The following is a 55,841-nucleotide window of genomic DNA, read 5'->3' as shown; positions in this document are numbered from 1 at the left end:
AGCTCCTGCCCCTGGAACCCCCCGCGCCTGCCGCCACAGCCGGTTCTGTGCCCCAAAAGCGGGGCTGTTTTGTTCGCGGCTCCTGGACAATTTCCAGCGCTCGCTCCTGACGTTCTCACTTCAAGCAGTGCCTCAGGAACAGGCACGGTGGGGCGATCCAGCCCTCAGATCATGACTAAAAATTTACCAGTCGTGCTTTCAAATGTCTTATTTTTGGTAGCCGCGTGGTTCTCTGCTAGAGAGTGAACGTGTATGTGATCACAAAGAGTTAACTATTTAACGCACGCAGTCCGCTCGAATAGATTATTTACCTCTGTACTCCTACAGAGGGAGAGGAACTACCGTGTATCTCTTACTATTCTTGTAACCTCTCATTGGTTTTTTCCTGATATACCACGGTTATAAAGCATCTGAAAGAGCTTCGCGTAGGCAAGAAACACGAAAGACTGACGTTTTCTGTTAAATGCTTATAAAATTCAAGGACCTTTCCCTTTAAGAAGGATTAACAAGTTTCCAAATTGCTAGAAAAGCCTAAGCGATAACAGTTTTCTCTAATAGAAGACTTAAGTGCTGAAGAATATTTTAAATTGCTTTTAAAAGTAGTTACTGTGTGGTAACTTGATACTTTTGTAAAGAAAGCAGATTTAATAAAATCCTAATTGCCCAAATTGCAAAGCTAGTCATACAGACACTCAATTCTGCAATGCCAGAGCATGCAGAAAAACCTCAGTAGCTTTTCCACTTTCCCAAGCAGCTCTCACTTTTCCCTGCGTCTTGCTGACTTGGAACTCTTCTCCTGCGATCAGACTCAAAACTGAAATCCCACAAGAGAGGGAAGGAATTTTTTTTTTCTTGAAGCTATGCCACTGTTCTCATGCAGTCTTCGTCTGTGTGCCCGAATCTGAAAGGGGAATGGAGCTTTTTGCCTTACTGCAGGGGCACCTGTAAGCACTAAGATGTTGTGAACTGCAGTCCATTTAGAAGTACGTTCACTTAGCTGAACAGCTGCAGCGGCTGAAGATGACATTGCATTTCAGACAAGTGTTAGTGCTTTCACAGTAGAACTGAGGGCTCTTCTCAGCTGCTTCAGTGCAAATTCGATTGGGTTTTTTGGGGGGTGAGGTTTTTGGTTTTGGTTTTGATTCCCCCCCACCCCCCCACCCCAATCGCATGGCCATATTTAAGGGTGCAGTCGAGCAACAGAGCTGACCTAATCTGATGGCCTGCTGACACACGAGGCAGCAGTCTTTCCCCCCCCCCCCCTGTCTTCCCCGCTGCCCACTCTGGTGCTCATCTACACACATGGTAAACCAGTTGGACTTCCTAAACCACCGAGAAACTGTTCCTGTTTCTGGTGTGTTAGTTTTCAGCTAGAAAATAAGCTGCATGGGCTCACCCTGGAGACCGACCAGAAAGCCAGCATGCGAGATGGGGGTGAAGAGAGTGTTGCCAGTAGAGGGGAGGAAAAAGACAATCCTCTTTTGGCAGCAGTAACTTTTTGGCAACAGGATTAAACCAGTCGAACTATATTGTCTAACCACACCCTACACCAGGACTTGCCTTGAATTCACTAAGGAGGACTTAAATACTATGTTCTGCCATCTTGCCCAAGAAGCAGTAATGCCTAGTGATGGTATGATAACAAAGAGCAACTGTTGTTAATGGTGTGATGTTTCAGGTAATGGTTGCTGCTAATGAAAGGGATACTCCCGAGGCTCTTGCCCCACCTCTACATGCCCCCTGCTTTTCCCTGGATTGAATCCAGCCATTGTGTATCTACAGGGTAGTTTGGCTGAGCTAACCTTCCAGAGGAAAATTAACAACATGCAAAGAAGAAAAAAGCAGTCCATGTGTAATAAGGACTGAGATCAAGCAGGTTTACTAAGACCTCTGCCCAAGAGAATTTACATTTAAACCTGGAGAAACCTGCTTTGTTTGAAGCTGCCTGGTTGGGGCTTTACATCCACTGTTGTCCCCACAGTTCAAAATCTTTTTCATCCCCCCATGCTATCTATCCTGCAGCCCCTTCCCCACAATATCCTATAGCAGCTTTTAAGTAATTCCTAAGTATAAAGGAATATGCTCCTGTCTAGCAGCACCGCATTGCTTTCTCCAATACGTTTTCACTTCCAGTCAGTCTCCCTCACTCCTTATATACACTACCCAAACTGTATCACATTCCCAATTCTTGTGGCTGCAGTTTCCTGTGTGCTACAGCATCTATCTTGTACCAATAATTGGCAGCTGCATTTATTATGGGCAGCCTTGAGTATTACTCATTTATAGGGCAGTAACAATTTCTCTGGCCCCATCAATGTTGGTAGTTAAAAAAAAAAAACAAAAAACAAAAAACAAAACAACAAAACCCCAACCCCAAAACCAAAAAACCGAAACAACCCACTGTTCTGATCAAGGGAAAATGGTGTTAATGACAGCTTTTCAGAATGTTACAATGGGCCAAGCTAAAAAATACTAGATCAGTCCCCCTCCCCCAAGTCGGTACTTTCTACAAAATCAGGAGCTGAGATGTTTTATATCCCTCCACGTCACCGAAACCTCAGCTCATGTTTTTGCATAGAGAACTGCCTAAGACCACAAGGTCCATCTTCGATGAAGCTGTTACATGGCTCACGCTTTCAGTGGCAGCATTGCTGTTTCTACCTGTCTCAATCCATAAAATAGCTTAATTGCTTCTCCTATTATTAGGACAAATTAAATGTGATTTGTTAACCTTTTGTCAGAAAAAAAAGTTCACTCTTTGCAGTTCAGCACAATTGAGAAGTTGATCCTAAAGACATCTAGGTTAGTTCTGTGACGGCTACTCTGGTAATCTTTACACCACGCCCCAAGAACAATATTAGCAAGCTATTACTGCTCGCTGCCCAACACTGCAGTTCAAACAGGGCTTATGTTCTTGGCTACAGCTGTAGATCCACACTGGCTCTTAAAAAGGGCATGCCGGACAAGGAAGATTACAGCTGAATTCATCTCCAGAGTTCAGCTCAAGCTTATTTGTTCTGACTCAAGGGCAGCTGTATTGGACTGGCTCGTTGTGTGGAATTACTCGGGTAGCTGCACAGTAAGCCCTGGATGAGAGCAGAGAGACTTCTCCTAAAGCCAGCTTTGGTTCAGTAGGGTCAGCTTCCACAGTACGGCCCAAACCTAATAAACCATCCTGGACTGGATGCGAGTTGGCTCAGCACAGCGCTCAGAAGTCCCTGCGCTAATTACCTTGCCATCTCAATAATTTTGTTTGTAGGTACTTTATAGGTGGTCTTTTGGATTTTGTATTTACATATTTCTGAAAGAAAAAAAGAAAAAGCATTTGCATTCTTGAGAAGAAAATTCCAACAATAGATACAGAAAATAACTTAAAGTTATAAAAGGGAAGTTTTTGCTGGGCTAAAAGAAAAAATTTAACAGTGTTAAGACCATTTTCTGCTTAAATATGCATACTTACACAGAATCACTTCATGTTTTCTTTGTTATAGGTCCTCTGTTTTGCTGCTCAGTCCTGCCTGCTGTATTCCCTGGAGAGCCCTAAATTCTAATTTTTTTTTTTTTCCATTCATGCTACCATATGTAAAGAACAAACATGAGAAAGGCTAGATTTCCCTTAAGATCATCTACAAAAAAGCATTTTCAATGTTTTTACCTGAAGCGAAATGCTTTAGATAAACAAAATTGGTTTGTGTCTAAACTTTAAAGAAAAAAAAAATTCTGCCTGAAGACATACCCTACTGACTCATTTAGGTGTGGCTTCAGTAGCCGGTTCACATCAGAGACTGTACAGGCTTTTTGCCACAACTTTTATTGAAATTTACAGTATTATCAACTCAGTAATATAGTAACAAAATGCATGTTTTTACTAGTATTTCCACTACTTCAAATACTACTCAGACAAAGACTTTACAGTAGTTATGGAAGTCAGCATGTCAAAATTAATAATAAAATTACTAAAATCGTAACTAAAAAAATATGCAAGTGTGATAAATTGCACAGGATTGTAAGTGGTCATCTGGTCTAATATCTACTCAAAATAAATCCACTTCAGCCATAAATTTAGAATGCCTGCTTTTATGACACTTTTTTTTTGTGGGAACAAGGCGGGGGAAATCAAAGTTATAGCTATTTATTAAACAGAACGATCTCCAGTCGTTGTAAAGGATATGTACATTAGACAATTTAGGAGTCTTATAATCCACACAGACGACTGCAGAGTTGACTTGGTTACTGAAAGATGTCATATTCCATGTTGAAAAAGCAAGTTGCCAATTACAAAAGTTAAACACATTTAGGAAGTTATTAGTTTATTTCCATTTTATACCCATATATTTAAAATCGGGGCAATCTAACCCAAAATGGTCTAAAAATTCGCAGTTGAGTAGATCTGATACTTATTTTTAATAATTAAATTCATTAGGCTATATTCAGTACAATGTATAACCACTCCTCGCTCATGAGGTATTCCCATTTACATGGCTTTTTCTAATTTCAGTAGAGGCTTCAAAGTCAGGTAGGTAAGAAATGATAGCTAGACTGTAGTGCATTATTAAAAAAAAATTCCAGATTGGAACTCATTAAACATAAAAGTAGTATGCAAAGAAGGAAGCTTCTTGTTTTTCAGAATGTATTCTGCTTCTTAGTTTTTAATGCTCAAGAGTGAGGTTTTATATTTCAAAACTGAAATATCGGTGTCTAAAATATTTCAAGCAACTGTATTTTTTTTTATTTGCCTTATTTCAGTTATTTTAAGCAGGTTATTATTCTAGTGTATAAACGTTGACTCACACTTCAAGAAAACAACAGTCCAGAGACTTCCAGGTTCTGGAAGATTTCACATGTATGAGACGGGGAAGTTTTGACTAAATAGGATTAGAATGAATAGGAGCTGGACCTATATGGGCACAGGTGTGTTCGCCTAAGGCTACTGAAAAATTGAAGTCCATATTAATAGTTACCTTACTGGAGTGTTCACATCAGCACTGACTTTAAGGGTTAGCTTACTCTAGGAGTTTTACCCCTTACAAGTGTTATGAACTCCTATCCAAACAATCACTTTTATCCTTTCCCCTCTCCTTTAGAAACTTCCCTTTGTTACACGTATGGAGCACTCTCAGGTATTAGTGGTTCTGCATCAATACTTTCAATTATGTACAACCTACGTAAAAAGATGTGTCAGGTCATGGAATATCCCTGCTACTCTTTTGACTACCTTGCATATTCCTTCAGGCCCTCGACCACAATAACAGGCTCTATTATTACTCAAACTGAACAGCATGTAGTATGTTCAACGTAAACCAGAAAAACACAAAAAAGTTTTCAAGTAAGATGTAGGTGTCTAAATCCAAAAAAATAAGACCTGGCACATTTCTGCCTAGCCTGTAGGCACTTTTTTTTTTTCCTCCTAAACAGAAAAGTTTTTTAAAGACAAGCCTAGCCTGTGATGAGGGCCCTCTCATACAGGGTATGAAAGATTGAATTTTTATTTAAACCTAATTGCCATCACACAGGAGGGGACACCAGCACCACTGACAGTTTAAACAGGAGAGATCCCTGTTCAGGGCTCAACTCCAGAGTGGAAGGTAGGCACTTTTCAGATTTAGGTTAACAGTGCGATCAGGAAGCTTAACATCTTCTGGAGAAGGCTTGCAGAGCAGAAGCCCAGAAAGTGCCTCCATTACCTGTATCTTTTTCAGTATCTACAGAAAAGAGCCCAGGAAGACTAGCCTCTGCACTTGAGTGTGCGAAGTCAAGGTCACACATGAAGTTCAGATTGCTACTGATCTCATTTAAGAGGCAAATTACCTCCACTACCCTGCTTGGCTGGAAAGCAAATTAATTATACTACAAACAAACAAGGTAAGAGAGAGTACGTTTCCTTTACTGAAAATTATTCAGAAGATGGGACACCAAAGAAGAGTTCATAGCTAAATAAATGTCTTAATTCTTGCTTCTACAGTTAAATTGTAAGGTCAGTCTAAATATAAAAACCTCAGTACTGGACTAGAAATTTAACTGAAAATATTGTCTAACTGAATTAATAGCTGCCAATCAATTAGAATTTTGGCATGTATGAGTGCATTTCTTTTGTTATAGCCGAAAAATCTCAAAGTAATCTTACTTCTGGTCCTAAAGAGAAGGTGTGCACATTGGTGAAAACAAACATGCATTCACAGCATGAGCAAGTGCTGCATCTCTGTTCATTTGGGTTCGGCATTTTAACAGACACCCGGGGGAGGGGGGGGGGAAAGCAATGCATCACCATGGTAACCAGGACATCTTGTTTTAGCACGTACATTAAAAAACTCACAGGACAGAACAAAATTAGTCACCTAGAAAAATATTCATTTCTGGGCAAAACTATTCACAAACGATGAAAATGAAAAGGTCTTGGCATTGTCCTGCGAGATAAGAGAAAAAAATCGCTTTTTTTCATTTTTGACAGCTGACAATTTATTCTGAGCTAAGTTTTTTCTTATTTGTAAGAATCAAACACCTCCTCTCTCCTCTGCCCTCTTTATTCTTCTCAAAGTACTTTAAGATTTACTTTCTCATGTGGCAAGTTATTCCAGAAATGGATCTTACTAAAGTTCTTAATGTATAGTAAGTTCTTTGTGAGTTCCAAATGAGAAAGGAGGAACATACCTGAAAATGAAATCTTCTCAACTTCATTTATATTAGGAAAACATTTTGTGGATGGCGACTGCTTTATTTTTGCACCTCCCATACTGCTGAACAAATGACTGGTAAGGAAAATAAGTGATTTGAGATTCACTAGCATTGCATAAAGGCATATCAAGGCTGCATAAATAACCAGTGTATTCCTATTACTCCAACTTTACTTTTTTACTGACAGTTCATTTCATAATGGTATGTAATCAGTAAGTCAAGTGTCAACTGTATTTCCTCATGTCCATTCATTTCAACAACCAGAACCTGTATTTTACCTTTTAGCTAATCAACTCAATCTTGAACAAGCCAGAAAAAGAAATGTCTTGCTTATTCATCTTTTAAAGGTCCTATTTGGGTGATCAAGTTCCTATTGCATTTTCTTAAGTCCGCACATATACCCATCAAAGACCCTTCTAAGGAAACTTGGCACCGGGTGTCTTGGCATATAGTATCACTAACAATCCATAAAACCTATCAGACACATCAGTGGTACGGACCTTCTTTTTCTAGCTGCATGTCTCAGTGGACACACATTTAGAAGAGAGAAAAGTTCCATGACAGAGTAAATAATATCAGCTTGCTATGAAAACCATGACTCTGCTATTGTAAGCAAACATCTGTAATATTAAACGTATTATAAACAGATGACATTTTATCTTATTGTGTGGCAGCGTTCACACTTTTTTATGGAGAAACAGCCTTGTCACCTTGTTGAACAGCTGAAAGCTAGGCTGAAGCTATTAAGACGAGTCACATGTTTTCTTGAATATATTCTATCATATATATATATATGTTTAAAACAAGTTATACTTTTTACTGTTAGTGAGAATAGCACTTTTAAAATTTTTTTACTGAACAAGGCTATTTTCTAATCTGCTAAGATTTTGAAGGCTAATATAAACCAAGCTTGTTTGCAACCAGATAATTTCTGTGAAATAATGCTGAAAGTGATTTGTCTTTCTTTGTGACACTTCAGAAATCTAGAACTCTTATTTTGCTTCCTGCTACTAATTGTCAGCTCTGGATGGCTTAAGTATAGAGGGAAGCCAGAAAAGCCATCTGTTTGGAAGAATGAAAAAGCCTAGTTGTTTTACTCATTTCCTGGGCAAAAAGAAGAGCTCAAAGGTTTTCAGTGAGAAAACTGCTTAGACTGCACTAAGCCAGATGTATCTAGGGAATTCAAAAGAATAAATGGAACAGAATTTTCTTAGTTCAGGATAAAACAGTTGTACGGCAAATATGAAGAAACCACTTGCCCCTTTAAGCAGATAATCTGTAAGTTTTCCTGTAAATTTTCCAAATCTTAGGTTTGGTTTTCCAAATGAAGTTATATGATGAATAACAAGCTAATCTATCAATAAAAAAAATAATCAAATGTTAGCAGTATCATTATAAATAAATGCCTATAATACTAACGTGAAAGAAACTTCTTGGCTTTAGTCCTTTTAGGAAAACCTAGGATATCTTGTGTAAGAAGCCAATCACTAGATGAGTTTTGAATCTGAGAAGCAGGATTCTTACATAATGCATTAACATAGCACACCAAATTACACCATAAGAAAAATTCAGGCCTAGATAGGCGTATTTAACTTTGCACCACAAATGAAAACTGCTTCATCCACATAATATATTTTATAGCCAAACATATTTCTAACACTTTATGCTGATATCCCACTCTCAGTGTGGGACAACTCACAGAACTAACTCAACAGATACTTACATGAAATTACCCTGCTCTGCGGCCCTCTTTACCAAAATATGGGACCATACAAATTTACAAGAGGCTCGAAATATAAATTCTTTCAGATGTCACTGAGTGTTGCACTCTGCTGGAAGGACAGGTTTCTAACAGTACATTATTATCTAGCCTCCAGAGTAGGGACTAACTCACTACTACTTGTAGGCTCCAATCTTCTGACATCTCTACTTGGATAGCTTGGTCAGAAGTTAATTCCTGTCAGCCATCTGTCAATAGAACAGTAAACATTCCCACACGACTATGTGACTCCCAAGCAAAGCTAAACCGACTACAACTTCCACATCAAATATGATATCATCAGGGAGAAGAAATAGATTAATTAAATAAAAAAACCCTAAATAAATTAGCTTCCATTGACCCAGCTGCATATAGTAGATTTGCAAGTCATAGTATGGTTTCTAGACAGAGCAGTGAAATTCAAATGCAAGATGCCTTTACCGCTATCAGGGACGTGTGGCAACAGTGGGTGTGGCTGTTCTCCCTTGAATTCAGATTTGGCAGGTTTGTAGTGTCTCACCACTGAAAGCTTATCCTACAGCAGTTTTTGTCAAATAGGTATTAGAGGATACCTTAAAAAAAGTTTTTGCTGCATTCAGGCAGCTCAACAGCTGACAATGACAGTAGTATTCATATAAAATATGCAGAGTTATCAAAACGGTTCTGAGTTTGTCTGATATGAATTAATAAAAATAGCTTTTGTCCTTTTTCATCTTCTCTTGATACAGCTTTTGAACCATGCATGAAGTCTCTAACTTACCTAGCAAACTTTCAGGCCATTACTGATGGGAAGACTGACACCCATGACAGCAGTCAATTGAGTGTCATTTATCTATTTGAAAATAAAAAACAACCTTTATCAAATGTATCAACTCAAGATCACTATTCCAACACAGAACCAAAAATAATTACTGTAGTGCCTCCAGCCACAGTTCAATTAAGAGACTGGAGAAATAGATTATGTGCATTTATACATTTGTCTATATATATATATCCCTAGACACAGGACTAATTTAGATTATACTTGCAGAAACAGCTTTCTGGACTACTCAAGTTAAACAATGAATTTGCATCACAGAATTGTCTTCAGAACTTCCTTCATTTCCTAACGTTCCTGTCACAGGAAAGGAAGAGACTGCCCTTTAAGTCAGTGAAAGTATAACATGGAATAATTTTATAGCTAACAAGCAGGTCAGTTTCATTTGCTTTATTAAGCAGACTGACTACTGAGCTCTCGCTTCTGAAGCATGAGTGCCTTATTTTACTACTAAGTAATTCAATAGCTCTTCCGCTAATCTTTTTCCTTCCAATTATACTGTTCAGCTACATCACACAGTATCTGAAGCACTCTCCTCGATGTTGGGGGTTCAGATGAACAATTAGCTATACTACTTGCAAAAAACCTTTAAAAAATTTAGAAAAATCAAACTTTGAGCTGGTAAGTCCCCCACGCACCCTCCATGCAGTTTTCTCCAGAAGAGAGTATTAAAGTTACCAGACTGAATAGCAGGCTTTTAACAGCTCAAATCTAGATTCCCAGGCCTAAAACAAGGACTCCACTGGATTTTTCCTTTCTTGAAATGACAGCTTCCCTGGCACCCAAACACATTGCTGTGTTTCCTCAACTGGAAACAAATGAACAAAGAATCCAAATAGTCTGGTGAAAGGCTTATGGAAAAAAATAACTTCCACAGCCCCTTCCTGAGATGCATTCTTTCTTTGCTGCAAATCAGACAGCTCTTCACAGTAACGGCTTCCCCTTTACCCATACTCTGAAGCGTTGCCTTCCCTCCAGCATACACAAGCCATCCATCTGGAGGTCCTCCACACTGTCTTATTTTAAAAGGCTACTTCCATTTCTGTGGCATAAAATCCCTTGTAGAGCCCTCAAAGGGCTAAAAGCCAGACAGTCATCCCTTTGGAACTGTCTGTCTTAAACACAAACACATCTATTTCATTTCGGCAAACTTGGGATTTTTTTTTTTTTTAAAGCATGACAAACAGTGGTAGTGTGAAGATGCCTTTTACCGCAGTGACAGAGGCATTTCACAACTCTGCTAGCTTAAAGCATCTCATTGCTGATCTATGTGCATCACAGTTTATGTTTGACTATGGATTCCCAGACACCCAGTGGAAAGGATTGACAAAACTGCTAGAAGATTTCTAGATTTTTAATAGGCTACCTAAACACAGCACAAGTCACCATTGCTAAAGCTGAGGCAAGTATTCCTACTCATCCAGGAAAAATTGTTCACTATTATCCAGCAATTATTTCCACATTGGAAGTCTTGCATCTTCAGCATTCTTTTAAGCAAGAGAACAACTTAATTTTTAATGGTGAGTCTTGTTGCTCTTCTCTGAAATAACCTCTCCCCAACTTGTAATTATCACCATATAGCATCCAAAATCGGGAACAGTACAGATGAGATCTCACAACAAGCACAGCACCAAGTAGAGCAGAATAATTACCTCCTGTGCCTCACATCTGATGCTTTTGTTAGTATTGCCCAGAACAGGTTTTGTTTTGGTATCACTGATTTTAACTCTTAGTCTGATCTGCTATAATACCCAGAATACTTAGCACAGAACTGCTTCATTCCCCCCAATGAGCTGATGTCCCTAACACTCAATCCATTTTTCTCTTGCAAGTTTTACAGGGGCAGTCTGTTCCACCATCCAGATTATTAACGAAAACATTGAATAAATTGGTAAACCTGATCACCATACAGTGATTTAACCAAGAAAATATTTCCCAAGTTTCCAATTAAGAACATCGTGTAGGAAAAATTCTTCCTATAGCATGCAGACCTATTCATTGTTATTTAGCTTTAGTATGTTAGAGAACCTTAAGATTACCTTAAATGAGATAAAACCTTAGGAAAAAAAAAACAAAAGGAGTTAAAATAAGACAGTATAAATCCAGGTTTAGTTTAGCCACCCTAATATGAAAAAAGGACAAAAAAATGGAGATGAGAAGTTAGAACAGCCTTCCACAGGCCAAGGTCAGCAAGTTACTATTGACTGTTCATAAGCAAGTTAACTTTACCTTAATCAGTAAGACAAGTCTGTAGTAGTAACCGATGTGTTTGTTTACCTTGAACATAGAGGTAACTTGCTACTAACTTCAAGCTGCCTCATCTACTAGTATAAAGTTGTCCAAATGCATTGTTGGACATTAAAAGTCTCTGCTCACTGTTTCTTTACACTTACACCTACGTACACGCAAGGCTTCTCAGCTGCTGATGCCCCATGACCTCCTCTGGAATTTAAAGAACACTTACATACAAGTTCAGAAACTTAACAGGCTGGCCAAGAGTTACCTACAATACAGTTTAAAATTGAAAAATGTTTTGCCTTATGTACCAGCCACATAATCATTGGCTTCATACTGCTGTCCATTCACCCCTCTTATTTGCACTGCTGTGTTTTTAGCTCTAGTTCTTCTCAGGTAGGCTGAGGAGAATACTTGGATTTACATTCAGACAGAAGGGACTCCTACACAGCACATTAGCAAGTACTTAAGGTTAGAGGACACTTTCTCTAGGACTCTTATAGGTGTCTTTTTAATCAGAATGGTTTTAAATGCTTTAGAAAGTTCAAAACCAGATTGATTTTATACTAGATAGCATTCTTCTGGATAATTTTACATGTCAGCATTTTCTTACTTTGGAGCTAGAACTGTCAACATCATTGCCAAAACATGAAGCGGTCAAGAAATATAGTTATATGGGGGTGAGAGCAGTTCCACAGCATTACTTCAAAAGTTTTCATATTGATGTAATAAATGAAAAACATTTAAGAAAGCTTCCCCCCCTCCCCTCCACAGTTTAATTTTTTTTTTTTTAATTGATCCAGCCTTGAATAATGCTACTTATTTGGGAACAATATCAGGCAAAAACAAGAACAAGCACCATTCTGCATTCCAATATGAATCATTCAGTAAAATTTTGCAATATATACATTTTATCCAGCTTCTGACATTATAGGTCATCATGCCAATGAAAATTTTTAACAATACAATAAAATCCTTCAAATGGAACTGTTTATGAATGTAATTCAAGAGACCAGACAATTTAATTTCTGAAGTTTATATCACTCATGTCCATAATCATTTTACATTTCACACTTCATGCTCTCAAACATTACCCTAGAGAAGACTAGATCTTTGTCACATATACTATTAAAGACACTAGCCAGGTTTATAGAGTTACAGAAGACTATAAGAAGATGTAAAATTTAGTAGGTAATAAGTTATGACATTTGCTGACTAAAACAATATTCAATCTACACTAATGTTTGATCCATTCAAATACAGTAAGTATTTGGATGTTATATACTACCCATTTCATATACTTACAGTGCAAAATAAGTGAGAATTTTTTTCCTGAGCATTTAGGAAATTAAAATCCTTTTTCTTTGTCATTGATTGCAATCCATTTAAAATATACTCCCCATATACCTAGGCTTGTCAAGACTGTACAATTAAGACAGGCAAAAGTTTGTAGATATCAGAAGCCAAATCAGGAATCAAAAGGGTTATTGAACATCTCTAAAATTTGTCCCCATTTTTCAAGTCTAAGGATATAACAGGATTTTGATTTATACCAAAAAGTTCAGAAATTACATTTTTTTCCATTGACCAAACAGTCCAAAATGTACAAACCACATGCCTTCCGAAACGGAGAAACAGCCTCTATTTAAACAAATTGTACTACATATTTCAACTTACTATTCTGTAGTTAATGTAATGCCCAGTGAGCTGTGCCTCCAACAGACATAAGAGAATAAAACTTTTAGGAATGTATTTTGGGCATTTTGTAAGGAAGCTGGATTCCTTACAAGTTCATCTTTTTCTCAATAGCTACAGACCATGAGTTTCTAATTCAATCTTCTCCTCTGTCTGCAACATATCAGGTTCTACTGGAGGAACAGGTGGTCTGAGTATAATTTCTGGACCTCCACCATAGATTGACTGAAGAAAATTCCATGTTTCTTCAGATATTTGTCCAGAATCTGCACCTGAAAACATTTTTAAAATTTTAATTACTATTTAGAATAATTCTTTCATTATTTCTTTGAAGTCCATAACAGATACAAAAAGAAAAAAAGAATATAGATTCAAATTTAAAAGCCTGATCTGAATTTGGGCTTTATCTTGTGCCAACTACCAAACCCAATGATGTATTCTATGTTAACTTTATACTTTTTGATTCTTACAACTACCTGCTCCAAGCTCTCCAGTACTTAACACACCTCAAGCATAAAACATATTAAGGTTCTGTGATAAACATCTTATCTGACACTTATCAATCAAGCTGACAACTGGTAGCTCTCGGTACACAGGAAACAACGATTCATATTAACGTAAGAATAGCCAGTCCCATCAATTACACAGTAAAGTTCAAGGATGCAAGATTCTTGTTTCATCAAAGAAATTAATATTGATAGTAAAGAATAAAAGCGTGAGAACCACAGTGAAATTCTCAGAACCACAGAGAGAAACCACTATTAGGACACTAACAGCCCCACTAATGCTTCTAGTATGTAGCACTGATGGGTCAGCCTGATTTCTTCACTGATTAAAGTCTTTGCTTATGATTCCATTCCTCTGGCTAGAGGTCCCTCTCCTGTCTCAGGTCAGCATCCAACAATCATTTCTGATTTTCTGTAACCTTTTATAGTGGCAAAGGGCAAGGGAACATCAGCACATCGCCCCTCTAGGTTTTAACACAAGGATCCTGTCTGATACAGTTGAAGTAATTTCTTCACACTAACCTAAGGCAGAGAGGACAAATTTGTATTCTATATGAATAAACCCCCTCTTCTTTAAGCAACTCATTAGAACCCTGCTCCGCAGCAGGTTTCCCCCAATATCCTTATTAGATACTATTAATCTGTCTTGTTAAGCCTAATTTCAGCACCTTCCTACTAAAAACAAACAAACAAACAAAAAAGCGCCGTAACAAGGGGACTTCTCCCCCTACCTCCTATACTTTTCTGTCCTCACCACCTGCTCCAGTGTGCCTACTACTGTACTTTATATATAAAGTTTCCAAAGAGGAAGGGTACAAAGAGCTGCACATTTGTTTACCTACGCTAAGTCAACCATGCAAAGCTTCATCTGGAAGTCATGATGCAGATCCTATGCCAGTACTAATGTCGTTATGCCTCAGTTTTACTCATTTAGGTTCAGGTTCTTAAAAAACAACTCCATCTCTGTAGGCACAGGAGTAGATCTGCACTCCCTTATCCAGATTCCAGCTCTTCTAACGGTCAGGTTTAACTGAGCAGGCACAGTGAACTGGGATCAGGACTACGGTATCACAGAAATACGTAATACTGTATACTATTTAGTGGCGCTCCCACTTCTTCTCTCATGACTCAAGAGACAAATTTTCCACAGCCTATTCATCTTCATTTCTACCCAAGTTCTAGCTTGAATCAATGTAGCTGAAGTCAACAACTAGCTAATTTGCTATCAGTTACTGATTCTAAAACAATTTTTTTTTTTTGCTACACGTCAATCAGATGCTTTATACCTTGTATTTGAATTCTGCATTAGCGCTTAAATCATTAAAATGTACTGCAAAACTCATGACTGCAAGAACTCATTCTTTTCTAAATATACTCTTGACATTTTACAATCGGTGAGGTTTATGCAGGGCCTAGGGGCCTCCAGTGAACTGCCATTGGTAGGTCCACTGTATGCTGCGGCATTAAGTTAAATTGGGAAAAAGTCCAGTTAAATAAAGGTTAATCATAAAGGTTAATCTTAATGCTCCCCTTTTTTTTTAAGCTGAGCTACAATGAATTTAATATTCATAGAGAGTCTAAAGTCTTCATAAAGCAGGCCATATTAGAATTTTTCTTCTCTGTACCTACAAATTTCAAATAAATGGTATTAAGCATCTGACTGTGAAGAATAACAAAGAAATCTATCTTTGCGTGCTACAGAAGTTTTTGCAATGTACAGTGGCAAATAACTTGCAGAAAAACGAGCAACAGCATTTACTTACTGTGGTTTATTTCCCTGTGTCAGAAGTAGCTCTCAATTTAAATTAGGATTCAAGTAACTACATACAGATATATGACACAGTCTAAAAGCCAAGCGTCTCCCAATTTATGTTAAGAAAACCCAAATCAAACCAAGTGATACAAAGCCAAAGCACACTTTCACCATTTTAAAGTTACTCTGCACCTCCTTCTACACTCTTATCTGTACTTGGATTAGTCTATTACAGATACTAATTCTTTATTTTAAAAATAAGCTGCTCCGCCAAAATGGGCACAACACAGATTCACTAGGAATTGCCATTTTATGATAACAGTTAAAAAAAGAATTCATAATAAATTTTCCAAACTTCAGCAAATACATCATAAGAAGCCCAAAGCTGCAGCAATATTGGACACCTACCTTGTTTTAGCACAGCGTTTCCACATTTTGTTACTGCAATCTTAGCGTTATCAATAGGACCAGGAGGATCTAGTATGACAGAAAGATGATTAAAATTGGGAGAGCTGAAAACAAATGGCAGGTTGGAAGTTCTATTTTCAAATGGAAGGAGAAATAGCTTGTTTGTTTACTGCTTGTTCTTGTACTGCTTAACAGTACATTCTAAGTTATTAAAAGCTAATCAGAATTTTAATTAAGAGCAAGTTTTTCAAAGCATTTGTGATTACAGTAAGTCTTCAAGCAACGCAAAACAAATTAATCCTAATTCTTATCCCTAGCAAAGTTGTCCTAGAGCAGACTCAGACAAGATTGTAGAACATTTTATCAGTGTTTCCATTTCAAAGCTTTAGAGGCACCTAAAGTAGGCTGAAGTGTCATTATTGTAGTTGTTACTCAGTTATCTATGAGTTTAGGTTGTGACAGCGAGGTCACCTTTCCTCCAGAAGCTGTAGCATTATCTGTGAGTTTGCACAGCAGAATCCATCCTCCCTTGTACTTAGATCCAATTTTCCTGCTGCTGCTGCTAACAGCAACCCCCCTGCAGACAAGCAACATTCTTTCCATAACTATCCCATTATCCATTCTTGTGAATTATTTGACTATATTCTGTAATTTGGTTCCTGAATACATTTGTAACCTATAAAGCCTGGGTCTTAGATGTTCGTTTTAAGAGCTTTTGTTGCCTTCTCGATCTTGCCTTGTTCTTCCTACAACCTTCTACCAAAGCAGAAACAGTTTACTTAAACAGTACCACTACATGACAACAAAAAAGAAAAGATTACTCATATTTTGAAACGGAGTACAACTTACCACTGTCTTTACCCTTTACAAATCCTTCCCATTCTCTGAACCATTGCATACTGATGCAGTAAAATGTTGATGGAGATTCCTCTTCTTGGAATGCTCTATTAAGCTGAAAGGAAAAAGAATCCGTGTTTTTCTGCTTTTTTTTTTTCTTTAAACTACTTAATTTTTTTAACCACTGTAATTATTAACAGCATAATATTACACTGCTACAGAACATTTTAAAGAACTACTGACCATCAGAACAGTAAACACCTGGTGAATTCCCGAGGTGAGATTTTGAGGTAGTGGTAGCCTTCATATTAAAAGATGATTTATTCTTTACTTGAGAATTTATTTATTTTTTCCTGAGAACAGCAATGAGTTCTTCTTAAGCACAAGTGCTTACCCATCAAACACTACTGGATAATTACTGTGAAGGCTGAACTTTCAAGTACCAAAAGAAAACAGAAAACTTATTTTTGTAAAATAAAATAAACCAGATTTGAAAGATTTGGTCCATCATTTTCATGGAAGGTTTTGTGTGTGATGAACTACATCTTCATCTATGTTTGTTTCTCCCCTAATACTTTGAACAATACGATTCCAAGCAAGGCACGGTGCACTAATGCACTGGGACATTTCATGACTCTTTTTTGCTTCAGTTTAAAAAACACAAAATATTTTTTGTTCCTACTATTTTAAAATTTAAAAAAAAAAATTAAAAAAAATCATATCCTGGTTTTCTGAGTTTCTGTTGCAAGGCAATGTAAGTGACTGTATAAATTACAAAATACAGCTAGGTAACAAGGCTCAGTTGCATTTAACTAAATTTGTTTCTATCACTAAAAAAACCCCCCCTTTTTTATCATTAAGATTTTAGGAAGTTTAACATGTTATTCTTTTTCAGAGACTACAGATCTTTTCACAATCTTATTAAGAAACATGCAAAAAGTCACTTAAACCTTTAAAACCATTATCTTTTAGCTCTGCAATAATATAGCTATACTTCCCCCTTGAAGCCATGAACCTAAAGCATCAATACAACTTCTTAAGGTTTCGGATAGAGTAAGTTTTGCAATCATTCCCTAAAGCAATCTATAGAGGGTAACATAATTTTCTGTCTGCTAACCAGTAACAATACTTGCGTAACAGTGCACATATAATCATTGTTTATACTGGAAAAATACTGATCGCTAAAGCAAATGAGGTTGACTCAATGTTGTTAATAATAATTACTATCCAGTGGTAACCCAGACTAAAGAAAAATCAATTACTAGAAAGTTCAAATAGCAGTTAAAATATGGAAAAGCTGACACAATCTCTGAAGTGTGATTAAAGCACAGATAGAACTGAAACAACAGCTGCAATTCCATTTTTCTCCCTCTCATGAATTAAGATAGCAGAAATGGGACTCCAATCTCTCTGCATTTGTTTTCACTGAAAACTTCAAAACAAATTTTTGCTTTAAGAATTACAAAATCATTACTACTAGTTATTTTACCAGACCCATGCACATAATCTCGAACTCATGGAAAATATAGTAGCTGCTTGATATTAATTTTACAGATCCATTACAATACTAAGGCATTTTCTTTGCACCAAATTATTTATGTTTATGTGTCTAATGATATTTTTAAAATTAGAACTAGAGATAAAGATTATGATTAACTTTTTGCTGGCATGGTATTATATTATTGCACTTAAACCTTATCAGATTGCACAGAACAGATCACTGGCAGTGTATAAAGAACAACTGCTCATGTGGCTGCACTCTGTTTCCATACTATAAAAAAAGCCATTTAAGCAACAGATTAAATATTTTCTCTAAGTACATTTCCATATAAACACTTATCTGGGATATCACAAGAACATTACTGTTGCCAACAGGAAAGAAGGGATTTGTTACAGGAATCACCTATGCACTTCTGGTAACCCCTTGGGTCAAGTCATGAATATCAGGTGATGTCAAAAAGCAGAATGAATAAGTGTTTACTTTTTTACCCGAATAAACATTTCCAATTCATTTTTTCTTCTTTTTTCAATTCTTTCAGACTCTATTTGGCAGGTGTGACAAACATACAGATGGTTAACAGCTGGTCCTCCTCCATACCTACAGTAAAAGTAAAAAACCGTTAACCTTGCGGAAAATACCATGTAAAAAGATCATGCACCTGTAGACATCACAAGTGTCAGCTTCTTATAATATGTAACAGAAGTCTGATACATGCCAGTCACACTGATCCACAAATGACAATTTATTTTCCTAGTAATATTTTGTACTCCATCCTAAGACATAGTCCTCTTCCAAGTTCTGACTGCCTAAAGCCAGTGCAAACCACCTCAAACTCTGCTGTATCACATACTTCAAACGGCGTTAACTATGGGAAGAATACGCCAGTGAGCAAGTATTCTGTTCTATATACACCATGTGTGATTTTATTAAAGGCCTCTAAGAAACAGCTTATGAAAATGTTCCAGCTAGTTCTATCTCAACCATGTTCCTCCACTCCATTGCAGGCTCTTCATCAGTTTGCTACCTCCCTGACACCAGCCTCTGAACTTGTTTATTGTTTTGTTCTTAAGAAGTTCTTCTCCAGGACCCTCCCCCTCCGTATCTTCCTTGTGTGAAACTGCATACATGGAAGTCTTCAGGGACAGTGTTACTGAGAAGCACAGGAGAAATATATAAATATGTGTGTGTATATGTATCATCATGAACATGGGCAGCATTTGCTAGCCTGGAAACAACAAGCCCAATAAAGAAAATATTCTTGTATAACTAGCAACCTTAAAGAGCTGCATTTACTATAACAGAAAGGTCAGGTTAAAATACGCATTGAGATAAGGATATTCCAGGTTCTACTTCCTAGCTGAATAATTATTTTTGTCAGAGCTGTGTTCTCGTCCAATTTTGTTTCTCTTCTAAAAGCTCAGATTTTATTCCAAACATCTTATGTTAAATGAGACAAAAGAGAGTGCTCTTAAGTATAGCAACATGAATTAAAGTTCAAACTATGAAAGTTCTTAAGCAAGAGTGAGAAGTAACTATGTTTACTTAGCGAATAAAATTGAACAAAAATCTGCCATGGAAGGCATCGCTTTTTTTTCCCTTTTAGACTTGTATGTTTGTCAGTCCATAAAAATAATTTGGGATGCTATTTTTTTTCCCCCCAAATACAGAAGTATATACTTTAACTGAAAATTAAAGCATTATTTCAATACAATATCACTTCTACATACGAGTTTTTTGGTATATACTCAATCACCCCAACTAAACAAAGAGATATGTTTCATAAAATGGTCACCTACCACTTAAATTGCACCTCTGAAGATGACACTTTGTCTTTAGACTGCACTGATCAGTTCACAAGTTTTTAACTGAAATAGGTCAAGTCTGGATTATACTATATTATCTGGAAGCAACTCTGACCCTAAAGTATTTGGAATTGGAGTAGTGCCATGTTAGCAGCAAAATAAGTGTGTTTGGGACAGGGATTGGCAATCGGCATCCTAGACGAGTATTTCCTTTTCCTTAATACTATCTCAGTAAAAGTCAGCTTCCATCCACCATAGCAGGCTTCCTCACCCTACATTCTCACCCACTGCAGCCATGGTACTCTCCCATAATTCTCAGATAACAGCAAGACAAAAAGCAAAACATGGTTGTTTCAGAGCTACTCTGTGCTGAAGGGTGCATGCACCAGTCAGGAAGCCAGAGAGAACAGACAAATGTTTAGCACTAACAATTCATACCTCTTTTCTACCGAGTAGATTACTCTCAAAATCTGGAGGACCCTACCATCTCTGGGACTTCGACCTTTCTATCAAATGATTGAAGTTTGACATCTTGTTAAAAAAGTTTAATGGAGAAGGGAAATTAATGAGAAGTTAAATCTGAAGGAAAATGTTTTTAAATATTTCTGCGTACAGAAAACAGATAATGCCTTTTGTCAGTTGGAAGAAAAAAAATCAGTACATCTACATAGGAAAGTGGAAATAAGCTGGAAATAGTATTGTTTCTATTCTTCACTTCTGTCCATTGAAACTTTAAAACAAGAAAAACGCAACATTTAGCTATAGTGCTTAGGTGGCAGGCAATTAACAGCTAAAAATATTTAATGCAAGTACAATACACAGTCCTTAAGGTCATCAGCAAAGCTCTTCTGCAGCTTTTTGTTACTTTAAAAGGAGACACATCTTGTAAGAATCCCTCCTTTATAAGCAAGCACTTAAACCTGACCTACATTAAAAAGTGTGGAGTGGTTATACGGAATGCTTAGATATAAGTTATTTTGAAGCAGTACTGGCAGCTGAGGCTATGGATTCAAAGCCAACATAAAAGAAAAGCTGTCTCCAGCCAACAAGAGAACAGGAAGCTGATACAGAGAGCTCTTTCAAAATACCTCTTGCAAAGTGTACTTTTGCTGACCTACTTTGTGTCATTTTGTACATACCATACATGTTTATTGGTTTAATACTTAAGTATTATCCCAGTAACACACTACTTTATGTAGGCTTCTAGCATTACTTTGCACAAGGAAATTATATAAATCAGCGGTTTGCAATCCCTTCACTTAGTTTTGTGCCTAGAGTATATGTATTTTTCTGAGCCACGAATTCTACAGTCTGATGTTGCTGCTTGGCACATGTTCTCTCAAACCATATAACTTTTTTTTTTTTCCAGTTACAGTACAAAACTTACCTGCTATACAGATTATCCCATATATTTTGAGGTAGCATTACAACTAGGTCCTCTATGAAGCTAGCTTTGTGTGGAGGAACACCTGCAGAAGCAACAACAACAACAACAAAGAGACTTGCGGATTTTGGGGGTGAGGGGAAAAGACTATGCTAGAGGTCTCTAAATAAAAGAAAAAAAATACAACCTTTCAATGAATTCAGAGAAATCATGTGAAACAAGTTTTACCACAGTATAATCTATTACTGTATTTTAAAGAGACCACTCTAGTTTTAGTCTTATGAGGCTGGAAAGTTTATAAAAAGCAGAAGAAAACTACATAAAAGCTTAAAATTAAAGGGCTAGAATCCTTTTTAGATACTGATTGCAAAATGCTTCTTAAGTTACACAATTAAAATGTTAGAGTGATTAAATATTTTGTTTATGCATGTAAACACATTAGCAAACTGTCTATCCTAAATTCACTTATTTGCTGAAGACCTTTTTGAATTACTTCAAACAACATGAATGCTTGAAAGTAACAAAATTTTGAGGGAGGCAGAAATAGAGGGGCTTGCAGAATTAGAAGCGTTGAGTTGAAGCACATGGTAAGCAGCAATGTGCTACGCAGGAATTCTTTTGAATAGGGAAAAATCTAGTAGTTCAGGCACTCGTACAACAAGAGTCATCTGCTCTAACCCTGCAGAAGGAAAGCCACAGCTACAAGGGCTCACATGTACACACTCTACAAATTGCTACAGGGGCACAATATTCCTATGTTAAAAGTTTCGTTCAGCAACAAGGGCAGCACCTCTAACTGCTAATCTAATACAGCTGTATTTCTTACTAGAAAATAGGTATAAGAACACCACATAGTAATGATTTCTTGGAATGTTGGCACTCAAATATGGGTATTTCCCCAAATACGTTTTGCTTAATGTAATTATCTCATTTTTATTACCATTTAGCACAAAGTAAAATTTTTATGCTCCTATACAAAATATACAGAATTACTACTCTATTTTCACACTGCTATGCACTGGATACTCTGCATCAGACCAACTTCTTGTTCTGCAGCCTTCAAACCTTCTTGTTGCTTCTAGCATGTAGCTGAGAAAAAAATTTAGATTGGCAGACCAAAGTATTAAGGATGATGATAAAGTGACAGGATTTTTAAAAATGGGAATATACGTGTTTAGGAAGCAAGCAGATAAGCCAAACTGTGCCTCTTTAAGAATCAAGAAAGCTTATAAACAAAATCAAATGTGCAGAGAAAAGAAAAAAAATTAGAACTTCACACAGTATCATTTCCAACCAGTCAGCTACTAAAATGAGAGAAATAATTTACTTAGAAGTTATAGTTCTAATTTACCTAAGAAGTTATAATATGAACTTACTATATTCAAATTCCTTTTAAACAAGCATACATCCCTGTATAGCGACAAGGCGACAGACAAATGATACTCAGTTACAGTCTCACCTCCATGCATACAGAGAAAGTCATTATTTGAAATTGGTCCTGGTTCTGCAAAAGTCTTGAATTTATTTAACCACTGTCTGGAAACATAGAACTGCAGAAGACTTGGTTCCATCATATTCAGTAGACCTGATATCCTCCGTCTCTCTCTCTGTGCTTCTTCACTGCTCTTTCTATTACCAAAATAGAAATCATTAAACAAATATATATCCTTGTGTACAGTGCAGATAATTTACTTTGTGAAAAGAAAACTGTACTTTCAAGTAAATTACCTGGGCCGTGTCTATACTTTAAAGTTCTACTAGCATGAATAGTTGACTTAGCATGTGAAAAAACTTGCACTTTTTATGCACAGCCAGAGCCACCACCTAAATGCGTGGCAGGAACCTAGACTGTCACGTTACAGAACCACGTGTCCCAAGAGTCAGTACAGTTAGTACAGAGCAGGAAGGGCAGCAAAGACTACTTGCTCTGTTAAACCTAAGCTTGTCCTTAGTTCTGACAAGCCATGGCACAGGTGTTATCATGCTTACAAGAAAACTTTTGCCTGCTTAGTTCAACAACTCAAAGACCCCTGACAGTTCCCATTCAACCTACCAGGCCGAGAAAGCAAACTGGACCGCAACAGAGTCAGCAGACTATACTGCAGAGGTGATTTCTACCAGAGGAGAATGAGATAAGGCTCTGCCCATTTCCTCTATGCATCTTTTGAGCTAAAGCTTTGCAAGCTGTACTCCTTGGGCAGATATTCCTTGCTTACCTTCAGAAGTAAGGTTGAATAGTAAGTAGATCAGGTAATTCCCCTACTTTTCCTGTATTCCCCTACTTTCCTCATTGAGACTTGTTGCTGGCGTCCAACTGGAATTATCTTTGCTCTCCTGTTTTTAGATTGAATAGAATCTCTCTTCTGCAAAAGGAGCTTTGAACCATTCATTCCATCCTCCAAAACCCTGGCCTGAAACTTGACTCAACATCACACAAAAGCTGGGCCGCCTCAGTTAATTTATGGAGTCAAAGTTGACTCAAATAGCTGATGGAAAAGCTTCAGGTAGACCTAATGGCTATAACAACAAAGGCTATTTATAGTATAGCAAAACAAGACTAAAAGTGTAGGAAAAAAACAAATGCTATGAACCCAATTAAAATACATTACCTGTTTAAATTCAGATCAAAATTATTTAACGAAAGCCTTAAAAGCCTGAAAATTAATTCAAGTAGGTAAGTTCACTTTCCAGCTGTAATTTAAAAATGCATACATACCTCCACTAAGCTTTCTAAAATGCGCTGAAAGAACATTTATTTTGTGTGTGTGTGGTAGTGTTTTGTGGGTATATTCTTTTTTAAAACCAAATTTTATGAATGCTATTATTTTATTATTTAATTTGTTTGCCCACAATCAGGTACGGTGTTATTTCTTGGCAATACAGCATGACTTCCACATTCCTTTTGAAAGACCTACTGAGTCAGACTCACAGGCTTAGCTCAGACAGTGGCAGGTACAAGTGCTCCTACTGAAAGTTAAAACATTCTCAGAACACAACTCATTTCTTGTGCAAATCTGACACAATCTATTTCGCGGTCAACTTGTAGTAGAAATTTCATCCTAGTACCAGAAATTTGGAATTTGAAAATTGAGTTAAGTTGCTTTTATTATTTCAAGTCCTTATTATTAAAGTCCTCTTTCTAGTCATCTTACTATATTTATGCAAATTTAGTTTTCATTTTAAGTTCTATACGTTTTAGCAGTGACAGAGCAAGTGTTAAGGACATAACTGAAGGATTAAGTCTCTCTCCAGCATAGATTTTTTCTGGTTGGTCAAATTCTTCCATTATAATTCTTATGGGGCAGCTGATTTCTGAAAGCTGCCCAACTGCTTAAAAAGTTATTTATGTACCTGACTAATATGAGTATGATCGTACTTTTAATTTCTTACCTGTAGAAGAGAACATAGGCTTCTGCATTTTGCACTGTGGATTCTGATACTTCTGTGACACTCTGGTCATCAAATTCATACCACAGATTATTTAAATTGTTGCGACAATAAGCTATATAATGTCCACCTAGAGTGTTAGAAGCAAGAGTTATTTATTAAAGTGTCCAGAGCTGACCATTTTACTTCCTTTTCATGTATTGCATAGTAAGTCCAAAAAAAGCAAGTCTTAAATGGGAGAAACATTAGATCGTTAGCAGACAGGACTTGGATATTAACTTCTCTCAAACTCAGGATCAGCTTTTCCTTCTGAATTTCTATCAGCTAGTGGGAAGTTGGGCACCACTTTCAGCATATTCTTGAACTCTTCAAACAGTTTGTTGTCTAATGTACTCCTGAACCATGATATTCAAATCAGAGTAAGACTGTCTGAACAATTTACCCTAATCAATTTCCACAGTGAACTCTCTTCAAATCTTTGTATGCTTTATAATAGAAATTAGCATAGATGTGTAACGGCTACATGATCTCAAGACCATACTTAACTGTGTTTTGAAGACTATTTATAATATATTTTAAATTATTACTATTTTTAAATACATATTCAACTGTCAATAATTAAATAAGCAAGTATCCACTAAACTGATTACGAGAAGCATCATTCAGCAAGCACTAAACTGAAGATGAAAAAGCATCCAGAAAAAATGGAAACAACTTCATCTAAACAATGGATACCTCAAGTTTAGGGAGTAGGAGGGGGTGAGTAACTTCTGTAAAAGTCTATGAAGTTTCTCGCTTCAAACTTTTCTTTCTCCTATTTTCCAAATCTTATAAATACTGAAAGCACTTGGGCAGGAACAAGCTTGACATATAGCTACTCATCACTACCCATAAGTGGCAGTTACTGCCTGTTTTGGGGTTAACTGGCAGCGATCAATCAAGAGAACAACTTTTAAAAAATTACTGGCATCTTTGTGGTGCTTTGTGAACTCTTTCCAAAAAAATAAGGCATACAAAGCATCAAAACTCTAGACAAACAACAGCTGTTTAGAACAGCCGATCAACTGGTCATCTGCTGGCATGTAACATTATTTGTACATTTATACCGTTCACTTTCAATAGTGCATATAGTGTTTTTACTTAATATTCCAGGATCTGTTAATTTTTTTCCCACCTACAATTTTATTTAGGTATGCCATATAATTTCAAAGATGTGTCAACTCTTAAAGAGCAAGCCATCTTATGGTTCAAGGTAAAAATCACAGCATTTATCTTTCACATTATAATTACCAATGTTCATCTATTTACCCTTCAGTATATGGATATCATCCTTAAACAGAACTGCTGATGTGACTATCAACTGCAAAGACAAAACAATCAACCTCATACTTACTGCTGGCAGTTCCATGATGGCAGATGACAGACAGGAGATCATAAGTCACTATTTGAGCTGGACTGTCCTTTGCAAGGAAAGGCTGAAGATCAAGGCCTTCCAATGGAAAGGATACATGGGTCCCAATTTTTGTGGAAAACATAAGTTCATGTCTAAATCTTTTGAGATGAATGCACAGTATCTGTAAGAAAGATCAACAGATTGACTCAAGAAATATACATGCTGCTATCTGATATTTAATAACTACACTGTGCAAGCCATCTTTTCCTTTTATCATCCCAAAAGGATCACTTGTCTCTATGGCCTGAGGCAACTATCACAAGCTCTGTGTTCCACAGATTTATTTATTTTTTTTTAAATCAATTGCAGCTCAAGGAGTTAGAAATGAATTTGTAATTATTGAAGACTTATCTTACTGACAGTATAAACAGTCCTGAACAGTTACTAACACTGATGCAGCAATGAACAACATACCTTTTCTCTTCCTCAGTGCACCTACTGCACAATCTTGTCACAAGGGACATTAATTCTTCCTGATTATTGCAGCCATCCATTCATGTTTTGAAGTGTAAGATTGGATTACTTTTAAAATGTAGTTACAAGCATTACTTACAGAAAAGGTTTCTAGTCTGGCTGTGGTATTTAATTCTATGATCTACAGTATAAATAAGTTCTGCAGGCTGACAGTAACAACATAGAAAAAACCCATTCTTCTAACTTTACTTTTCATGTACAAGGTTCACTTTCTTACAGGGTGAATAATCAAACGTTGCTCACATTCTTAAACAAATGCAATATGAAGATATGCTTTCATCATATAACGTTATAAACACAATTTACTCCATGCAACTCATTAGTCTTACCACATTCCTAATCATGCAGAAAAAGTGCTTTAAAGTGCATGTAGTAACAGTACCTCAGGAAATTTTTGCACTTTGCAGAATTTCACTCCATTTCTTAACCTAAGCAAAGGAAAAAAAAAAAACAAAACAAACCCAAAACAACCAATAATTAGTTCTGAAAAGGTTTGATTTTATTGTGCTAGATCAGCAAAAGTCTAAGCTGAGCATTACATTAGTAAACCCAAAATACTTCTGGAATGCAGACTAGACATGGAGTAGTCAAAATGATACAAACAATGATGCTTCAGAAGAAAAGACAATCTGTACTGATGAAAAATTCAAAGCAGCAAGCACAGATAATCAAGTTCCAGCTAGCTAACAGTTTCTCTCAGCATAAAGGAAAGAACTTTAAGCTTCATGAAAGCTGATTATTCAGCAAAATAGAAAAAAAGAAACCAACTAGATTTATTTAAGAAATTACCTACAGCAGATCACCAGTTATATAGCAAGGAATAACACTCCTTTTCTATAAAGGGCTTCGAGCAGTCATCAGACCACTTCTGTTTCTTGGTTCTTCAGTATTTAAAGCCATAGTATATTTATTTAACACACTGAAGTGACCTACTGCCTATCAGTGAAAACCTGCTAGTAATATAGAGGGCTAAAAGCTTTTATTTTGTCAATCAAAAACAATTTACAAAGGTCTAAAATTGTAAGGAACATGAAAAAGAATTAAGCACATTTGGTCTGCAATATCGTACGGTGAGTCAGTGCTTCCTGACTCCTGCACCTGTGCAATGCTAAATTTCTGACAGCCAGAACACAAGGTGGTATCAAAAGATTAATACTACTGTGACATATCCAATAGAAATAAATGCCTCTTGACTAACAGAAGCATTAAAGCACTCAAATTAACATAAGTTAAAACAAACAAAGGTAAAAGCCAGCTTACTTTTTACACCTTCCACAGCTGTACATGTTATCACCTGCAAATATCAGGGAGACGAAAAACAGCCATTATTCTCTAAATCCAAATAGTTATCCTTCAAGCGCATACATTTGATATATAAAAGTTTCAAGGGAATTTATCTTTAGGTTGCATTCAATATTTAACAGTCGTAAGAGTGTTGACACAGCAACTACACAGAAAGCTTGCTAGGTTTTATGCTTTCAACTATGAAGCAGTACAGAATAATCTGAAGAGATGATGCTATATAATTTAAAAGGGAAATAATTTACTATGTCCAAATTAAGGTTACGGGAATGAGTATTAATATAGTGGTTTTTGAAAATTTATGAACCTTCAGTTGTTACCATTTCATTAAACCAAATTCAGATTTACTTGACATTTATAAAGCAGCTTTCATGGGCATTTCTTGCCTCAAGTATTCAGTTGAGCGAGCAGCTTACCTTTTTGAAATAAATGATCCCATAAGAGCAAGGAATGACTGTATTACAGTCTAACAGGTGGCCTTTGCTTAATTGCATGAAGCTAAGAAGATATTGATCATCTTATTGTGATAGGAGGAAAAAACCCCAAAAGAAACATGTTCATGTAATTAACCTCTTACCCTTGAGCTCATCTCTGGCGAAAAAGGCAGCAAGACAATCTTGTAAGGTTACAACTGGACCCCAAAACCAGCTAGGAACACATGAGACAACAAACCTGAAACATCATTGACAGAAAAGAAAGAAAACCAACAAATGTTCTGCCAGAAGAGCAGAAACTGGAATTTCAAAATAGATAAATAAATAAAACAAAGTAAATATTATTTACCTTTTGAAATATTCCATAAAAAAAGCTATCCATCCCTGGGGGGCGTATGCTTCTCCACATGACCCTGCCTTGACTAGAGATGTCTGATGACTTGCAGAATGGAGTTTAGCAAGATCTTCCTTACCTGGAATAGGCAAGGACAGATCCTGAAAGGTCTCCAGGGTTACAGACAGCTAAAGAAGAAAACAAATGAAACAAAACAGAGTTAAGCTTGAAGAGAAAAAGCAATTAAATTGAATTCTGTAAAGTTCACCAGTAACTGTATAGTTGAAAATTCCACTAGGCAGCAAATTAATTATAAATAAGGAGATGTAAGAATTCATTTTCTAAAAGAGGAAGAAAAAATAACATTTTAGAGTGAACTTGCACATTGTTATCACTGAAACTTTTTTTTTTAAGTCGTTATTAGTTATTTGTCTTCCTACTAGTCATACAAAGCACTATGATTTTTGCCTCAGGCTCCTGTTATACAAACTGGTTTCACAAAGCTTCAGCCCATTGTTTTGATAGTATTTTACTTTGACGTTATCTTGACCTGATGTAACTGGACCCGCTGCAAAAGAGACCCAGCTGTGCATTTTCTTTCTCCCATGCTGGATTTAGTGATCACATAGTCACAGTGAAACATCAAGCAAACTTTAAAAATTCTTACTTGTTTTTTGAACTTGCTCACCAGATTACCCTGAGGCCTCGGTATTCTTAGATCTAAAGGAAGGGAAGCAGTAAGGGCATGCAACTGCATCAGGGTTAGGTTTAAACTTTATGTTGAGAAACTTGTCCCCAGTGCAAAGATTTGGATATCCAATATTTGATACTATTGCTTTGAAACTAAAGTGGTCCACTAGACGTGTTTAGATAATTGACTTTTAAAATGATCACATGTGCTGTTCTAAGTAATTCTATGAGCAAATAGTACAGAAAAAAATCAACTGCTCCTATATTTGCCCCCATCTTGCAGTAGAGGACAACTTCAAAAAGCAGTTAATGATTCATATAACCTTTAAATTAAGTGTCTTCACCTGGATTTTTTGAAAGACAAGAATTTTCTTAGCCTCAATCTACCTGATAAGACTGTTATAGCAGTAAAATTGGACTACCATCTTTTACTTTTCTTTGTAACGTTATGTATCTGAAAACTTACGACAGTAGCAGGTATGCATTAGAATATTCAGAACATTACTAGAAACTAATCATACCTAAGTGAAGAGCAAGCCTCTTTCTCCATCCTTGCTGTAAACCAATTCTCAAAATGTTATTTTTCGGCTCTGAGTAAATATCCAGCTCAATGAAAGCAAGCTAGTCTAAACACAAAGTGCTGGTAGTAGCTGCTATTACTGTTTGAGTGAACAAGTATGAAACAACCTAACCTTCTGAGGAAATCTGCCACAAAAGAATAAAATTACCAGAGAATGACTGCATTAGTAAAACTGTAAGTATCTGTATTGGGGAAAAACACATTAAAATCTAGAACTTCCCCTCCTTACTCACCCGATCACAAGTCAAGCACTGTACTGAGCTTATTATAGTTCCATCAAATATATCAGAGATAACACTCCTGTACTTCTTGCGCTTCTTCCTTTTTGGTGATGATACAGTTGAAACTATAAAATGACAAAAATAAAATGCTGAAAGTAAATCAAGATACAATGGATTCCGATTTCCTTCAACTTTGCATAATATAACTAAAGATCACGCGTATTTAGGATTAAATTATGAACCAAGCCCTGGTTTCTATTTACTAAATATTTCTTAGAAATTACACAACCAGATTACTGCTAGTACCAGGCAATTCATGTAGGTTCCTCAAGCGGTTTATGGAGGACAAACACCAGAAGATTTTGCCTCTATTTAAGTAAAACTCAAACTGCCAGTCTTGAAATCTACAGCCTACTGCTAACGAGATTCATCTTGGCAGGAATCCCCCAAGGTATAAATTTAAAAAGGCACATTCTATCTGACATTTCATTTGATCACATCTTTCCAGGAAGTTTTAATCACATTAGGCTGAAGAGCTCATACACAAGCTTATTTTATCACAACACTGATGACAGTGGGTTGAAGACGACTAAATTTACTACTAGAGTCCAGCCTAACAGCAGCTTATTAAAAAAAACCCCAAAAAACCCCTCCAAGCCAGTAACATGTGCTTCCCACCCAAATCCACTACTAATTAGGTAAACACACCAGAGCAGTCTCTTGGGCTCTACAGATTACTGGAATGGTAGGCTAAAAATGAAGACCACAAAACCTCTTCTGGAGTCAGTACATTACCCAGGAGACCACTCAAAAGTCTTGTAGGAGTCAAAGGCAAACTCTGCCAAAATGCTGACAGCCAGTAACGAGATAAGCAGTGAAATGTGGAAATAATTACAGTGAAAAGGAAACTGGATTACTCCAATAAGTCTTTCACATAGAACACATCCTCCCAAGGCTCCTTTGGACATGAAGAGTTTGCCCCATAAGCAAGTACTCTTGTCTCTTTACTGTCCAGCAGTATTATATATTGTCTCTGTATCATCCCATACCTAGGAAGATGTCTAAAATAATAGAAGAGTCTGAATTCAAAAGTATCTCTAGCAGAAAGAACAGGTGTTAGAAGTAATCTGAAAAACCCTCTTTTCCACAATACATCAGATACATTTTATTTATCATAGACACAAACTACCTCATACAGCCCTTTGCCCAGAATTCTCTAAGGTTCCTTTCAATCACTTATTTTGCCACTAAACTGCTTTAAGATGGTTCTAAAGTCTTCATTTATCAGTAATGTGGAGGATGTGCTGTATTTATCCACACTAACAAACAGTAGGAAGAAATGGAAGACACTGACGAGGAGGGGCATCTTAGAATTGTGGCACCCAACAGATAGCACGTGCTTTCAGCAAGGGGGAAATGGAAGAGAAGAAGGGAATAGGTGTGTTGTAATTAGGTATTAGTCCCCAGGCACAAGTCCTGGCACACTAGGGAATTCCCCTAGCATTATGGAGAATTAAAAAAAAAAAAACCCAAACCCCAATAAAAAACCCACCTTGTGAGCTTGCAAATGGCTGCCACACTACTCCCATAGTCAGTTCTACTGCATACATATCTGTTCCCTCAGTACTCAATGAAGATGACCAAGAGTTAAATTATTAGGAAGTGACAAAAATCAGTAGTCTAGATTGGAAGAGATCTTTGGCTATCAGCTGGTACGGTCTGTTCAAAGCAGCTCTAGTTGAACTTTGGAATATCCATCTCCAGGAACCTTGTGGTACCTCTGGGCTCCTGCCTCCGTTCCAGTATTCAACTACTCAATGGAAAGATTTTTCTTCCTTCCATCCAATGGAAGTTTTCCTTTCTGCAACTTGCTTCCATTTCTATTTGCTGCATGGCTTCAAGAACAGTCTGGCTCTGCCTTCTATATAACCACCCATAATGCTGATGACAGCAACAGTTCCCCTTTAGCCTTTCCTTCTCCAAGCTGAACAGACCCAGCTCTCTCAGCCTCCCCTTGTACACGACAGGCTCCAGCCACCTAGTACCTCTTCTGATAGACTCACTTCAGTTTGTCTAAAACCTTCCTCTAACAGTGAAGCCAAAACTGGAGACTAGCACAGATGCAGTGTCAAAACTGCTGAACAAATGAGCCAAGGAGGTCAATGATTTAAGTCCATTAAAGCATTGTCATTCAATACCAACGCTAAAGCATTAAAAGGATAATGTGAACGTTTTCAGAACTTAATCCTGGAGAGCCTGTTGAATGAAAGAGGATCACAATATTAACGTTGTGGGAGTTTTTTGTTTTGGTTTAATACTAGCCTTAAAAGCATGTTCCAAAAGATGAGCTTTTATTAAAATAGTGTACTGTTAGACAAATAAGGGCAAAAAATGAAAAAAGACCATATATTATTCCCTGTGCCCTAAAGCTGCACTGTCTTGTATCTAAAGGCAATAAAAGTCTAAACATTCTGGATGCTGTTAAACATATCATACTGTGGAAAGTGCCAAAAGAAATACTCTACACCGCAAAGACAGTAAAAACCAGAAAGGAGCTAGCATTTACAAGTCTATCTACAGTATAGGTACACATATAAACTAAAATGTTGACTTATTGAACTTCTGCTTCGAAGAACCAATGTGCGTGTTCTCTGAAAAGCATTACCTTTCTGTGGGTACTTAACTTCTCCCACGTTTTCCCTCTCCCCAAATCAATGCAATGGAGAAAGTTGTCTAAAAATATTATTCCACCCTCCCAAAGCAGAGGCAAACACTGTTCATCCTTCAAAAGAATCAGAATTTGACAGAAGTAAAGGGAGTCTTACTATATGTCCAGCTTACACAATGCTCCCTCTCCCCACTGGGGATAGGGGATAAAAAAAATCCTAAGAACAACATTGCATTGCTACACAAGACGCAACAAAATGAAAACTGTAATACAGAGCAATTCAGTACCAGGAGGGAGAAAATAAAGGGACTATACCTTTTTTGTGGACTGGTGCCAGTGAAGAGCACGATGAGAATGATTTTGGAGGACTGTTTGATAAGCGTGTGTTCATCCCTTCATTTGATGATGGGGTTTGGGCTGCAGATATATCATTCATGTGGACATCACTGATGTACTCTGGAATGAATATTTGCATTATTTCATAAATTCTACCAAAAAATGTACCGCAGAATGAACAGACACAATAGTTATGTAGTTTATTTAACCACACTGTCAGGTCACTGGACATTTAGGAATGAAGCACCATTTCAATTCACATATCTAAGTTAAGAACAAAACCAAAAACCCCCACTCTTCTGGGTTATCTGAAACCTTACCCAGTACAAATCTTTAGCTTTTCAAGGGAATTCAAATTGAATTCAGAACATCTAAACTGAAAAAAATAAATTAAGAAGGTGCATTGTTTACAAGTAAATCCACCTACTCTATTTGACTTACACCTCTCTAGTGTATTCTACAACTCATTTCCACTCACACAGATATCCTGGCTAAGAATTTGACTATTTCAGTTGCACCTTAGTAATGCATTACCTGAGAATCTGCTGTGTATCTGTACTTTGACAGTTCCTTGATTATTTAAAAATTCAGTGGTCTCTGAAGCAGCATTTGTGTCTTTTTCCAAGTCTTCCATAGAATTTGCTCGTTTAAGCTTGTGGTTTGTTATTTTTTCTTTCTGCCAATCTTTGGACGTGATTGAGTTGTTATCATCATCCTGAATTAACATGGTTGTCTCTGCAGGATCCTCTAAGACAGGTTTGAAAATAGCATCGTTTTCTGTTTTATCACAGGTACCACAGGATTCACAGGGCTGAAAGCCTACATCTGACTGGCTCTTGTCTTCTTCCATACTCTCTTCAACACTCATAGGCTGGGCATCTTCCAGTTCTACAACTGGTTCTTTAAGTTCTTCATGAAGCAAATCCATTAGACAACGCAAAAATTCTTGTGCATCCTAGGATTTTAAACAAGTTCTACAATATTATTCCATTTTCTTTGGAAGATATTAAAGTCATAGCAGGAAAAGATACAGATCACTAAAATGAAAGCTACAGCTGGCTATTGAAGAATAAGGTAAATTCCTCTGTCCCAGGTCTAATGTTCAAAAGATATTTCATTTCCAGACCACATATTTGTTTCCTGCAACCATTTCTTGCATGTCACAAGTAATCTTACTATACAAGTTTCCTCCAAAACAATTCAATTCCCAAAAAGCTTATTTCAACAACTTTAACAAAACTACTGCCATAGCTTACATGAATGATAAAAGTAACTCAAGCAACTACCAACAGTGTGGTCAGACTCCAGTTTTACTGGTAATGGAACATTTTAGGGACAGTTTTTCAAACGCTTATGCAGCATCTTCAGCAAAGCAATCAGAGCCTTGCTTTCACTGGGCATGGAAGTACTTTATTAAAAAGTATGATGTACTTAGCCCGTCTTTCCAATTGCATCATACTGTCAACAAGATCTTATTCTTCTTCTCAAGCCTGGACAAGATTCCTCAACTATAAGTGTTTCCACAAAGAGCTGTCAAGTATTACTACAAGTCTAATACGTGTTTGGAAATATCTTAAAAGTCACCAAATTTCAACAATCCACGCAGCAGCTTGGTTCCTGGCAATAGAGAATATCTAATAAAGCAAGCATGGGAGAAAACAACAGCTTCTTCTTGGCAACTACTACTGCTTCTATTTTCTTCTGTTTTCCTTTTGTATTTTGGTTGTTCATAATAATAATTTTTGCTGCTCAACATTCCCATCCATAATAGCAATTACTTATTAAGCTCACAACTGCTGACTAGAAAACTTTTTTTTTTCCTTTAAAACTACAACTGTCAGATTTGAGTTTTGGGGTTGGGTAATTAAAAAAAAAAAAATCTAATATGCCTATTTGCTGGTAATCCTTTTTTAAAAAAAAAAAAAAAAGATGACTCAAACCTTGAGACACAGATTAACTGATAAACATTCTTCACTGAGCAAAAGAATTCCTTTTTCTCCCTGAATATTGGACATAGTTACCCAACTGGCTGCCCAACTAGCGAGGCTGGGCAAGAGGAGAGTGTTGGTCATGGAAGACCTGCTTTGTTTTAATTGTTGCCATGAAACCTACTAAACATACAACTGAAGTGTGATCCAGGCAGGACCTAAAAAGGTTCTCATTAAGTGTTGGTCTGCATGGAAAAAGACATTCTCATCAGTGTTCAAAGCTGCAAGAACCAAGCTTCCATACAGTTTCTTTTTGGTTATCACGATTGATTTCTACTTTTCCAGAAATTCATGTGGCTCTTAAGAAATTCATAAGTAAACTAAAAAACATTGAGATTACTATTTAAACATTTACTTTACAGCTACATGCAGCATTTGAACATTAGAACATGTGTTCTAATCCTCCACTCCACAAATATGAAACACACTAACTGAAACAGCAAAATTCCTTTGAATAACAGCAGATTCCTGGAAGATATTAGTAAGCGTTTCTAATTACAGGGTTTAAGTTTTTCCTCTAGCCCAAAACCTTTTAATAAAGTACTGCAAACTGTATGAATGCAGCAAGATACTATATGAAGTATCAGCTGAAGAATGTCTTTACTATATAATAATCCATGCCTCTTTAACCAGTTACCAACTTACAGTTCCCACAATACTGCTTACGAAACACAAAACTGTGGGGGTTTTTTCAAAGCTACTAAATGAAAATTCGATACGGTGTATTTAATTTTTTAAAAAACATAACTGGCAGATGAATATTAAAACGTGTATTACATTCTTTTTTATTTTTGAACACCTTTATTTTGTTTTCTGGGACTGCTCAAATATTAGCAGCATTATTTCACACAAAAGAAAGTTTTAGATACGTATTATTTTAGTTTTCCTGAAACAAGGGAAAAGGAATTATTCTCAGAAGTTGAAGGCCTTTCAAGAATCTGATATAAACAAACATAAAACCTGATTTAACTGTTGATGGTCCAGTTTCAGATGATCTACATTTGAAGCATATAAACTAAAGTTTATGTTGCACTTGCTTTAAACAAATACAGGAAGCATGGTATCTTAAGCATTTAAATTTAAAAATAAGAGATAACTTTCTGATGTCTTTTAGATCTGCCTAAGCCATAAAGTTTTACCTGTTGAGAGTAGCCTCGAAATGTTGGATTAACAGTTTTAATTCCTTGAAATAAACCAGTAGGAACAACAGAACCAGGCCTAAAGAAAAAAAAAGTTTCAAATATATGAATACACATAAAAAAGCAAGCATTTAAGTGGAATTTTCTATCTCTACTGGGATCATAATTTTACCTGCAACTGAACTATAACACGTCTAACACCAATAATATTAATCTTAACCAAACATAATATTGGTATTGAATAATTAACAATTTTTTAAAAATCTGTCATCCAACAGAAATAGAGACTGTATCAGGAATTTTATGCCACATTTCTTGTCAGAGAATCAGATGACAAATCAGACATACTCATGGCACTACGCACAATTACTGTTTCTTTACCTTTGTACTTATATTTTGAAGTATTTTCTTAGACAGAGATAACAGAAATTCCATATAAGGAAATAAGAGAAGTTGATAAAACATTGATACAGAATGAAGGACACAGAAGATAAAGTAGTTAAACGGTTTAGATGTATTTCTGCCAGATATAAACTTATTTTTAAAAGCTTAATGCTACTTTGTGTAGTGTTTATCATCTGTTTCTTGTCAGATCTTCTTTACTACAATTTACATCAATTATTTGTCCTATCTTTGGTAGATATGGAAAAGAACAGATTATAAGGAGTGTTTAAATCCTGCAAGTTAGTCTTTCCTTCCTTAATTTGTAAGAGTAATTCTGTGATACACACAAAATAAAAATTAGGAACCTAGGACAGATTAATGCATCCTTCATGACTCTGGAGTTTATTTATAATCATTTCATCACCAAAATGATGCAATACCTGCTTTTGTGCCAGAGTTCCGTCATCAGCTTGAGGTAACTTTTACAAATTGCCGGTTTCTTATCTGTTCGGGCTAAGCCTCCACAGTCAAGAAAAAAGTGCGTCAAGGGTGGGCTGATTAAAAAGAAGAAAACAGTATTTTTTTCAGGTTGTTAAAATACAAGAGGAAATCCGCATTTCATACAGTATTATTTAAAAAAAAAGTAATACTATTATGTAATTGAACAATTCCGTTTCCTGCATCCTTAAATGCTGCAACCAAACATTTCCTAGTAGGACAACTTCAGCAGTACAGAAACACTGCTCCTCAAACATATTATGACATTTGTTAAAGCACCAGATTGTCTAATGGGATTCAAATTCAAGGCAATTCCTACTAGCCATCACAGAAGTACACATGTACCACTACAGCAACAATCACCATAAGCCTAGTCCATAAATAGCATCTTAAACAAATCTTCTTTTCTCTAGAATCCAATAGTGCCACATGATGTTTGTAGGTAAATAATTCATACTTAAATGATTATTTATCTGTTTACTCCATGCAGTGTTGCCAACTCACATACTCTCTCACTTCTCTCCCTTCAACCCCCCTTTTGAAGTCATAATCCCTCATACAGATTGGACCGATTTTTATCCAAGAAAGGAGATACCCCAGCATACTTGCAAAATTTGGCATTTCTCAACAGAATCGTTTCCTCATGATTAAATGCCTTATCCACTTCTTTACCTTCTAGAGAGATTTGCCTCAGTTCTCCTCTCCCTCAACAAAGGATCTCAGCGAGGTCTATTTAGCCCTGTATCCTGTCTTGGATTGCAGCCAAAAGCAGATGCATACGGTAAGCAAATATGATACATGCTCAAGTACTGTTCCCACCTAACCATTTTGAGTGCAAGAAACTTCAGAGTTGGATAGTGTTTTTATCTCTTCAGCTTTTGCAGATTTCTCCTTCGTGAACTTGTCTGGTATCCCCATGGGAAGAGAAGATCTTGTATTCTAGCCGTTCCTAGGATGATTTAGCATAGAATGTCCCAGATGCATTGTTTGCAAGGACTGAATTTGGACCTTTTGATCTTAACATGTCTCTTTTTTTTAATTAGGGTTTATTCTTATGCATTTCCTTTGATTTCTTCTGTAGCAGAAAAAAACCCCGCACAAATTTAATAGCTTTTATCAGATTTTCTTCTAATTTCTAGAACCACGTGTATTTTTATTTAGGACAGTGAGGAATTAGAATGAAACAGGGAAAAAGCTGAGTAGCCCATATACCATAATACTTTTTTTTTTCCTATCAGTGACACAATTGTTTGTACTATATAAGATTGGGATTTAACAAATACACATCATCTTCCATGGTAGTGCAGCCCTCCAAAATCCTTCAGTCATCTTGAGAAAATGCATGTACAAGCAAATATAAAATTACATTTACAACCATTTTCCTTACCAGTTGGAAAGAGCTTGTAAAGCTGCATTCATGTAACAAGTGTTTCCAATATTTTTTAATCCTGTTAGACCTGAAAAACAGAATGAATATTCAGCAAATCTGTTAATCAAATACAAGACATATTAAGGAAAATAATTCCTAGCAAATATGTACTAATTAAAATACTCGTGTAACACTTCTGATGCTAATTATAATGCAGAGTTGTTACTAAAAGAAACATAGGTCTCCTAAACGAATACTAATCTAACTAGAAGAAGTAATTCAGTGTTTTGATTTTGGCTGACTAAAACACTTCAGACAAGTAGATTGTATTTCATCGTACTAACTTTTGATGTTTTATGACAGCTGCAGATTGTAATTTAAAATATGTTTATCAATATTTAAGTTTTACTTGAACTTAATGATTTACCTGTTCAGCTAAATTGTTGCTATGCTGCATTGGTAACCTTTAATCATATTACCAAAAGCTTCTCAAGGAAGATTTCATTCTTCTGTCTCAAGTTCATACTAGTAGTCAGATTACACTAAATACTCAAAACCTACTCAGCATGTGATTACCCCAGAATCAGAATTATAATTACCTACCATCAGTCTTTTTCTATGCCAATTATATACCCTTATTTTTATACAGATTGCTCAGTTTAGACTTCCCCACAGAATTTATTTTCAAGCCCTGATTGTTTACTTTCTTCACTGATATCCACAGAGTTTTTCCACACACATAAAAGTTATGTTTAACATATATTCTTTCAGTGATTATGGAGTAATGAAAAATGCTCTCTAAATATTTGAGGAGAGGCTATTTAAACAAGTCATAATTATCATGTGATCTCAATTGTCGTGGTTTAACCAAAAATTAATCTGAAATACTTGCTATTCATAGCTACTAAAGTGTTAAATTAATGAAGTAATTAATTTCAAAATATTTTTTTTTTTTGGTGTGAGAAAACAGTAACACTTATAAGCAAAGAATCAGGAAGATTGGAAAACTTAAAATATTCAGCAATCAACACCGTTGGCTCTATGCAATCCTTGAAGTACAGGAACTACCCCGATCATTTCAGTCTGTGGCAGAAAAATAAAACTCACTAAGAAAATCCTTTTACATCTAAAAAACAGTTTGGTTACCTCAGTTGAACTTTCTAATACACAGAACTTCATTTTTAAGCTTTTAAAAGGTTCTTCTATCTGTCTGAATGGAAATATAGTCCTGCTTCCCACATCTGAACCTGCATTCTGCCCTTCCAATTTCTGCTACAAAAAGGACGGTCATTCTTACTGAAATTGGAAAGTAAGAACAGTCATAAGATTTTTTAATTTTATTTTTTTTTTAACAGCAGAAGATATGTCAGGAAGATACTCTCACTGCAGTTTTCCAGCCTGCAGTGTTGCAAGTAAAGTTTCTGAATAGACTTCTTTTCTTGCAAAGATATATTCTAATGTATGCTTCATGAAAAGCATTTCAAAAGAAATTTTAAGAACAAAGTTAAAACAGAGCTAAAGAAGTTTTTTCCTTTAAATTGGGAAATGTATTAATGCAGTCACATCCATATTACTGGGAACTTTAATGCAATTCTACTTGTACAAGTTACATTCCCAAAAGTATTAATAGGACAAGAAGATACACAAATACACACATTGGTAGGAGAAACTAACAGGGAATAAAACACATGGTTTAATGATTTAAGGGCAGATGGCAAATTAGTGGGGTGGTGACATATCCAGAAAGACCGTGCCAGACAACAGAAGGGGCAAAGTAGGTTTTCTGGCCAATGCCAGCAGACTTAGGAGAGGCAAAGCTGGTAGTTCATGAGTAAAGAAGTGAGATCCATAAATTAGAATAACTCTTTTATCATCACTGATGGAAAACAAACTGCCTTGACATATGCACTGGCATCTCAAAAACAACAGCTTAACAATCTGCTGGTCAGATTTTTCTGAGAAAATGGTAGTTAGAAATATTTTCTTTACTAACAAACACACATATCCTTTTTAAAATGGTCAGTACCAATTTGAGACTTGAAAGAAATAATAATTATTACGTTCTCTCATGAAATGAGAAATTAAGGCTTCACTGTTTGGGGTTTCATCCATTCTCATTTTCATCTTTACAATAGTTTAATATTAGGGTGGGGTAACCTTTTATACCAGAAAGTTTGGCAGTGCATGAAATCCATTACTGAAAAGGAGAAAACAAAAAAAACCAAAACCCGTACTGGGATACTACAGGCTTAGAAAAGGGTTACCCAAAATGCAGGAAAGCATTCAAATCAGGAACCTTTCAGGATAGAAGAAAACATTAGAACAGATTTTATAAAAAACTACTTTTACCAGAGTGGATGGAACATCAGCTACACTAAACATTACTCCAACATGCTTTCTTATTTTTGTTGCTGCTTGCATGGGTGCACTACATTTATTACTGCAGCCTTTCCTCTGAAGGTAAGTAAAGATTGCTGCAATAAAGGTGAAACTAAAAATAAACATCTTAGCTGGAGCAGAACAGGAAACAGTTCCACTTAGAAGAGAACTAGTATATAGCTGGAGAACAGACTTGGAGATATACACATGTGATAAAGGGCAATAAAGCACTGGATTTTGCTTTTATTACCTCTAGTCTTTAACTCATCTTCTTCCACTTCTATGTCTAAGTCATCAAATACAGCTGCTAGCGGAATCTTCAGCGTGGGATTACTAGGTATTTTAAAATCCTTATGAAGAGAAAAAGAAAAAAGTATATTTACTTGTATTTGTCAATTTTCCTCTTAATTGAGCTTACATATAATTTCACCAACAAATCTAGGAACTGAAAATTATGTGAATGCATTTTGAAATCTCTCTGCACCAAGTGAGAATAATAGGATTCCACAGCTACCCTGATAAAGTTTACTAAGAAAAAAACCCATGTTTTTGTTTTCAGATTAGCAATGACAACATCGCATGATTTTATGGCAACAGCTGAAGAATCAAAACAAAGCAAGTTATAGTATTTCTTTCCCTTGGATAACAAACAGTAAGCTAGCATTGAAAAGCTAACACAGTAGTCATCACATAAAAGTTAGTGTATATGGTTTTGATATACCACCAGATGGCTCACTACATTTAACGAAGACAAATTAAACTGTTGGAAGCAAAACGTACAAATAGAGAAACAGAGTATTAGGCAGGCAGACATTTATTGCATGACGAGCTCTTTTTGTGGGCATATATATAAAAGCTCTAAACAAAATGTTTGACAGACTTGGTAAGTTCTACTGATTTTTCTGTATATTATACACATTTCCTTGGAACATTAAAACAGGTTAAGTATAACAGAACAGAAGTTCAGAAGTCTGAACCCAGCTTTATATCAAGTCACCAGAATTTCTGGACAACAGAAATTTAAAAAAAAAATATTCCAATGGTATTATTCCAATTGAGCTGCTGGCATTTTATGAGAAAATGATCAGATTACATTCATATTAAATACTAAACTTTGAAGTGAAAATATTAAAGGATCTTTCCTCTCTACATACATTGAAAAACTGCCCATGTTTCTGTCCAACCTGTGCATCACAGTATCTCTTCCATAGCTCTATGCCTCAAGCAAAACAATTTTAGAAATACCATACTTGTACTTGTGTCAGTTTTAACTGAGTTAGCTGTCATTTTTATGTAAGTACATTAAATATGCAATAAAGAAATAACACCTTTTTTTCAGGTACATGCACTATGCCAAGTATACTTAAGAAATTGCAGCATAACTTCCTCCAAGACAACGCTTACCTAGAAAAGATATTATCAGAGTGAACAGTACTGATGCCAGTGAAGACTAATGTAACCAGGAGAAGATAACAAAACAAACTTAAACAAACCTTGTTGAAATTGCAGAAGAACAAGACAAGCAAATGGCATATTTCAAATTTCTCTGTATAATGTCTGCTTTGCTCATTTTTTTCCTCTAGCTTGCCTCCAATACCAGCTCATGCTTTATTCATTATGTTACTCTTCAGCTACTGTGTTAATTGTTAATAAATGTGGAGTTAGGAATAGCCAAGCACTTTTATAGCATCTTCTCTTTGATGCCATAATCATATAAAACACTACAATCTTAAGCCTGTGTTTTACTTGACTAATATCAGCTTCCCAGATACTGGCCATATTTTTCTCCTTGGCATATTTATACTCCTTGGCAATCCTAACTGCCACAGAGCACTATTAGCATTCTCCTGATTTCTAGCTTGATACATATTTTTCCACAGGAATCTAACACAACGTATTTGTCATTCTACACCAAAATTACACACATATATAGAATATACACAGGTTACTACTACCGCCTTAGTAAATTCTTGCATAGTAGTTAAATTCTTAACTATTCAGGAGTGTTTGTGTGTATACGACACCACTGGAAAAAAATTCCCACACATATACATACACAAAAATCAAGACCTTTTCAGTCATTTATCAAAACTGAAAACTAGACAGGTTTAAACCTCAAAAACTAAGTTATGGGAATCTTTAAGTATCTTATATTACTAGCTGAATGAGGTTAACAATTAGCATATATTTCTCTAAAAGTACTGCGCTTGTATGCGAATGAATTTGTATCTCAGGCAAGTATCCACAAACACATCCTAAGGCAGTCTGCCGCTCCCTGTAAGTTAGCCAGCAGTTACTGTAATGAGTTTTGTAAATAGCATTTTCAAGAGCTAACAGAATGGGGAAGCACAGGTGAACTATTCCAATCTCGTAACCTTAAATTTAGCCCTCTGCTTTTTCTGTACCTTACACTTTATTGTAGATTACAAACAGACAGTAAGATGCAAAAAGCATTCTTAGCAAGCATGCAGTACACAGAGACAGAACATAGAAGCTGGGCACTGTCTTTTTAAAGAAATTTTATAAAAATAGAGAAAAATTAATAGAAAGTTCAGCCACAGGAAAGGAGGAAAAGTCAGTCTCTCACTTGAGAGAAGACACAATGTTTACTGCAAAGCTACAAGCTGCCTTTGTTTCATTGGGTTAAAAATTACCTGCACACTATTTTCTTGTGCTTGGTGAGACAGTCTTGCATTTGGTAGTGGAGAATAAGATCCTAATTTTCTATCCAGGAATACTTCCTTACTACAGGCATAACACCAAACACGGAGTGTAGTAAGGTTGACGGTTAGACAGTGTTTTGTCTCCTAAAACAGAACAAAACCCAAAACTGTGATTCAGAAATTTGGAATAATTAAATACTGCTACATGCAAGCTAGAACAGAAGTATTAAAATTCTAGATCTTTCAACAATGAAACAAATCTGTATGTTAGAATATTAAAAAATAGCAATTCAATTACTGAAATTTTAGCACAAACTATCCAACACTCATTTTTAGTACAAGTCACTCAAATTAGCAACAAGGTACAATCAGAATCTAAGCCATTGTCATATCTGACATGCCTCTGTGTAATTACAAAAATAAGAAGAAAGCCAGTTGTCAGAAGTGTTACAGTTCACAACAAACCGATTTTCCAGGAATGTCTGCTATTGGTCATAACGGTAGCCTCCTCCTCTACAGTAAGGGCAGTGTTTATTTCTACTGGTTTGCTGTAGGAAATTCAAGCTATTTAACAATCAATCAGAAGAGTAAGATAAGATTTTTAGTTCAGTTACAGTAAGAGGTGCTCATATCAAAACAAACATTCTAGACTCAATTAGTTCTCTTGTTGACAGCTTCATACTGTGAAGCAATATAAAAATTTGACAGATGGAGAATATTTTTACTGTTCTAATCTTTTTTTTTTTTTTAACATCTTTGCTTACTGTAAGATTTTGTACACAGTTGCTATCATCCTCCAAATATTTCCAACAATCCTTCCTGTATTTCTTCCTTATATGTCAGCACCAGTCAGGTTATAGACAATGAGGGATTTGCTAGAAATTAGGAAAATACTACAACTGCTGCAGTTCCTCCTCCCCTCATTTAATAAGGCCTTGTACAAGAACAATGTTTTTAATATAAAAAGTGGGCTACAATTTCATGAAGTAGCCATCCCCCTACTAAAAAACATCAGAAACATCAGATTACGTAAATATCTCAGACAATTTTAATCATGAGAATATGCTTGATTTTGCAGCTTCAGCTGCATAAATAATTACAAGTCTCCAGAGCAACAGCTTATTAATTTTTCTTGAAGTGGACGCAATGAACATGATTATTTGCAGTACAGGGAGCCTTGCTGGTGAAAACTGGAGTAAGCAGAAATAAACTGATTCATGTCAACCTTGCTTCCCTCATTTTAGAGAGTTTATTGATATTTTTACCAAAAAAAAAAAAAATTCCAGAAGAGGGCTTACTATCCAGAAATTAAAATTAAGTAACAAGAAAATCAAGACAAGGATGTCACTGACAGCAAGCAAACTATCCATTCCCTTTCTCTTACCTGGCAAGTACATAACATTGCTAAAACAGCATGTAAATCAGTAATAAACTACCACAGAAAGCCAAGAGATATAAAATTGTAGGCAAGAAATTCAGGGACCATCTGTTCCCCAATTGCACTACAAGCAGCTCATTTATATATCTATTGTAAAGGCTCTAGAACTGTGTTCAGCTCAAATAGCTGGCAAAAAAAAAAATTGTATTTATATAGATTTATATTAATGCACTATTGATTTGTATAAATATGGACTCCTCTCAAGGCCTTGCTTCAAAAAAAATCAAGAGTGGTGGTAAAATGCAGTCATAAAGCGTACTTCTTGTAAAACCCTGGTATATAATATTTGTTCATTTTAGTATTCACCAAGGTTGGCTTTTTTTAGTATTTTTAAGGACCAAAAATTGCTCAGTGTGGAACCTTAGATGTATTTTCTGACAGACGAACTGTAAATTGGTGGCAAGAATTTCATTTAATCGGAAGGTCAGCAATTCTGAAATGACATGTTAATAAAACTGCCATCCCTCTGTCCCCAGTATATTTGCTAAGAGAGCGTGTTGTATCTCATTTGCTTCATTTTGGCAAGTGTTCCACTTGCACATGTGCGTGCACTGAACAGACAGTGAGTTTAAGACCCAAACAGATGCACTCAAGCTGTCCAACCTTGCCAGAACTTGGCATGCTGAGGAACATAGTGCACACACTCCTACCAAGCTGGATCCAAAATCAGGACATAGCAGGAAAGGATATGCTCAGCTCAGTCTACAGGTTCTTCATCTGTAGCTACTGGAAGAGGGAGCATAATGCAGAAACAAAGCACCTGTTTCTGGTAATTTATACTTCCTATCCTACATTGGTTCAGCTCTCACCTTCATTAATCCAACTTCCCTGCTCTTATACATCAGGCAGCCACAATCGTAAAAAGTTAGACTGAAGTACTGAAGTACATATAAGCTGAGTAAGTATAAGTATTCAAGAAGTCTTCTGTCCATGCATCTTGAAAATGATCAGTAATTGTTCTTTTTTTAATTTTCACCGTGTTCTTTTAAGGAGCACAATAATGTCAGAATTACATAAATAATTATGCAGCTGCAGAAAGACTGTAAACTCACATACTCCTAAAATAGTAAGCCCTGCTTCTATAGATGAAAAACAATTATAGCTAATTAAATTTCCAAACAATTATGCTAACACAGGTTATTGACTTCGCTAAAATGAGTAAAAAAGGTTCTCTAACTCTACTTCGCTGCTTCAAGTAACTGTATTACTAGCAAGTACACATACCTGGGAATGGGTGGTACTGTGATCGACATGGGATTCACCACAGCCAACATATGTACATCTGTTCTGTTGAGTAAGATATGAAGAAGTATACAGAATTAAAAAGTGGTGTCAAACAGGTTTACAGAATAGGAATATACTGCCAGTCCCTTTAAAATTCATTCAAATTCCAAACTTGCAGAATCCTACACAAACCAAGAGACATGCATAGCAAGTGTTAAAATAAGTATCATCTAAAGCAAGTAAGAATGCTGCAAGATTTAACTCAACTCCTCTCACTGGTGGGCAGTGTTAAGACATCTAATGTGTTTGGAATATAATTTTTTGGCCATTTTGATATATTTATTCAGATTAAGGTCTACATGTATTTTTTACAATTAATGATTCGGTAGAGATTGTTACAGAAAATATGAAGTTAGCCCAGTGTCTAAAATACTGAATTGCAACAGCCTCGGAACATGACACATTTATCCAAAAATGCCTGTATGCCCCTATCTGCAGTGTCTATTTATCAGAGCATTACTTCACAATTAATTACTTTTTTCACCTTTAAATAAGAGTTTCCAGCACTATATGGTTAAGTACTTACTACAATCTAGTTTATAACATGCAAAATAATTGTTGATTTTAATTGTGCTAATTGCAAAACATATTTGGCTGAGTTGAGTGTGAAATCTTGCAGCTGCCAATCTTCAAGCAATTTTCATTAATTCCTCATCTGCACGAGTCAAGACAATCACATAAGAAGGTACAGCATGTTATCTGTGTAACTCTAAGCACGTTAATTTATACAACCAAGTAGCAGCTGAACACAGTCAATTTTCTATATTAAATAATCACAGATATTGGTAAGTTACAGATAGTTAACATGCTGGGATCTCACCATGTTTTTCTACTGAAAAAGGTGAAGGCAAGATGCCAATTCATACAAGAGGAGATACATCACAGCATGACACTAAATGTCCTACTGCAATTACAAAACTCTCCTATGGAAACATTGGTATGAAATTAAGTTTTCAGTAACAGTTTAAGAGCTCTGAGAAATAAAAAACATGTTTTAAGTTTCACAGAATTTCCCTACCTGCTAGGTTGATGCATCCCTGAACACCTCTTCCTACTCCCAAGAGGGTTTTTATATGTAATTAAACTTCAAGCCATCTAACAAAAAAACGTTAAACACTGTTTCTTTCCCCCTTCGTTTCTATCTCTTATTGATAGAAGGAGCAAAATAATCTGACCTCTTAACTGTTACCATAATCCACTTAAAAGGAAACTAATGAAGTAGTTTTTTAAAAATACTCATAAATACATCTAAAAGATATCTTCCTGACAGGACTTAGACAAAAGTTGCCAAGAAATGAAGTTAAGCCTGTAGAGCAAAATTTCAATCTCTGGAAACAGCTGTATGTCTGAAGAACTCACAAGACATTTAAAAACTAAATTAGCTACATACTTTCCTGTTGGTATCATAGATCAATCAGAAGCAATATTTTCAGAGCCTTTTTTTTAAAATACATTGAAAATTACATTTTTTGTAGACAGCAAGAAGAGTAAGGCAAAAGCATATTTAAGAACAAACTATATACAGTTTGTTATACATATTTAAGAACAAACTATATACAGGGTGAAGACTACAAAATTTGTACAAAGTTTGAAGAATGTTTATACAAGCTTCTACAAGTTTCAAAATAAGTTTTTTCTTTGTTTTGCTTAAGAATAAAAAGGTCAGAGTATGTATTTTTATGCTGTAAAAAGTCAGCATTTACTGCTAGATGTTATTACTACAAATGCTAAGAGAGGCTTATGAAAAGTAAATTAATTCAGGAATGTATTATTTTTCAGATCTACAGAGCTGGGGAAAAGATTTAAAAAAAAAAACCACACAACACTTTAGAGCTAAAAAAATCGTAACTCAAGAAGAAACCTTAATATGCTAACATCAAAAAAACCCTCATTTTAAACACAGTATTTACAAGAAATATGTACCTGATAGAGGGTAAATAATTTTTTTAAATAGAAAATTGCACACGAGGTTTTGCTTTAAATTAGTTTCTTTAAGTTATTATTTAAAACAACTTCATTATAGTTGTTTCTAAAAAAAAATACTACCAACTTTACAGATTACTAGAAAAGGACCCTACTATGGAACAACAGAACAACTTACCTCTAAGCATGCCCAAAGGTTGGGTCCTCTGACTTTACAGTCCTGACAAGTGCCCTATTAAACACACAAGCAAAGTATTATTTCATTTACTTTCACCAGTAAACAACAACTTTGAGACAAAATGAGAAAGAATACTGTAAAGCTTGGTATCAGCTGAATAATTTTAAGACAAAAAAAGGATGTGTTGATAACCAACCCAATTTTTGTTTTGTTTCACATAATCTTAAGATCAGCATATTTTTCTAGTAAAACCATGGATCTCTCTCTGAGTTTTCCTCTTAAATCAAAAATTGTTCTTCTAAATAAAGCATAAACATGTATCATATCACATTATTATAAAAATCCTCAAAATTGGTGTTTCCTATAGATTTAACATAAAAAGAAATTAAAGTGATAGATCTTGTAATAGCTGCATATTCCTATTTGCAGACAGTCAACACTACCTGCAAAGGTTTACCAAAAAAGATGCAACACTAGAGAAATGCTATAGCCCTCAGCAGCAAATTAACTGTTCCACTTTTCAAATAAAGAAATTTAGCACCATGGACAGAAAAGGTTTGGCTTTTCATCACCTCCCAGCTACTAAAATGGGTTACAAGATCTTTCTTTGTTCCATTTATTAATACTAGCTGGAAACCAAGAGTTCAGGTAGGGGCAGTTTCTCAAACTGTGGCTCGTCCATCAAAAAGTGAACTGTTATCCAAGAAAAACTTAAGCATAAATTTCTTCATTACAGTTTTAACTTGAAGTCAAGTCAGTTATACTATGAATATTACATGAATATTCCAAACAACTACTACAATGGCAGTGCCTGAAAATAAAGTTCAGCTTGGTGTTATGCTAACTCTTTTAACTCGTATTTCCATTAAAACATCACTTGCTTTGGAAAACACCGCTGGGAAAGGTACTCTTTAAGTGTTAAGTACTGAAAAATAGTTTTCAAGTTTTATCAAGTCCATAATTCTTCCTGTACTTCGTTGAAACCTTACTATTCCAGTACAGAAGATTTTACCCATAAGCAACACATAAATGCATCTTATAACTAATAATACATGACAAGATATGTACCTAAAATAAATGACCAGAGTTAATTGTGATAGGAGGAAAGTAAGCTGCTAGAACTCACATGAGATTTCTGTATCAATTCCTCTTTTGTTATCTCACCAACTGACTCCAAGTGTGGGCAATTACTGCTGGGCGATGACATTTCAGAAGCTGTATTTTCTGAGATCCTATAGCCGGGATTTTCAAGACCAGGGAATCACTTGTCAATAGAAGCAAGAATGAGTAAAACCCAATTCCTTACAGTAGGCAGCAATATTAGATATCTAATATGCAACATATACATAACTTCTAAAAGAATGTGCCTTGTTAAAGTAAGTTAGTATAAATAACTTTATTAACAGTAAGAGAATCCAATAGTCCAAATTAAACACAACTGACTTCTAAAGTGAAATATGACGACTTTTAGGGCATAAACTAACAGTATCCTGAGTGGAGTGGAGCAGAGCTGGTTTGGATTAATTATTTAACTTCCTGGCCTCTATCATGGCACCCCAATGACATAAAAATTACAGTTTTCAAGCCTACCCAGAACTGATGGTGGCTTTGACTGTATATTCTGGAAAGGGATCTTATGCAACACTGCTGAAGCTGTGAAGGCTAAAATGCAGGAGCACATGACTTGCTTGTCAAAGGAGAAGGAAACTTTATCTTGGTTTTATTTATTTACAAAGACACATTCTACATTCAGGCATATTATATATCAAAAGCAAACTGAAACTTGTAACTCACATGTAGTACTGAACATTCAGCAAGCTCTTCTCTTGTTTGAGTTCTCTCTGTCCATCCAAGGTCTCTGATGCAGACACAGAAACTTATCAGAAATAAAGAATGCTAAGTACAATCACTTTGTCATTATCGTTTTGATGGTTGAACAGGAAGCTACGATGTTTTACAGAATGGAAACTTAAAAAAATGAACTCAGTAATGTTCTTTTTATATAAATACCCCAATTGATTCATGCAGATAAGAATCATCAAAGAACTTTGTTCCAGTTTTGTCACTTAAACAATTACTATTGATGCCTCAGTCTCTCTAAAGCCCAAGAAATCTTAAGCTTTCTTTGCCCGATTATTATCTGTCCAATCTAGCATTCGTTTATCAAGACTTGCAACTGAACTTCCATTCTAACTTAGTGATGCACACTCCTTGATCTCTTTGCAGCCTTTAGCACTGTTATCCACACCTCTTTCCGCTTTGCCTGTTTGCTTCGACAGCTTTAGGTCTGCTCCTTCCGCTATACAACCAATCACTCCTTTGAGAATTAAGTAACTTAGGGCTTTGACAGCGTGGGGGAAAACAAACCTTGCCTAGTAGGCATCTCAGACACACTTCCTAGTAAACTTCCAGTTCGTTATCTTTGACTTGGTCTTTACTTCTGTTGCCTTGCAATAAGATCCCTTTGAGTCAAGAGTCCTTTCAGTTCCCTTTGATTATCAAAGGGTTTTTTTATATATGTGTGCATGTGTATAGATAGTCTATATTATTCCTACAAACATTCCTATACAAATAATATTATTAGAGTATCATATATTATTTGTATAGGAATAATATATAATAATTTATATAATTTGTTATATATATGCATGTCTATACCTGTGTATATATATACACACTTAAATACATTTTATTTATACATAGACAATACACAAAATATTTATATATATAATAACATGTATACGTATACTCAAGTGTGTGTCTATCTTTCAGCCTTTCTGAATGTCATGTTAACAGCTGTTCAATAAAATATTTAAGAACTTATCTCACAAGACTGGAAACACTACAGTAAATTAATAATTTGGGATTTTTTTCAAGATGAAGTCTAAATTCTTTTCCTGGACCAACAGCATGACATTTGAAAAGCATTACTCTCAAATATAAGCTGCAGCTGGAGAAGTATTTCCTCAGTTCAGTGTCTATTTGTAATCTATGTGCAGTATTGCTGAAAGACAGTTCAAATATGAAAGCAATAGTTTTTCAGGCCAAACTCCCTCAACTTCAGTCATATTAGCAATTCTGCTTTGAACTTTCTGTTCCTTTTCAGAACAGAAATGGAAACATGAATGTATGTTTCATGTTGCACATTTTGCAAGGTCTGTTAAAACATTAAAAATGGACGAGCGAGTTTCAAACAAAGCCCTGACAACCTTAAAAAAAATTCAGTGTGAATTAATGCTGATCTAACACAAATGCTTTAGAAAGACTGGTATAATGGATTAGTAAAGCTTTAGGCTTAGGTTTTTTATGGAAGAACTTTCTGAATGCATTATTCCAAGCAATACAAAGCAGTGAATGAAGTGGAGACTTCACCTCATGCTACCAGATTTGTATTTAATAGCTACTTTTCACACCTGGAACCACGCAAATCCAAACCTGCAGTCCTGAACAAACCCAAACCCAGGAGTTCTGCTCACGCCAGATTCCGTTTCTTGGTGCAGTCTGCATCTCCTCATAATAATCATCAGAAAGACCAAAGCATGTTGAAACTTTTGTCCCTATGGATGTGGTCCATATGGAGAGCATCCCTTGTAGACGTCCAGTTTATGTTACAGATTCTGTACGTGTTATTATATGGGCAGAGCTGTATGGCCTTTCTTTCACCTTTTGTTAACAAAATTCTTACACACCTCCTTGCATCCTGTAGCAACCATAATAACTCACTGTACTGCCATAACCTTGGTAGCTTAATACACCTAGATGCAGTAACACATTTTGTAAAATTTTATGTTAAAATCTAAAACTGTAAAATTAATTTCAAAACCATGATTCATCCTTCATCTCTCTAAGTCCTAGCAAGCCCAGGGTAGCCCCTCCCTCGCTCACTGCCCTTCCTCCATTTCACCACTTCCTACTTTATCTGAAAAGATTGCTTATCTTCCTCTAGTGATGTATCTCATTATCACAACTGCTTTTTCACAAGCTTCTGCATTGCATTGGCCTCATCCAAAAGTCACTTCTTCGCATTTTCAGTAATTTAAAAAAAACAAAACAAAAAATCTACTTCTGTAGTTTTTCTTACATTCCATTTTATACTCCTGTTCTGAAGCTGGAGTATATCTCCACTTCATACCCCCAACGATATGCGATAGTTTGTACTGGGAAAACACCTAGATATCTCATACGAACAGCTCTGCTGAGTCAGATGAAAGGTCCGTTTAGCCCGGTATGCTGTTTCCACCACTGACCACAAGAAGACACTCACAGAAGAATAAAAATATTACAAGAATATATCGCTTCCCTGAATCCTTTCCAGCTCTGGGGCTTCCTGAACAAAAAGTTTACATATTATTTCAGCCTTCCTCAGGTTGAAGATCTCTAAAAAACTGTTATCAAGACAGGATTTCTTAGACAGCAATCATGTGTCCAGTGGTACAAGTCACCTTTCATGGACCCTTCAGAAGTATTCCATGGTCTCACAGGAAACTTTGAGAAATCGCAAGCTGAAAACCATGCACCTACATATACGGGATACAAGAAGCATCTTTGTTTCACTATGAGGTTAAGAATGAAGTGAAACTTAACTGGGAATAGGACTCAAGTTTTCACACTAACTGTTCATGATCATATTCATGCAATAAGCTTCTCATCAAATGCTTCCCATATATTTGGGAGAGAACTTTGCAATCTCTCCCTTGTTCTTCCTAGCTCTCTCCATTGTTTCCACTGAAAGGTTTGTTTCAGCCCACCTATCTCAACGCATCATACGACATCATTCAACTAACCGAATCATTTAATGTTCAAAAGAAGTACTTATTAATACATTTTTGCTTAGTGCATGGATAGCAAGTCATACTGCAAAGAAAAAAAAGCCTGTAACACTTATTTTGAATTCCAGTCTTTTTTTTTTTCCCTGTTTATTCTTTGCATTCACTAAGAAAAAAACATTTGCTCACGTGAGCCGTCATACATGTGAACCATAATTTAAAGCATCATGACCAGCAACCTATTTATTATTCAGCAGAATTCCATGGCATCACAGACTTGTGTGGTGCCTACCACTGAAGAACTATCATACACACACAGAAAAATCCCATCAAGGACTTAGAGAATTCAACTGATCTTGAAAAATGATCTTAGGCTCATGCAGGGAGCCTAACAGTTCCTAAAGAAACAAAACAGATTTTAAATTATCTCAAAAGTTTTTTGAATTAAAGTTAATGTTTTCATCTGCCTAATTATAGTAGTAAACACCTCAACAGACGTTGAAATAAACAAATATATATCTTTATTCTGTTGATGTCCCTAAATACAAAGCCATTTTATCAGATCATTTTAGAGTGTTCAGTTAGGGAATACTGGTAGAAGATTTTAAGAATAAAATTATTATTCTGAAGACAGCAATTACCTGAAGCAGTAATTGTATCTTCATTATAGGCTTTTACTATTTTCCCTGTACAGCTCTGAATAACAGCATATCAAACCAGTAAGCTTGAAGTTCAGGCTTCTTATTTGCACTCACAGTTATTTTACTAGTGATGAACTGGAACAATCACATTTAACATTTATTTTCATTTTATGGCAACAAAAGAAGAGTGACACGGGGGTGAAATTTTGTATTGGAACATTTAATTACTGAGAATACTAAAGAGGTCTGAACTTCAGTACTTACTTGTCATAGAGATATTCTTCACACTTCTGAAAAAACCCACCAGCATTCACTCTAAACTATACATGCCCATTGAAGCTACAGCCTTAGACATACGTATTCAGATTTTTAAGATATACATTTTTCTATCAGTTTTCTAAAGAGCTGTGTTCCTCTTTAAAAACTTTACTGGATTCTTTGACAATTATTATAGAAATTACTTCAGCATAACAATATACGTGAATAATATTGTTACCAAACTTGAGAATAGCCTTCTTAGGTCAAGAAATAGGGAATATTAATCTTAATTTCACACACTAAATTCCTTTATATTCTGTTAATCAGTAGGTGGTTTTGATTTTCATCTCCCATCCCTCCCTATTTCTGCCTTTTTTAATCTATCGGCTCTAAACACGAGTATCCCATTTTCTTGGAAAAAATGACAACACCAGGAGCAACTCTGGTAGAAAACTTACTTCATCTATTTAGAATAAAACCTGGTATTTTCCAGTAAATGACAAAAGCATACTCAGTAAGCTGATGAAAGATACCTGGTCCTTCTCTTCAGGCACCAAGAACTATCCATCCAAGCAAGTGTCCTGGTAGGCTATATCCCAGCCAGCAGCTAAGCACCACACAGCCGCTCACTCACTCCCCCCCTGGTTGGGATGGGGGAGAGAATAGGAAGGGTAAAAGTGAGAAAACTCATGGGTTGAGATAAAGACAGTTTAATAAGTAAAGCAAAAGCCGCAAGCACAAGCACAAGCAAAGCAAGGAATTCCTTCACCACTTCCATCAGCAGGCAGGTGTTCAGCCGTCTCCAGGAAAGCAGGGCTCCATCATGCTTGGGAAGACAAACGCCATCACTCCGAAAGTCCCCCCCTTCCTTCTTCTTCCCCCAGCTTTCTATGCTGAGCATGACATCATATGGTGTGGGATATCCCTTTGGTCAGTTGGGGTCAGCTGTCCCGGCTGTGTCCCCTCCCAACTCCTTGTGCACCCCCAGCCTCCTCACTGGTGGGGTGGGGTGAGAGGCAGAAAAGGCCTTGACTCTGTGTCAGCACTGCTCAGCAGTAACGGAAACGTCCCTGTGTTACCAACACTGTTTCCAGCACAGATCCAAAACACAGCCCCATGCTAGCTACTGTGGAAAAAATTAACTCTATCCCAGCCAAAACCGGCACAGCAAGACACAATTTTTAAAGTCACTTTCGTTAGATCTTTTTTTCTGTCATGAAGTATTGTTTCCAAACAGAAAGGACATTAAAAGAAAAATGCTTGAGTTGAGGCTATATCCCCTTACAGGGTTAGCCATTTTTCAGTTTATATTGCCTTTTAAGGTATGTAGACTGTCCATTCATTTCTTTCTTCCACCACTTTAAATCCTAACTCCAAAACCCATTAGCTGACCTTTATGTTTCTAAGAGGATTTTCCTAACTCGGGCTTTGCCTGCGCACAGAAGCCTACGGTGATTTTCCACTAGGTGCTACACCAGACTTTTTTCTCCAGTCTATTTCATCCCTCGTACGCGGGGATCGAAGCGTATAGATAGACACCTCAGGGAACCAACAGAGTGATTTATAGGTAAACTGCTGTTTCTAGGAATTGCATCGTACCTCCAACACCGTCGCCGCACCGCTTCCACTTCAGAAGCCATTTGCGGAGGTCGATCCAACGCTCTTTGGCCGCTTCCAGCGGGCAG

At 36.1% G+C, this 55,841-nt stretch overlaps 1 protein-coding gene across 1 annotated transcript; it reads right to left on the bottom strand.

Moving 5' to 3' along the window:
• Positions 1 to 12,250: 12,250 nt before the first annotated feature.
• On the bottom strand, positions 12,251 to 50,325 carry USP33 (ubiquitin specific peptidase 33). Its single transcript, XM_009333842.1, has 24 exons — positions 50,286 to 50,325; positions 49,618 to 49,723; positions 48,492 to 48,545; positions 46,331 to 46,393; positions 43,660 to 43,812; positions 41,256 to 41,355; positions 38,645 to 38,714; positions 37,200 to 37,313; positions 36,376 to 36,454; positions 33,783 to 34,203; positions 33,228 to 33,368; positions 30,257 to 30,369; positions 28,769 to 28,941; positions 28,563 to 28,657; positions 27,944 to 27,977; positions 27,066 to 27,111; positions 26,150 to 26,330; positions 24,760 to 24,886; positions 22,829 to 22,998; positions 21,373 to 21,454; positions 18,672 to 18,780; positions 16,695 to 16,797; positions 15,846 to 15,914; positions 12,251 to 13,450 (listed from the first exon to the last, which is right to left on the bottom strand). Coding segments are annotated over exons 1-24 (2,763 nt in total). The 5' UTR covers positions 50,288 to 50,325; the 3' UTR covers positions 12,251 to 13,292.
• Between the last annotated feature and the right edge of the window lie 5,516 nt (positions 50,326 to 55,841).

The sequence above is a fragment of the Pygoscelis adeliae genome, unplaced genomic scaffold, assembly GCF_000699105.1.
Source record: "Pygoscelis adeliae isolate BGI_AS28 unplaced genomic scaffold, ASM69910v1 Scaffold10, whole genome shotgun sequence".
NCBI lineage: Eukaryota > Metazoa > Chordata > Aves > Sphenisciformes > Spheniscidae > Pygoscelis > Pygoscelis adeliae.
The sequence above is the reverse complement of the archived record's forward strand: the minus strand, read 5'-3'. Positions and strand labels throughout refer to the sequence as shown.

Excerpts from the sequence above, each read along its gene's own strand:
- USP33 (XM_009333842.1), bottom strand. Across the intron at positions 37,314-38,644 it reads TTACAAGCTCTTTCCAACTG|CCCACCCTTGACGCACTTTT; the intron begins GTAAGGAAAATG and ends CTTTTTAATCAG. Across the intron at positions 16,798-18,671 it reads AATTGGAAATGTTTATTCGG|CTTAATAGAGCATTCCAAGA; the intron begins GTAAAAAAGTAA and ends TTTTCCTTTCAG.